This window comes from Dioscorea cayenensis, chromosome 8 (assembly GCF_009730915.1).
Source record: "Dioscorea cayenensis subsp. rotundata cultivar TDr96_F1 chromosome 8, TDr96_F1_v2_PseudoChromosome.rev07_lg8_w22 25.fasta, whole genome shotgun sequence".
Taxonomy (NCBI): Eukaryota; Viridiplantae; Streptophyta; class Magnoliopsida; order Dioscoreales; family Dioscoreaceae; genus Dioscorea; species Dioscorea cayenensis.
Genome location: NC_052478.1, coordinates 17,727,816 through 17,799,904, shown reverse-complemented (window position 1 = coordinate 17,799,904; position 72,089 = coordinate 17,727,816). Strand labels below are relative to the sequence as shown.

The 72,089-nt window shown below is 42.4% G+C and overlaps 1 protein-coding gene and 1 non-coding gene across 2 annotated transcripts; one reads left to right on the top strand and one right to left on the bottom strand.

Moving 5' to 3' along the window:
* Window positions 1-21,729: 21,729 nt before the first annotated feature.
* On the bottom strand, window positions 21,730-59,863 carry LOC120267349 (the record flags this gene model as incomplete). Its single annotated transcript, XM_039275001.1, is given in 5 exon segments — window positions 21,730-22,419; window positions 22,735-23,446; window positions 23,561-24,042; window positions 50,313-50,791; window positions 59,653-59,863. Coding segments are annotated over 5 exon segments (2,574 nt in total), but the record flags the coding sequence as incomplete, so codon positions are not given.
* A 130-nt stretch (window positions 59,864-59,993) lies between these two features.
* Window positions 59,994-60,099, top strand: LOC120268047. Its single transcript, XR_005538718.1, has one exon. It is a non-coding gene; the product is annotated as a small nucleolar RNA R71 (small nucleolar RNA).
* The last annotated feature ends 11,990 nt before the right edge of the window (window positions 60,100-72,089 follow it).

The following is a 72,089-nucleotide window of genomic DNA, read 5'->3' as shown; positions in this document are numbered from 1 at the left end:
CATTGTATAAACCAAGTCTAGTGGAGAACTGTGTGACGCTAATACTATGATGTTGCCCAAAGGCTCTGAACTGAATAGCGCTGACACTATCAAAATGGGCATAAGAGCGGTCGAACTCAAATGAAGCAAGCACCTCTAGAGTGAGTGAACGGATAGCAGGGTCATGAATATTTAATATCTTGTGCCAACTACCAACCGATAATAGTTTCTCGACCTCATCAGCCATGTCATCTGCTAGTTGCACCTTCCTGAGTGACCCAACATCCGGGATACGCATTTGACCAAACTTAAGCTTCGCTAACCGCTCAAACCGAGCTCGATGCTCAGGAAGTGTGAATTCCATGACTTCCGGCTCAGGGGCAGGCCCTCTAGGACGTTTAGCAACTACCTTCTTTGATCTTGTGGCCATACCTGCATGTATTAGAAATGAAATCAATTAATTTATGTAGGAAAATAATAACGCACGGCCGTGCGGAAATTCCTCACGCCCGTGTACTTTCACGGGTTGTGGAAAACGCACGGCCTTTTCGGTCATTCTCCCACCTACAACCCCATCTCACTCCCAGATCTTCTCAAAAACAAATCATAACCATTTTAGCAAGAAACTGATGTCTATTATCCATTTAAATTACATGAAATCAGCTAGACTCAAAGGAAGTCGGTGATGAGAAGAAAATAAGGTCTTACCGATGAGTTAAAGCAAAACACCTCTACAATCCGCACAATGCACAATCAATCGATTCAAAGACAGCAAGAGGAGGTCAAGAGAATGTCGGAAAAGGTTCTTTGAGCGACCTAGGGTCAGCTGAGGAGCAAGGTGTGACTGTTGTATTGGGAGAGCAGACAGTCTTTTAATTCCTGGAGATCCACACGGCCGTGCGGCATAGCCCACGCCCGTGCATCCTCAAACGAAGGTATCACAAGGGTGGACGCACGCCCCTATGGTTTCGCTGGATATCCGAGAAATATTGTCAAATGTTCTACATGCCCGTGTGGAAATTCCGCACGGGTGTGGACATTCACATGCCCAACTCACAGGGGCAGCTACACGCCTCTGTGTTTTCTCGGGATGGAGAGAACTCCTCTGTAGAGTTTCACACGGGCGTATGGAAATTACCCACGCCCGTGCGTGGTTCATAAGGTCACCCACAAGGCGAGTCCACGAACCTGTGTGCTCTCGGGATAATCTGCCCAACTCTGCAGGAATTCACACACCAGTGCAGAAATTACCCACGGGCGTGTGCCAATCGCATGGTCGTTCACAGGGGCAGCCGCACGCCCCTGTGCCTTCTCTGGATGAGCTCGCAGTGCAAATACACGGGTGTGCGGAAATTCCACACGCCCGTGTGATTTCTCTGGATGACTTAAAAAAATCTGCAGGATCTGCAGAAAATTTCTCGCCAATTCCACATTAAAACACACGATGAGTACTCAAAGCCCACAGGAAAATTGCAGCACAAGCATCTAAAAATCAAGACACCAACACCTAACAAATTATTCATGCAGACAATCTAACTGAAAGATAAGAAAACAGTAAACACTTGGGTTGCCTCCCAAGAAGCGCTTGTTTAACGTCACTTAGCTTGACGTACCTTGTCTTACCTCACGGGGGTTCATGGAGGAAAAATACTTCTCTATTGTCACTGCAAATCTCTCCACCATAGTATGGTTTCCATTCACCTTGAATATGCCCTTCCCCGGATGGTTAATCTCAATGGCTCCATTGGGTGAAACTTCGGTTATAGTATACGGACTAGACCACCTTGCTTTTAGTTTCCCCGAAAATAAACATAGACGAGAGTTAAATAGTAACACCTGATCGCCTGCTTTGAAATCCTTCGGCATCTTAATATGCTTGTCATGCCACTTCCGAATTCTTTCCTTGTATATCCTTGCATTCTCATATGCATTCTTCCTCCATTCGTCTAACTCGTTGAGATGTAATATTCGTTGCTCTCCAGATTTGCGCAAGTCGAAATTCATCACTTTAATTGCCCAGTATACTTTGTGCTCTAATTCCACAGGCAAATGACAAGATTTTCCATACACTAAATTATACGGAGTGGTCCCTATTAGGGTTTTGTATGCTGTTCTATGAGCCCAAAGTGTGTCATCCAACCTTTCGGACCAATCTCGTTTCCCTTGTTCCACTGATTTGGTTAATATTCTCTTGAGCTCTCTGTTTGTAACATCCACTTGCCCACTTGTTTGCGGATGGTAAGGAGTAGCAAGACGATGATGAACTCCATAACGCTTTAACACTTTCGCCAATTGTGTATTACAAAAATGGGTTCCCCGATCACTGATGATAATTCTTGGAGTTCCAAAGCGAGTGAATAGCTTCTTCAAAAACTTCACCACAGTTCTTGCATCATTAGTTGGAAGAGCCTGGGCTTCTACCCACTTGGAGACATAATCAACTGCTACCAGAATGTATTGATTTCCATTGGACTACGGAAATGGTCCCATAAAATCAATCCCCCACACATCAAATACCTCACATAATTGCATGGGATTTTGAGGCATCTCATCCTTTCGTAATAAATTTCCAGCCCTTTGACAACTATCACATCATTAAACGAATTGATGAACATCTTGGAATAAGGTTGGCCAATAGAACCCAGCGGCTAAAACCTTCTCTGCAGTTCGACTTGAAGCATAATGCCCCCCCACTGGACCTGAGTGACAATGCGCAATGATGTTCCAACCTTCCTCCCTAGAAACACACATTCGCACCACCTGATCTGCATAAATACGGAACATGTAAGGATCTTCCCAGAAAAAGTTCTTAAGGTCACTGAAAAATTTCTTCTTCTGCTGAAAGCTTAAACCCTGCTTCAATACCCTTCCTGACAGATAATTCGCAAAATCTGCGAACCATGGAACATCTTTCGATTCTGATACCTGTACCGCATACAGATGCTCTTCAGGGAAGAAATCATTAATTTTCTTACTTGACGGTTCTTGCCCTTCGCAATCTTCTAATCTCGACAGATGATCTGCAACCACATTCTCCGTCCCCTTTTTATCTTTTATTTCCATGTCAAATTCTTGCAATAACAATATCCACCGAATTAATCTCAGTTTTGCATCTGCCTTGTTCATGAGATAACGGAGTGCAGAGTGATCTGTGAACACTGTGACATTAGATAGGATGAGATATGGTCTGAATTTATCAAAAGCAAACACTACTGCTAATAATTCCTTTTCAGTAGTGGTGTAATTCTCTTGTGCACTTGTGAGAGTCTTGTTAGCATAATAGATCGGTTGAAATTGCTTGCTACTCCTCTGACCCAAGACCGCTCCCACTGCATAATTACTAGCATCACACATTACTTCGAATGGCTCATCCCACTTTGGTGTTGTCAGGATTGGTGCTTGCACTAACTTTTCTTTCAGCACATTAAATGCATTCAGACAGTCATTTCCAAAATCAAAAGGAATATCCTTCTCCAAGAATTTGGTTAACGGTTGGGAGATCTTCGAAAAGTCCTTAATGAACCTTCTGTAAAAACGTGCATGACCCAAGAAACTGCGGATTCCTTTAACATTCGTAGGCGGAGGAAGCTTTTCAATTATCTCAATCTTCGCCTTATCCACCTCCATACCTGCCTGGGAAATCTTATGCCCAAGGATAATGCCTTCTTGCACCATAAAGTGACACTTCTCCTAGTTGAGGACGAGATTCGTCTCTTCACATCCCACTAAGACTCTTTTCAAATTATTTAAGCAAGCATCGAAAGAGTCCCCAAACATTGAAAAATCATCCATGAAAACTTCCATAATATCTTCGAGAAAGTCATCAAAAATGGCCGTCATGCAGAGCTGGAATGTTGCAGGAGCATTACACAACCTGAAAGGCATTCTTCTATAAGCAAAAGTACCATAAGGGCAAGTAAATGTGGTTTTCTCCTGATCTTCTGGAGCTATTGGGATTTGAAGTATCCCGACATGCCATCAAGGAAACAGTAGAAATGATGCCCGGCTAGTCGTTCGAACATTTGGTCAATAAATGGCAAAGGAAAGTGATCTTTCCGAGTGACATCATTCAGTCTTCTATAGTCAATACAAACTCGCCAACCAGTAACTGTCCTAGTGGGGATTAACTCATTCTTTTCATTCTTCACTACTGTCATTCCTCCTTTTTTCGGGACAACTTGGGTCGGGCTCACCCACTTGCTGTCTGATATAGGATAGATGATTCCTGCATCCAAAAGTTTTATTATGTCCGCCTTAACAACTTCCTTCATATTCGGGTTCAATCTTTGTTGAGGTTGGATCACATATTTGTAGTCATCCTCCATTAGGATCTTATGAGTGCAGAATGATGGGTTTATACCCCTAATGTTGGAGATCTTCCATGCAATAGCTGATTTGTGTTTTTTCAACATGCTAACAAGCTTATCCTTCTGCTCCGCAGATAAGTTTGAAGCTACAATCACAGGGAGTTTAGAGTGCTCCATTAAGAGTGCATATTCCAAATGTGTTGGAAGAGTTTTCAGCTCAAGTTCTGGTGGTTCAACAATTGATGGGCGTAAACTACCCTTCTTCAATTTATTAATCTCCTTGAAATCATTTGCCTCATGTTCACGGTTATTCTCCTCCTCTTCTAACTGGGTATCTATTTCTTTACAATCTACGATGGATATCAGCGTGTCCATTCCACATAGTTCCACTTTTGAAATAGCAACTTCAACTGAAAAGAGTTCCTGTCTTTGATCTTGATAGGAAGAATCAAACTGAGCAAGGATTCTTTCTAAACTTTCCTCCAATTGGGCACTCATTGACACCGACGTGGATTCCTCAAACTGCTTTACCATATTATCTAATTCACAGTTTTGCCCTTGAATCCTGCTGATGTACTCTTCAACCGATTCTTCCACTGGATGTTGAGTTGTACACTACTCACGGTGAGAATAACACGACATGTCGTGTGATGTAATTGTTTGAACTTTCTGCTCCACATGTTCAACCATTCTCATGATAGTGTCAAATGACTCAAACATGTTAATCATTTTCTACAATAAAAAGAATAAGGAAACATCAGAACAATGATAGAATAAGAAGATATGAAATAGAATGTATGGTGAAATAGCTAAGAAAACAAAGTGCAAAATATCTCTAAACGCCTACTCCCCGGCAACGGTGCCAAAAACTTGACAAGGTCCCCTTGCGTATATCCCGCAAGTACCCGGGTTTGTCGAAGTAATAATTCCGGGTGAGCGGGTATCGAATCCACAGGGAGTAAGGAATAAAAATACTTAATTTGATTCTTAGCTATGTGAAAGATCAATGATGATGAGTGTGAAAATGATTCAATTCTCAACAATAAAAGCAACAAATAAGAGAGCAAAAGTAAAAAAGGGGGTAAGGCAATCGATAAAGATGGGGGTACCCGGATAATGCTCCGCCTAGAATAATTGTTTCAAGTGCAAGAACACTCTATTATGCTTCCTAATCAATGCAATGGTGAGTCATGGAAATCCTTAATTACATAGTCCCAAATCTAAGGTCAACTATGCCTAACTCTATACATGTCCCGGAGGAGAAATCGAACAATCTCAACACCTCGCACTCGCATAGAGTTGCAATGAGCTCTAGGGATTCCAAGTGATAAATCTCTTCCTAATTATAGACCTAACCCTTTAGTCCAGGTGGAAGGTCCCTAAATACAATTGAGCCCTAGATACTAAGATCACCTCAACTCTTCACTCCGTTACACGCGTAACTAAGCCCCAGTGGAAGTTCATCCCTTAGACCATTCACTCTATTATGACCGCAAAAAACTCGAGGAACAGAGGTAGAATCTATCACTTCAGAGGGGAAAGGGGACGCTCCTGTACCTCTCGACTCACCCTCTCAACCCTCTCCAACCTAGCTTTGTCTAACGCTCGTGGTGTGTCACTCACTCACGAGGTTACCAACAAGAACTCTCAACCCTAGTGTCACTCTAGGGGAAATGTTCATACAATCAAGCATTCAAGGGTGGAACTCACAATAAACATCAATTTATTGAAAGAATAATAGAGAGATTCAAAGAAACGAATACATCCTAGGGTTCACAAATACCCAAGTACCCACTAGAGGTTTAGCTCTCCATGGAGCTAATTACAATCAAAGAAATAGAATGTAAAAGCAATAAATCCATAAAGAAACCCCCTAGATAGTCGTGTCGATGGTCTTGTGGAAAGTCCTCTACTCGTAGTCCAAGGATTCCCTCGTCCGGTATAGGATACGCCTCGACGGAAGCTCCCCTACAAACCTTCTTCCTTAGGAAAGACGATGTCGGAGCCGTAGAACCTCTCCAAACTCTTAGCCAATACCCCTCAAAACCCTAGCCGAAGCCCTCTCTCAAGTTGGGGAAAAGATGGAGAAAAGAATACCAAAATCGGGACTGATTCGGCTTTTAATAGAGTTGGAATCGGGCGACTACACGGGCGTGGATGCTTCACGCGCCCGTGCGGTATTTCCACACGGGCGTGGATAATTTCCACACGCCCGTGTGGATCCTCTGAACTCCTGTTTTCTCGGCCGGCTGTTAACAGTGTTGCTACAGTACTTTCTACCGTGTTGCTACAGTGCTCTTCTGTAGTATCCGCCCTGAATAGCTTCCCGAATCCATACTTTCATCGGAGTAATGCAAACGGGCACACGTTCACGTCGTGGATCACTTGCTTCTTCAATGATAGGCACGTTGGTGGAGCTCTTGTTCTATGTGCATAGGTCAGAATGCTCGAGTGTGACTGCCTTTATGCACCTCCAAATGGATGTGCCAAACTTGAATACGAGGAGGTTGGCACACACTCTAGCATCTCACATCGACCTATGTCTTCGCGTTTGAACCTTAGCAAGATTTCCTCCAAAATAGGTGCATTGTAATCCACATTGGCTTCTTTCGTTCATACTTGGCCTCACAACCCTACCTTCACGAAAGTAACATAAAAACACACATATTAGTGTAGAAATCTGAGAAAAGTAATGCTCAACATAAGGAATGAACGCTTCGCATTCATATCGCACAAGCACTTATCATAGCTCTTTCAACCCAACAAGCACAAATAAACAATAAACTATTTTGTTCTTTCTTTTCATTTTCCATTTTCTTTTTCTTTTCGTTTTTTCCATTTTTTTTAACACCAAACACAACTATAACTAGTCCCTTTAACATCGAACATGAGTTTCCAAAAGAGTTTAAAGAGTGAGTAGTGCAACAAATGTCAATTAGGTAAAAATTCCTAGAAATTCAAGCAAGAACTAGAGCATGAAAACAATCAATGTTAAAAATTCTCCTAAACTCAAGAATAAAATCATTGCAACTAAGGTGAACCGCCATTGGCTATGTGAGCATGTATAACAATCAAAAACTAATATAAAAGATATGTGCACTATGAAACTCCCCCAACACACACACTTAAGTTGTACATTGTCCCCAATGTACACATGCAAGCTCACTCATAATGTATATCAATGAAGAATATATGTGGGAGAAGCAATCAAAACAATACTCCCCTGACTCCTAGTGTCGCGTTTGACGGAGCTAAGTCCTTGGGAGTAATGTTCCGATGAGTTGTGAAGCTCACACGGGCAAGTGCCGAAGCACCTTGGTCGTGCCCATGACAGAGTCTCAATTCCTATGATACAAGCCATCTGCACGCATACATGAGGAGATTCAGTGAAGCTCAATAAAACAAAAACAACTGGAGTATACAAAAGATAGAGCAATGAATACAACTCGAGACAACAAAATGAAAATAAACTCAAAAGGAGAATCCTTTCTGAGTATACAAATCCAAAATAAAATGCTGAAAATAAAATGCGAAAAATAAGAACAAAGAAGGTCAAGATGCCTCAAGTGTCGGTGTCAATAGCTAGTACATCTGTTTTGGCTGCTGGTGAAGATGACGCTGGTGCTGCAAAATAAATGAAGATTGGCAAAGAAAAGAGAAAGAGAAGCTTACTGACAAAATGAGAATGAAAGACTAGAAAACGGCCGGAAAACTCAATTAACAACCCTCTAAAATGACGGTGAGAGGTCAGGAGAGAGCAAGGATGTGTTCTCAAAACGTTTGAGGGTGAAAAGATGAAGAAACCCGAAAAGATTTTAAAGAAAACCTACGGTTCTAGCATTTCTGTACATCCACACGGGTGTATGGAAATTACCCACGCCCATGTGCCCAACCCACAGGGGCAGACACACACCCCTGTGGACTCTCCATGCAATCGAGAAAATTCTATAAGTAAGACCCACGCTCATGCGAAAATTCCATACGGGCATGGACATTCACAGGCCCAACTCACAGGGGCAAACGCACGCCCCTGTGTTTTCTCGATATGGAGAGAGCACCTCTGCAGAGATTCGCACGGGCGTGCGGAAATTACCCACACCCGTTCGATTTTCACAAGGTCACCCACAGGGGAGAGTTCAAGCCCCTGTGTGCTCTCAGGATAATCTGCCACAATCTGCAGGAATTCACAAGCCCGTGTGGAAATTACCCACGGGCGTGCGAAAATCGCATGGTCGTTCACAGAGCCGCACGCCCCTGTGCCTTCTCTAGATGAGCTCACAATACAAATCCACGGGCGTGCGAAAATTCCACATGCCCGTGCGTTTTCTCTGGATGCCTTAGAAAATTATACAAGCTCTGCAGAAAATTTCTAAACATGTTTACACACTCAGAGTCTGCCATAATATGCAAGTTTTACCAATGAAAACATGAGAAATAGCTCAAAGGACCAAAACTTCACCAAAACACATGAAAACACAAGATAACACCAACGGTGCACAAGAAAAGCATAGCAATGGCATATAAGAATCAAAACACCAACACTCAAGCTCTTATTCATACAAGCACTAAACTAGACACTAGAAAACAATAGATACTTGGGTTGCCTCCCAAGAAGCGCTTGTTTTACGTCACTAAACTTGACGTACCTCTTCTTTACCTTATGGAGGCTTGAAAAGAGTATGTTCCTCCGGACAGGACATTGCATAGCTACTTTCCATAAACCAAAAATTTTCTTGCCATGGTGGAATATTTATTAGAGAGTACACCCATCTTACCTTTGGCCTCCAAGGAAACAATTTGGGTTGGGAATTGTCCAAGCTTAGCACATGTGGGTCATTGGATGGCTTCAATCTCCTGCCCATGTCTTCTTCAAATGTGGGACATTCCTCTTGAGGTGCCTCCCAATGTTGTCCACCATTATTCCATAATAAGTTTGGGTAGCCCACTTCAATTGGATGATATGCGTTGCAACATGGAATGCTTTGTTGTTGTGAAGTCACAATTCTATCAATTTTTTTACTGAGAGCTTCGACCTGAAAATATAGAGCAATGAGTGGATCAATCATCATTTAAGCTTCTTGCAAGAAAAAGTAAGATACGATAAAAGAAAACAAATGAGAATGATGGAAGAATAAGAAAGTGTGAAATAGAATGAATGGTAAATAGCTAAGAAAACAAAGTGAAAAGTATCTCTAAACGCCTACCCCCCGGCAACGGCGCCAAAAACTTGACAAGGTCCCCTTACATATATCCCGCAAGTGCACGGGTTTGTCAAAGTAATAATCCCGGATGAGCGGGTATCGAATCCACAGGGAGTAGGGAATAAAAACACATAATCCGCTTCTTAGCTATGTGAAAGATCAGTAGTGATACGTGTGACAATGATTCAATTCTCAAAAGTAAAAACAACAAGTAAGAAAGCACGAGTAAAGGAGGAGGTAAGGCAATCGATAAAGATGGGGTACTCGGATAATGCTCCGCCTAGGACAATTGTTTCAAGTGCAAGAACCTTCTATTATGCTTCCTAATCAATGCAATGGTGAGTCGTGGAAATCCTTAAATAAATAATCCCAAATCTAAGGTCAACTATGCCTAACTCAATACATGTCCCGGAGGAGAGATTAGATAACCTCTCAACCTCGCACTCGAATAGAGTTGCAATGAGCCCTAGGGATTCCAACTGATAAATCTCTTCCTAATTATAGATCTAACCCTTTGGTCCAGGTGGAAGGTCCCTAACCACGATTAAGCCCTAGATACTAAGATCACCTCAACGCTTCACTCTGTTGCACGCGCAACTAAGCCCCAGCGAAGGGTCATCCCTTATACCATTCACTCTATTATGGCCGCAAGAACTCGAGGAACGGAGGTAGAATCTATCACGTCGGAGGGGGAAGGGGACGCTCCTGTACCTCTCGACTCACCCTCTCAACCCTCTCCAACCTAGTTTTATCTAACGCTCGTGGTGTGTCACTCACTCACAAGGTTACCAACAAGAACTCTCAACCCTAGTGTCACTCTAGGGGAAATGTTCATACAATCAAGCATTCAACGTTGGAACTCATAACAAACATCAATTAATTGAAAGCATAATAAAGAGATTCAATGAAATAAATACATCCTAGGGTTCACAAATACCCAAGTACCCACTAGGGGTTTAGCTCTCCATGGAGCTAAGTACAATTAATGAAATAGAATGTAAAAGCAATGAATCTACAGAGAAACCCCCTCGATAGTCGTGTTAATGGTCTTGTGGAAAGTCCACTACTCATCGTCCAAGGATTCCATTGTCCGCTAAGGGGCTTTCACACTTTCGAGGTGGTAGCCCTTTCTATAGGGGTGGTAGCTTTCACTCATTACATAAGATAGCTCTTTCTCTCATTAGGGCATAACTAGTATCTGACTTATAGCTTCTGACAATTTCCCCTTGTGTATATCCCGCAAGTGCATGGATTTGTCGAAGTAATAATCCCGGATGAGCGGGTATCGAATCCACAGGGAGTAGGGAATAAAAACACTTAATCCGCTTCTTAGCTATGTGAAAGATCAGTAGTGATAAGTGTGACAATGATTCAATTCTCAAAAGTAAAAACAAAAGTAACAAAGCACGAGTAAAGGAGGAGGTAAGGCAATCAATAAAGATGGGGTACTCGGATAATGCTCCGCCTAGGACAATTGTTTCAACTACAAGAACCTTCTATTATGCTTCCGAATCAATGCAATGGTGAGTCGTGGAAATCCTTAAATACATAGTCCCAAATCTAAGGTCAATTTTACCTAACTCTATACATGTCCCGGAGGAGAGATTAGATAACCTCTCAACCTCGCACTCGAATAGAGTTGCAATGAGCTCTAGGGATTCCAAGTTATAAATCTCTTCCTAATTATAGACCTAACCCTTTGGTCCAGGTGGAAGGCCCCTAACCACGATTAAGCCCTAGATACTAAGATCACCTCAACGCTTCACTCCATTGTACACGCAAGTAAGCCCCAGCGGAGGGTCATCCCTTAGACCATTCACTCTATTATGGCCACAAAGAACTCGAGGAACGGAGGTAGAATCTATCACGTCGTAGGGGAAAGGGGATGCTCCTGTACCTCTCGACTCACCCTCTCAACCCTCTCCAACCTAGCTTTGTCTAACGCTCGTGATGTGTCACACACTCACAAGGTTACCAACAAGAACTCTCAACCCTAGTGTCACTCTAGGAGAAATGTTCATACAATCAAGCATTCAAGGTTGGAACTCACAACAAACATCAATTAATTGAAAACATAATAAAGAGATTCAATGAAACAAATACATCCTAGGGTTCACAAATACCCAAGTACCCACTAGGGGTTTAGCTCTCCATGGAGCTAAGTACAATCAAAGAAATAGAATGTAAAAGCAGTGAATCGTATCCATAGAGAAACCCCCTCGATAGTCATGTCGATGGTCTTGTGGAAAATCCTCTACTCGTCTTCTAAGTATTCCCTTGTATGGTATAGGATACGCCTCGACGGAAGCTCCCCTACCAACCTTCTTCCTCAGGAATGACAATGTCGGAGCCATAGAACCTCTCCAAAACCTTAGCCAAAACCCTCTCTCATGTTGGGGATAACATGGAGAAACGAATACTGAAATTGGGGCTGAAATCGGCTTTAAATAGGGCTTGAATCGGGCATCCACACGGTCCTTTGGATTTTTCACACGCCCATGTGGAAGTTCCACACGGGCGTGGGTAATTTGCACACTCCCGTGTGGATTCTCTGGAATTGTGATTTTCGGCAGGCTGTGAACAGTACTACTACAGTACATTTGCTACAGTACTTGCCTAAAATACTTCCTGAGTCCATACTTTCATCGAGGTGACGCAAACGAGCACACGTTCACGTCGTGGATCACTTGCTTCTTCAATGATAGGCACGTTGGTGGAGCTCTTGTTCTATGCGCATAGGTCGGAATGCTCGAGTGTGACTGCCTTTGTGCCCCTCCAAATGGATGTGCCAAACTCGAATACGAGGAGGTTGGCACACACTCTAGCATCTCACATCGACCTATGTTTTCGCGTTTGAACCTTAGCAAGATTTTCTCCAAAATCGGTGCATTATGATCCACATTAGCTTCTTTCCTTCATACTCGGCCTCACAACCTTACTTTCACGAAAGTAACATAAAAACACACATATTAGTGTAAAAACCCGAGAAAAGTAATGCTCAACATAAGGAAAGAATGCTTCGCATCCATATCACACAAGCACTTATCAGCTTCATACTTCATAGGTGGTAGCTATTTCCACCCAAAATGCACAACTAAAAAGTATATCTATTTTTTATATATATTTATATATATATATTTTTTCCTACCCAAAATAACACGAGAAACAAAACTAATTAGTGCCTTAAACATCAAACTTGAGTTTTAAAAAGAGTTTCATGAGCGAGTGGTGCAACAAGTGTCAATCGGGCAGAAATTGCGAGAAATTCAAGAACAAACTAGAGCATGAAAACATTCAATGTTAAAATTCTCCTAAACTCAAGGATACACTCATTTCAACTAAGATGAACCAGCATTGGCCATGTGAGCATGTATGTCAATCAAAATTTCTATAAAGGACATGTGCAATGTGAACTCTCCCACCCAACACTTAAGATGTACATTGCCTTCAATGTACACATGCATAAAAGTGATACAATTTAAAACACATGTGGGAGTGGGCAATTGAAATAATAGTATTATTATTTCAATGGGTTGAGTTCCAATGGGTTGTGAAGCACACACGGCCAAGTGTAACACATTGGCCGTGTCCATGACTAGTTCTCAATTTCCCTACTGACAAGACCATCTGCACGCAGACACAAGGAGGTTCAGTGAAGCTCAATAAACTAAAATGACTCGAGTATATAAAAGATAGAGCAATGAAATACAACTACAGACAAAAATAAAAGATAAACTCAGAAGGAAGATCCTTTCTGAGTATACAAGTCCAAAATAAAATGCGAAAATAAAATATGAAAAATAAGAACAAAGAAGGTAAAGACGCCTCAAGTGTCAGTGTCAATTACTGATGCATTTGTTGCCACTACTGGTTAAGATGTTGCTGGTGCTGCAAAATAAATAAAGATTGGGTGAATAAAAGAGAAAGAGAAACTTACCAACGAAATGAAAATGAAAAATAGAAAACGGCATGAAAATTCAAGTAACAACACTCTAAAACGACCATGAGAGATTGGGACACTGCAAGGATGCGTTCTCAGAATGTTTGGGAGTGAAAATATGAAAAGGCAAAATAAATTTATAAAGAGAAAACGCAGCCTTTCTGAGTTTTGTACATTCACACGGGAGTGTAGAAATTACCCACGCCTGTGTTACTCCACAGGAAAGACCCACAGGGGTAAACACTATGCTTATAAATGCATCCACATGGGCTTGTAGCAATTCTCCATTCCCGTGTTCCCGACTTACAGAGGCAGGCGCACGCCCCTTTGTATTCTCTATCCAACCCGAGAAATTGTTCTAAGTGTTTCACACGCCCTGGAGGAAATTCCCCACAGGCGTTCATATTCATAGGTCCCGCTCATAGGGGTACCCACACTCCCCTGTGTATTCTCAGGATGGAGGAGAGCTTGACAAGGTCCCCTTCGCTTATATCCCGCAAGTGCACGGGTTTGTTGAAGTAATAATCCCGGGTGAGCGGGGTCGAATCCACAGGGAGTAGGGAGTAAAGACACTTAATTCGATTCTTAGCTATGTGGAGTATCAACAATGATAAGTGTGATGATGATTCAGTTCTCAACGATTAAAAGCAACAAGTAAGAGAGCAAAAGTAAGGAGGAGGCAAGGCAATCGATAAAAATAGGATACTCGGACGATGCTTCACCTAGGATAATAGCTTCAAGTGCAAGAACTCTCTATTATGCTTCCTAATCAATGCAATGGTGAGTTGTGGAAATCCTTACATACATACTCCCAAATCTAAGGTTGACTATGCCTAACTCTATACATGTCCCGGAGGAGAAATCGAACAATCTCAACACCTCGCACTCGCATAGAGTTGCAATGAGCTCTTGGGATTCCAAGTGATAAATCTCTTCCTAGATTTAGACCTAACCCTTTGGTCCAGGTAGAAGGTCCGTAGCCACAAATAAGCCCTAGATACTAAGATCACCTCAACGCTTCACTCCATTGCACGGGCAACTAGGCCCCAGCGGAGGTTCATCCCTTAGACCATTCACTCTATTATGGCCGCAAAGAATTCGAGGAACGGAGGTAGAATCTATCACGTCGAAGGGGAAAGGGGACGCTCCTGTATCTCTCGACTCACCCTCTCAACCCTCTCCAATCTAGCTTTGTCTAACCCTCGTGGTGTGTCACTCACTCACAAGGTTACCAACAAGAACTCTCAACCCTAGTGTCACTCTAGGGGACATGTTCATACAATCAAGCATTCAAGGTTGGAACTCACAATAAACATCAATTAATTGAAAGCATAATAAAGAAGTTCAAAGAAGCGAATACATCCTAGGGTTCACAATCACCCAAGTACCCACTAGGTGTTTAGCTCTCCATGGAGCTAAGTACAATCAAAGAAATTGAATGTAAAAGCAATGAATCCATAAAGAAACCCCCTCGATGGTCGTGTCGATGGTCTTATGGAAAGTCCTCTACTCGTCGTCCAAGGATTCCTTCGTCCGGTATAGGATACGCCTCGATCGAAGCTCCCCTACCAACCTTCTTCCTAATGGAGTCACGATGTTGGAGCCGTAGAACCTCTACAAAACCTTGGCCAATACCCCTCAAAACCCTAGCCGAAGTCCTCTCTCAAGTTGGAGAAAAGATGGAGAAAAGAATACTGAAATCGGGGCTAAAATCGGGGGACTGCACGGGCGTGTATGATGTCACACGCCCCTGTGGAATTTCCACACGGGCGTGGATAATTTCCACACGCCTGTGTGGATTCTCTATTTCTCTGATTTCTCGGCTGGGCTATTACAGTACTTGCTATAGTGTTTTGCTACAGTACTTGCTACAATACTCTACCGAAAATACTCCCGAATTCCATACTTTCATTGGGGTAACGCAAACGAGCACACGTTTACGTCGTGAATCACTTGCTTCTTCAATGATGTACACGTTGGTGGATCTCTTGTTCTTATATGCATAAATCAGAATGCTCGAGTGTGACTGCCTTTGTGCCCCTCCAAATGAATGTGCTCACTCGAATACGAGGAGGTTGGCACACACTCTAGCATCTCACACCTGACCTATGTCTTCGCGTTTGAACCTTAGCAAGATCTCCTCCAAAATAGGTGCATTATGATCCACATTGGCCTATTTCCTTCATACTCGGTCTCACAATCCTACCTGCATAAAAGTAACATAAAAACACACATATTAATGTAAAAACCTGAGAAAAGTAATGCTCAACATAAGGAATGAACGCTTCACATTCATATCGCACAAGCACTTATCAAACTCCCCCACACTTAAGCTTTTGCTTGTGCTCAAGCAAACATTAAAACATTCTGTGCATCAATGAAGAAAATGTTGAAAGTGCTTGGCCTTAGGTTCACCAAAGTATACAAAGATAGCATTCTATAAGTAAGGAAAATTTTAAGACTAAATACGAAAAAAATCAATGCTCTAGCTAAAAACTTGAATAAAAAAGGATAACAAACCCGAATTTCGTGTAAGTGTGTGAACTCACTCAAAACACCCCAAGTTATACTCCTCAAAGTTCTAAGTGCAAGGGACTTATTTATCTACAACAAGAAAACAACAAACATTTCAAAAAATGATAGTAGCTTCACACATCCTCTAAGGTAGCCCTTTCCCAAGCGGCCGCTAAGGTGGCTTTCACACTTTCGAGGTGGTAGATCTTTCTACCCGAGTGGTAGCTTTCACTCATCCTATGAGATAGCTCTTTCTCTCATTAGGGCATAACTAGTATCCGACTTGTGAGAGTAGCTTCATACTTTATAGGTGGTAGCTCTTTCCACCCAACAAATACAAATAAACAATAAAACTATTTTGTTCCTTCTTTTCATTTTTTTTTTGAATTAGCACAAGAAAATAAACCTAACTAGTCCCTTTAACATCGAACAAGAGTTTCCAATAGAGTTCAAAGAGTGAGTAGTGCACTAAGTGCAAATCGGGCAAAAATTCCTAGAAATTCAAGCAAGAACTAGAGCATGAAACCATTCAATGTTAGAAATTCTCCTAAACTCAAGAATACAACCATTGCAACAAAGGTGAACCGCCATTGGCTATGTGAGCATATAACAATCAAGAACAATAGAAAAGATGTGTGCACTATGAAACTCCCCCCCACACTTAAGTTGTACATTGTCCTCAATGTACACATGCAAGCTCACTCAAAATATATCATTAAAAAAAAATAGATGTGGGAGAAGCAATCAAAACAATACTCCCCTAAGTCCTAGTGTTGTGTTTGATGAAGCTAATTCATTGGGAGTAGTGTTCCAACGGGTTGTGAAGCTCGCACGGCTAAGTGCCAAAGCACCTTGCCCGTGCCCATGACTAAGTCTCAATTTCCAAGAAGACAAGACCATCTGCACGCATACACGAGAGGGTTCAGTGAAGCTCAAGAAAAACAAAAATAACTCGAGTGTATAAAAGATGAAGCAATGAATACAACTCGATAATGCAAAATAACATAAACTCATAAGGAAAATCCTTTCTGAGTGAACAAGTCTAAAAACAAGAAAATAAGATAAAGTAAAATGCATGAAAGTAAAAGAAAGGTCAAGTGTCGAAGGCGCTCTCGGGTTCCGCTGTTGCTGCTGCTGAAGTGGAAGCATATAGTGGGTCCTCTGGTACTGGGGTCGAGGATGGAGGTGCTGGAGGTACTGATGATGCCTGAAGAGTCCTCGGCTGCAGGACAAATGATGAGGCAGCGTCTCGCTCTAAGATCTGCTGTAATATGTTGAAACGTGCCATGAACTCTGTGTACTGAGTGGCCTGCGTAGCCCTAATCTCGGCGATCTCTGCTCGAGCTTCAGCCACCTCTGTCCGTACCACTCCCACGACACTCTCGAGCCTTTCAAAATGATCATGGGCTCGAAATGGTGGAACTGTACGCACAGGGGGTGGTTCCACTGCCGCGGGAGGTGTCTCGGTCTCCATCGGTGTTGGTTGTAGCTCGGGGGCAGACTGAGATGCCCCAGCTTCATCTCCGAATGGTATGTTCAGCACATAGACACTATTTGAATATTTTCGGGTCAACCCCATGAGACTCATGGTCTCTAACCTAAGTGGTGCTGGTATTATCGCTTTCTCAGTTCCGCTGATTTTGTCTCACAAACCCATCCCCACAATGAGTCTGGTAATATATGGACCCGAGAAAATGACACCCAATCGAGGATATTGTCCTTGATGCTTCAAATACTCTCCTAAAATGTGTCCCAGATGGACCGGTGATAAGTGCTTGTGCGATATGAATGCGAAGCGTTCATTCCTTATGTTGAGCATTACTTTCCTCAGTTTTCTACATTAATATGTGTGTTTTTATGTTACTTTTATGCAGGTAGGGTTGTGAGGCCGAGTATGAAGGAAATGGGCCAATGTGGATCATAATGCACCTATTTTGGAGGAGATCTTGTTAAGGTTCAAACGCGAAGACATAGGTCAGGTGTGAGATGCTAGAGTGTGTGCCAACCTCCTCGCATTCGAGTGAGCACATCTATTTGGAGGGGCACAAAGGCAGTCACGCTCGAGCATTCCGACTTATGCATATAAGTCGGAATGCCCCGCCAACATGTACATCATTGAAGAAGCAAGTGATTCACGACGTGAATATGTGCCCGTTTGTGTTACCCCGATGAAAGAATGGAATTGGGAAGTTAATCAGGTCGAAGACTGTAGCAGAGCACTATAGCAATCACTGTAGCAACACTGTTCACAGCCTGCCGAGAAACCAGAGAAACAGAGAATCCACATGGGCCTGTGGAAATTATCTACGCCCGTGTGGAAATTCCGCACGGGCGCGTGTATCATCCACGCCCGTGGAGTTGCCCGATTCCAGCCCTATTTAAAGCCGATTCAGCCCCGATTTTTGTATTCTTTTCTCCATCTTTTCCCCAACTTGTGAGAGGATTTCGGCTAGGGTTTCAAGGGGTATTGGCCAAGGTTTTGGGGAAGTTCTACGGCTCCGACATCGTGATTCCATTAGGAAGAAGGTGGTAGGGGAGCTTCGATCGAGGCGTATCATATACCGGACGAAGGAATCTTTGGACGACGAGTAGAGGACTCTCCACAAGACCATCGACACAATCATCAAGGGGGTTTCTTTATGGATTCATTGCTTTTACATTCGATTTCTTTGATTGTATTAAGCTCCATGGAGAGCTAAACCCCTAGTGGGTACTTGGATGATTGTGAACCCTAGGATGTATTCGTTTCATTGAACTTCTTTATTATGCTTTCAATAAATTGATGTTTATTGTGAGTTCCAACCTTGAATGCTTGATTGTATGAACATTTCCCCTAGAGTGACACTAGGGTTGAGAGTTCTTGTTGGTAACCTTGTGAGTGAGTGACACACCACTAGCGTTAGACAAAGCTAGGTTGGAGAGGGTTGAGAGGGTGAGTCGAGAGGTACATGAGCGTCCCCTTTCCCCTCCGACGTGATAGATTCTATCTCCGTTCCTCGAGTTCTTTGCAGCCATAATGGAGTGAATGGTCTAAGGGATGAACCTCCACTGGGGCCTAGTTGCGCGTGCAATGGAGTGAAGCGTTGAGAGGATCTTAGTATCTAGGGCTTAATTGTGGCTAGGGACCTTCCATCTGGACCAAAGGGGTAGGTCTATATTTAGGAAGAGATTTATCACTTGGAATCCCTAGAGCTCATTGCAACTCTATGCGAGTGCGAGGTGTTGAGATTGTTCGATTTCTCCTCCAGGACATGTATAGAGTTAGGCATAGTTGACCTTAGATTTGGGACTATGTATGTAAGGATATCAATGACTCACCATTGCATTGATTAGGAAGCATAATAGAGAGTTCTTGCACTTGAAGTGATCATCCTAGGTGAAGCATTATCCGAGTACCCCATTCTTTATCGATTGCCTTACCCTCTTCTTACTTTTGCTCTTTCACTTGTTGTTTTTATTGTTGAGAATTAAATCAATTTCACACTTATCACTATTGATATTCCACATAGATAAGAATCAAATTAAGTATTTTCACTCCCTACTCCCTGTGGATTCGACCCCGCTCACCCGGGATTATTACTTCGACAAGCCCGTGCACTTGCGGGATATAAGCAAGGGGAACTTGTCAACCTGTTCGTTCTGAACCATGGAGTACAAGTACATAAGCTCTTGCTTGTTGATGACTCACGTACTATCACCACACCCATTTACTGACCTGCTTATGATGGCGTGAAGATATCTGTAACTAGGTCGAGATAAACATGAAGCCTTAGACACTCCTGGTTCATAACGCCCCTTTCCACATAATAATGAATACGCCTTAATGGGAGATAAACCCGTCATGTCTATTGGAAGTTTCTCATACTCCTCAGTTTCAGTATATTCGTTATTATATAGACCAAGTCTAGTGGAAAACTGTGTGACACTCATACTATGATGCTGCCCAAAAGCTCTAAACTGAATTGCGTCAACACTATCGACATGAGCATAAGAGCGGTCGAACTCAAATGAAGCAAGCACATCCAAAGTAAGTGTGCGGATAGCAGGGTCACGAATGTTCAGTAACTTGTGCCAATTACCAACCAATAATAATTTCTCGGCCTTGTCAGCCATATCATCTGCTAGTTGTACCTTCCTGAGTAACTCAATATCTGGGATTCGCGTTTGACCAAACTTAAGCTTCTCTAACCGCTCAAATCGAGCTTGATGCGCCGGTAGTGTGAATCCCATAACTTCCGGTTCAGGGGCAGGCTTTCGAGGCCGCTTAGCAACTGTTTTATTTGATTTGGTAGCCATGCCTGCATGTATTAGAAAAGGAAAATCCATCAGGTCCATTCAGACTGCAGAAAAATGAGAACACACAGTCATGCAGAAATTCCGCACGCCCGTGCGCTTCCATGGGGCGTGGAAACCGCACGCCCCTTGTAGCCAATCTCCATGCCACCTCTCTATTCCACTTCCATATCGTCTTAGAAACAAATTATAATCAGTTTTAGCAAGAAAATGATGCGTATTAACCATTTCAATCGCAGACAATCAGTTAGAATCCAACGAAATCGAAGAAGAGAGGAAATCAAGGCTTACCAATGAACTGCACGTAAACACTCCTACAATCCACACAATGTTCTATCAATCGACTAAAAGACGATAGTAGCAGGGGACATGAATGTCAGAAAAAATGCTCTTTGGGTGTTTTAGGGTTATTTGAGGAGAAGGGTGTGACTCTTGTATTAGGAGAGCGGATGGTCCTTTAAATCCTGAGGATCCACACGGGCGTGCGGGAGTCGTCCACGCCCGTGCGCTCTCAAATAACAGGTTCACAGGGGCGGACGCATGCCCCTGTGGCCTTACTAGATATCCGAGAAAAATTATACACGCCCATGCGGAATTTCCACACGGGCGTTGACATTCACATGCCGAACTCAAAGGGGGCAGCCGCACGCCCCTGTGTTTTCTCGGGATGGAGAAAGCAACCTGCAGAGATTCGCACGGGCGTGTGGAAATGACCCACGCCCGTGTGTGGTTCACGAGGTCACCCACATGGGCGAGTCCACGCCCCTGTGTGTTCTCGGGAAAATCTGCCTAACTCTGCAGGAAGGCACACGCCCGTGTGGAAATTACCCATGGGCGTGCGCCAGTCACATGGTCGTCAACAGGGGCAGCCGTACGCCCCTGTGCCCTCTCTGGAAGAGTTCACAGTACACACCCACGGGCGTGTGGAATTTCCACACGCCCGTGTGTTTTCTCTGGATGACTTAGAAAAACTTGCAGGCTCTGCAGAACTAGTCTGAACATGTTTACACACTCAGAGCCTGCCCTATTGTGTAAGATATACCAGATAAAAACACAAAATAGAACTCAAACGACCAGACTTCGCCAATTCTCAACAAAATATACAATGAATTCTTTTAAAAACCCACAATAAAATCGCAGCACAAGCACTCAAAAATTGAAACACCAACACTTAACAATTTATTCATGCAAACAAACTAAACTAAAAGGTACAAAAAAAGTAAACACTTGGGTTGCCTCCCAAGAAGCGCTTGTTTAACGTCACTAAGCTTGACGTATCTTTCTTACCTCACGGGGGTTCATGGAGGAAAAATACTTCTCTATTATCACTACAAATCTCTCCGCCATGGTATGGTTTCAGCCTATGTCCATTCACCTTGAATGTGCCCTTCTCTGAATGATTAATCTCAATGGCTCCATGAGGTGAAACTTCGGTTACGATATACGGACCAGACCATCTTGATTTAAGTTTCCCCAGGAATAAACGTAGACGGGAATTGAATAGTAGCACCTGATCGCCGACTTTGAAGTCTTTTGGGATTTTAATATGCTTGTCATGCCACTTCCGAATTCTTTCCTTATATATCCTTGCATTCTCATATGCCTTCATCCTCAATTCATCAAGCTCATTGAGATGTAATATTCATTGCTCTCCAGATTTGCACAAGTCAAAATTCATCAATTTAATTGCCCAATATGCTTTGTGCTCTAACTCCACCGGTAAATGGCAAGATTTTCCATACACCAAATTATAAGGAGTGGTCCCTATTGGTGTTTTGTATGTTGTTCTATGAGCCCCAAGTGTGTCGTCCAACCTTTCAGACCAATCTCGTTTACCTTGATCCACTATTTTGGTCAAGATTCTCTTGAGCTCTCTATTTGTAACCTCCACTTGCCCACTCGTTTGTGGATGGTAAGGTGTCGCAAGGTGATGATGAACTCCATAACGCTTTAACACTTTCTCTAATTGTGTGTTACAAAAGTGTGTTCCCCGATCGCTAATGATAATTCTTGGAGTTCCGAATCGAGCGAATAACTTCTTAAGAAAATTTACCACAGTTCTTGAATCATTAGTTGGAAGAGCCTGGGCTTCCACCCACTTGGAAACATAGTCAACTTCTACCAAAATGTATTGATTGCCATTGGACTTTGGAAATGGTCCCATGAAATTAATTCCCCATACATCAAATACCTCGTAAAATTGCATAGGATTTTGAGGCACCTCATCCCTTCGTGATAAGTTTCCAGCCCTTTGACAACTATCACATCATAAAGCGAATTGATGAACATCTTTGAATAAAGTTGGCCAGTAGAACCCAGCAGCTAGAACCTTCTCTGCAGTTCGACTTGACGCATAGTGCCCCCCCACTAGGCTTGAGTGACAATGTGCAATGATGTTCCACCCTTCCCCCCTAGAAACACACATTCGCACCACCTAATCTGCGCAAATACTGAACAGGTACGGATCTTCCCAGAAGAAATTCTTTAGATCACTGAAAAATTTCTTCTTCTGTTGAAAGCTTGAGCCCCGCTTCAATACCTTTCCTGACAGATAATTTGCAAAATCCGCAAACCAGGGGGTATCTTCCGATTCTGATTCCTGTACCGCATACAAGTGTTCTTCGGGGAAGAAATCATTAACTTCCTTGCTTGTCGGTTCTTGCCCCTCGCAACCTTCTAATCTCGATAAATGATCGGCAACCACATTCTTTGTCCCCTTTTTATCTTTGATTTCCATATCGAATTCTTGCAATAACAATATCCACCGAATCAATCTCGGCTTCGCATCTGCCTTGTTCATGAGATAACGGAGTGCAGAATGATCTGTGAACACGGTGACATTAGATAGGTTGAGATATGGTCTGAATTTATCACAAGCATACACTACTGCTAATAATTCCTTTTCAGTAGTGGTGTAATTCTCTTGTGCACTTGTGAGGGTCTTGCTAGCATAATAAATCGGTTGAAATTGCTTATTTCTTCTCTGCCCGAAAACAGCTCCCACTGCATAATCACTCGCATCACACATGACTTCAAATGGCTCATCCCACTTCGGTGTTGTCAGGATTGGTGCTTGCACTAACTTCTCTTTCAATACATTGAATGCATTCAAACAGTCATTCCCGAAGTCAAAAGGGGTATCCTTTTCCAGAAGTTTGGTCAACGGTTGTGAGATTTTTGAAAAGTTCTTAATAAACCTTCTGTAAAAACCCGCATGACCCAAGAAACTGCGGATCCCTTTTACATTCGTAGGTGGTGGAAGTTTGTCAATTATCTCAATCTTCGCCTTATCCACCTCCATACATGCCTGAGAAATCTTATTTCCAAGAACAATGCCTTCTTGCACCATAAAGTGATACTTCTCCCAGTTAAGGACGAGATTCATCTCTTCACATTTCACTAATACTCTTTCCAAATTGTTTAAGCAAGCATCAAAAGAGTCCCTGAACACTGAAAAGTCATCCATGAAAACTTCCATAATATCTTCGAGAAAATCATCAAAAATGGCCGTCATGCAACGCTGAAATGTTGCAGGGGCATTACACAACCCGAAAGGCATTCTTCTATAAGCAAAGGTACCATAAGGGCAAGTAAATGTGGTTTTCTCCTGATCTTCTGGGGCTATCGGAATTTGAAAGTATCCAGACATGCCATCAAGGAAACAATAGAAATGATGTCTTGCTAATCTCTCCAACATTTGGTCAATGAAGGGCAAAGGGAAGTGATCTTTCCGAGTGACATGATTTAGTCTTCTATAATCAATGCAGACTCCCCAACCAGTCACTGTCCTCGTGGGGATTAACTCATTCTTCTCATTCCTCACTACTGTTATTCCTCCTTTCTTCGGGACAACTTGGGTCGGACTCACCCACTTGCTGTCGGATATGGGGTAGATGATCCCTGCATCTAAAAGTTTTATTACCTCCGCCTTAACAACCTCCTTCATATTCGGGTTCAATCTTCGCTGAGATTGGATTACAGATTTATAATCATCCTCCATTAGATCTTATGAGTGCAGAATGATTGGTTTATACCCTTAATGTTGGAAATCTTCCATGCGATAGCCGATTTGTGCTTTTTCAACATGCTAACAAGCTTATCCTTTTGCTCCGCAAATAAGTTCGACGCCACGATTACGGGGAGTTTAGAGTCTTCCTTTAGAAATGCATATTCCAAATGTTCTGGAAGAGTTTTAAGTTCAAGTTCTGATGGTTCGACAATTGATGGCCGCAAGCTACCCTCCTTCAATTTATCAATCTCCTCGAAATCATTCGCCTCATGTTCACATTTACTTTCTTCCTTATCCACCTGGATATCTATTTCTTTACAGCCTGCAATGGATGTCAACTTGTCCATTTCACAGAATTCCAAATTTGAGATAGTAACACCAACTGAAAAGAGTTCTTGCCTCTGATCTTGATAAGAAGACTCAAACCTAGCAAGGATTCTTTCTATACTGTCATCAAATTGGTCATTCATTGACACTGACGTGGATTCCTCAAACTGCTTTATCACACTATCTAACTCATAGCTTTGCCCTTGAATCCTGGTGATGTACTCTTCAACTGACTCTTCCAAAGGTTGTTGAGTTGTACATTGTCCATGATAGGAATAACACGATGTATCATTCCATGCTACTGTTTGAACTTTTTGCTCTACATGTTCGACCATTCTCATGATAGTGTCAAATGATTCAAACATGTTAATCATTTTCTGCAACAAAAAGAAATAAGGAAAGATTAGAGCAATGATGGAATAAGAAGATATGAAATAGAACGTGTAGTGAAATAGCTAAGAAAACAATGTGCAAAGTATCTCTAAACGCCTAACTCCCCGGTAACGGTGCCAAAAACTTGACAAGGTCCCCTTTGCTTATATCCCGCAAGTGCACGGGTTTGTCGAAGTAATAATCCCGGGTGAGCGGGATCGAATCCACAGGAAGTAGGGAGTAAAGACACTTAATTCAATTCTTAGCTATGTGGAGTATCAACAATGATAAGTGTGATGATGATTCAATTCTCAACGATTAAAAGCAACAAGTAAGAGAGCAAAAGTAAGGAGGAGGCAAGGCAATCGATAAAGATGGGGTACTCGGATGATGCTTCAGCTAGGATAATCGCTTCAAGTGCAAGAACTCTCTATTATGCTTCCTAATCAATGCAATGGTGAGTCGTGGAAATCCTTACATACATAGTCCCAAATCTAATGTCAACTATGCCTAACTCTATACATGTCCCGGAGGAGAAATCGAACAATCTCAACATCTTGCACTCGCATAGAGTTGCAATGAGCTCTAGGGATTCCAAGTGATAAATCTCTTCCTAGATTTAGACCTAACCCTTTGGTCCAAGAGGAAGGTCCCAAGCCACAATTTAGTCCTCTACTCGTCGTCCAAGGATTACTTCATCCGATATAGGATACGCCTCGATCGAAGCTCCCCTACCAATCTTCTTCCTAATGGAATCACGATGTCGGAGCCGTAGAACCTCTCCAAAACCTTGGCTAATACCCCTCAAAACCCTAGCTGAAGCCCTCTCTCAAGTTGGGGAAAAGATGGAGAAAAGAATACTGAAATCGGGGCTGGAATCAGCTTTAAATAGGGCTGGAATCGGGCGACTGCACGGGCGTGTATGATGTCACACGCCCCTGTGGAATTTCCACACGGCGTGGATAATTTCCACACGCCCGTGTGGATTCTCTGTTTCTCTGATTTCTCCGCCGGGCATCTACAGTAATTGTTACATTATTTTGCTACAGTACTCTGCCGGAAATACTCCCGAATTCCATACTTTCATTGGTGTAACGCAAACGGGCACACGTTTACGTCGTGAATCACTTGCTTCTTCAATGATGTACACGTTCGTGGATCTCTTGTTCTTTTATGCATAAATAAGAATGCTCGAGTGTGACTGCCTTTGTGCCCCTCCAAATGAATGTGCTCACTTGAATACAAGGAGGTTGGCACACACTCTAGCATCTCACACCTGACCTATGTCTTCGCGTTTGAACCTTAGTGAGATCTCCTCCAAAATAAGTGCATTATGATCCACATTGGCCTATTTCCTTCATACTTGGCCTCACAACCCTGCCTGTATAAAAGTAACATAAAAACACACATATTAATGTAAAAACCTGAGAAACGTAATGCTCAACATAAGGAATGAACACTTCGCATTCATATCGCACAAGCACTTATCAGAGCTCTTCTGTAGAGATCCACACGGCTGTGTGAAAATTATCCACGGCCGTGTGGTTATGATTGATTCCCCGCAAGTGTACGGGATCGCCAAGTAATACCTCATGTGAAGACACGAGGATCGTATTCCACGGGGCGAAGGATCTCCTATTACTCCTTCTTGAGCTATTATCTAGCCTAAGATCTCAAGCGATGGATTTTACTCTACTAAATGTAATTAAAGCTAAAACGATATTTTCCAACAAATTAGAGAGAACAAGCAATGAGCAAGCAAGAGAATCAATGAAATGCAAAGGCCTATGGATGTGGATCCCCTTGAGGGGTTATCATGCAACATGGATGATGATCTAAAGATGCAAGGGTAAAATGGACCATGAGATTCCAAGATTAGAACAACCCCAAATTCTCGGCGATTGAACCCTAATCCCATACGAACATTGATAGGAATTTCTCCCAAATCCATATCCCTACGATTGCATTAAGTATGTGGAAATCTTACTTAGGAGTAAACCTACTCTTCTTCGGATTAAACCTACATGGAGGGCTACCAAACACCCGATTTCTCGGAGTGATGATACAAGTATCCCCTTCAAATCCATTCATGATCTAATACATGCGAGCAAGTCACATCTACATGCATCACTCATAAAAGAGCTATGGATTTCTCCTTAGTGTAGCACTTAGCTTGAAAACAATGGATTAAATCTCAAAATTACCCAAACATGGAATTAACAAGTTATCATCCAACATACATAATAAAACCCCCCAAGGTTCACCAAGACCCGGTGGCCTTGGGGGTCTAGTGTGTCATCATCCCACAACAAGCAATACAAACAAGCAAAACATGAAACAAAAGCATAAATGACACTCCCTAGATGAAATGGTGGAGGAGGAGTTGAAGAATATGCCGAATGACGCTTCCCCCGCCAAAGGAGTGCCCAATGATGCTTCCTCTTGCCTCGGATCTCCTTCCTTCAAATCGTGGTAGATCTCCCCTTGAATGAAGTTGCCTTCTTGCCTTGAGAGTCTTGGACCTTGGGCTTGGATGATCTTCTAGCTTCCTTGCCCTTCTTCTCCTCCCTAAGGTTGCCACAAGCCTCTCAAGTGTCTCCCCAAAATATGCCCAGCAAAAAGTCTATCCAAAAGTCTCTTTTCTGCCCTAAAAGTCAGTATATATACCCCCCGGGTTATACGGGTCGTATGGGGGTCGTATAGCTCTCAAAAACCCTAGATTCACGTTCCATACGAGGTGCATATGTCCTCCATATGGCCCCATATACTGGGTAGTATGGAAATTGGGTAGACACTCTGAATCATTCCACTGCTACAGGGCATACGGCCCCCCATACTGGGTAGTATGGGGATAGTATGAAATTCCTGTTTTCTTCTCTTTTCGCACAAATGATATCTTCTTGTTCTCCATGGCTTCCTTATGCCCTACAAAGCAAATAGTAGATGATTAAGTGAAAAACGGGCATCAAACCTCACAAAATACATGCAAAGTGAATAAGATGTATACATGAAAACATCTACATTTAGACACTTATCAAATATCTCCACACTTAAGCATTGCTTGTCCCCAAGCAATCAACTCATGAAAGATAAAGAGACTGAGAAGTGTCTAAATGCATTACCTCTAGCATCAAGTATATATGACTACAAAAGCAATGGACAATGATACATAGATGTTGAGTCATAGTCAATAAGCATAATAAAAATATCATGTCTCACCCCTTATATGTCTGTGTCGTGTAAGTGAATCTTATATCTCATTTGCCCTAATCTGGTCTAGCCTAAGGACTTCAATCAGTACAGCTCTAGATGCTAATCACTCAACATACAAAGAATACTATGTCTTAAACTACTAAGTGCTACTTCAATGGCCAAATAAGATTCTTATAATTCAATACCTTAAAACTAAGTCCACTTTCTACTCAAAACCTTTGGTAGGTACTCAAAAAGATCACTAGGTTTTATTTTCATTTCCTCATTCATTTCTTTTTTTCCCCCGAGTCTGACTAACGTAGACTGCAAGAAAATCATTTTGAAATCTTTATGGAGGGTGCACATGCTGGTTAGGCACAAGAGGTACCCAACTACTCGATTACAGTCCACATAGATGCATTCATGCTTCAATAGCAGAAGAATACTGACATAGACTCTTTTTTTTTTTTTACATTCACCCTAGATCACATCTTCAGAGTACACTACATGCCACAAAACTAGGATTAGCTCAACAAGACTTAGAAGTTCTCAAGAGTCCATTGAAGTTAAGAACTTAGTGTTCTAAGGATAAGTACTCAAAGTAGTGTGTTACGCATACAAGAGACTTAGAGAGTAGTCACATTGGCTATTCCCAGGGCATCGACAAAAAATTCAGTGCACATGACAATACTAGAGGTAAAACAGGATTCAATAAAGCATGGAAACAAGTAACTCACATCAATCATTAGTCCAAGCTAAAAGAATCTTACAAGAATGAACAAAGCCATCATAGGTAACACTAGCATGTAGCAAATGATCCTAATACATGAAATACACCCATCCCCACATTTAGTGTTGTACATTGCCCTCAATGTACACTAATCATGAAAAACATGCAAGATGAAGCAATGAAAATAATAGAGGAGGGTGAAAATGAACTCCTCAGTTTAACTTGTACTCGTCGTGAGGTAGGACTCGAGAAAATGTGTGGTGACCAATACATGTCTCGTCCGACCTCCATTAAAACCAGAAAAGCTCACCAAATTCCCTCAATGCCCTGCGAGGCAAAAAGGGGACATCATCATTCCACAAAGATTTAAAAATACAAGCACAAGGAAGAAACTAAAGAGTAGTCAACAAAACACAAAGATAAAAATAAACTAAAGTTCGACAACACAAGTCGGTAGGGTAGAACCATGCCAACTCAACAAAATACAAAAATACAAAACAAAGCAAGCAAAAGTAAACAATAGGTGTCCAACCTCCAATAAGCTGCTACTCATCACAATCTGGTGCTGGTGATGGTAGCATGGCGGTAGAAGAAGTGGCCACAGTGTGCGAGGATGAACTATAGTAGGAGGTGAGGAAACGGTGAAGATCTGCCTCGAGCCGGCGCTATCCCTCAATGATCTGGTGAAGCTGGCCACGAATCTCATGCTGCTCCTGACGCACAGCCTGAACCTCTCCCTCAATCCCCCTCAGTCTCATGTAGAAGTCAGGTAAAGATGTAGCGCCGGGGGTATGAGTAGGTGCGCCCTCAGGGTCTAACTCTGTGTGCTCTGTCTGTCGCTGACTAGACTCACTAGTGGCCTGGTGACGTGTGGGTCTACCACGTGCGACCACCAAGCCTATCGCCCATATGTGGGCCGGTCCGAGGGGTGTTGTACCTCCTACAGTGGTCATGCCTCGCTTCTGCTCAAATAAACCCATGCCACGGATCAATCTAGTCACATAGGGCCCAATAAATATAGCTCCCAATCGCGTATACGAGCCTTGGTGAAGAAATGCATCGGCAACAAGGTGGCCAATGTGAGCAGGGCATCGCTCGAAGATGCCATACATTGTGTAAATATCGGCTTGAGTGATGATAAACGTCTAAATGTACATATTTTGTACGTACTGATGCGTATGTTTATTGTATTTTATTGAGAACTTGATGCCTTTTTTATGGTTTAATCTTTTTATTTCATGTTTCAGGCATAAAAGAAGCCTAAGTGAGCTCAACGACGGAATGTAAGAAGAAATCGACATCAAAAATGTCATTTTTGGACCCCGGCACTGTACATGCACTGTAACAGCACGGAACATGAAAATTTCAGAAAAACTCTAAGTCTGGATTTCCTTACAGGTAGTATTATCACCATCCTTGCGGGCAGTATTGTGAGTGTGAGGCCACCCACAAGGAAGCCCGAGTTCATCCCTTTATAAGCATTGTTAGGGTTTCTTTTGAGAGAGGAGGCCTTCTTCTTGGAGCTCACCACCACCACACCAAATCTGAGCTAGAAGTAAGGTTTTGAGGGCATTTCCACTGAGGATTCGATGAGGAGAGCGCGATTTTGGGCAGGATCTACTCCTACGGCTTGTGTAGAGGAGGTTGAAGAAAAGGGAAGCCATCTCTTGTGTGGTGTCTTTGGAAGCTTCTCCGGCCTTCATTCTTTGAGGGAGTGTTTCTTATGTTTTGTTTGGTTGTTTGCATGGATTTCTTGTTGTATTTGTTGACTATGAACAACTAAACCCCAAGGTCACCGGATTTAGGTGAACCTTGGGGGTGAACTTGTGTTTGTATGGATGCTTGGTTCTTTCTATTGTATTTTGGCTTGTTTGTGATCCTTGCTTGGTATATTTGAATGCTTTGGTATGCATGAGAACTCGGTGTATCAATTCTTAGGTAATGCTAGGTTGCATGACCATTGCCCTAGTGTTAGACTCACCAAGCTTGGAAGGGAAACGCGTATAAATACGCCATGACCATCGGGTATTTATACCCCTCCAATTCTAGGGTTAAGTATTAGCTTTTATTCTAACCCTAACTTGAGAAAACCACCTTTCCCATTGCAATCGTAGGAGGATTTGGGCGGAAGAGATTCCGTATCCAATACTCATACCGGATTAGGGGTCAATTGCCGTGACCATCGGGTTGACCTAATCTAGGGTTTTCTCGGTCCAACTAGCCATTTGCATGTTATTTCTGGCATCCTGCACACTTTAGTAGCCCCTGAGAGGATCCTCATCTGCGACCGCTTTCTTCCCTTTATTATCCCCCGTATCTTCCCTTCATTGTTAGCATTTTATTTGCATTTTACTTGTTTAATTGTTTTATCACTATCACATTCAAACTTGGAGGTTAAACAACATAGCAAAGAGGAAGTAAGAGTAGCTTCTTGGGCCCTTGGGAATACGACACCCTCGTGCTCGCACGAGGGGTATTACTTTGCGATCTCATACACTTGCGAGAAGCGATCAAGTGACAACCCCCATGCTATCGGCCCGGTCCCAAATAGATCGAGTAATCAAAGCATGAATGAATCTATGTGTCGGGTCAATCATGCGTGAGGCCTTTCGAGTTTGATCATCACCCGCCAAATTCACCCAATAGTTGCTTCTACCCACTTCACTTGGGAAATCAAGCTGAAGATGTTTACCAGGCATGGAGTTGATAAACTCATCATCATAGATCCCCAAGTACTTGGCAAAATCCAAGTGATGCATAGTACGCTTCCTTCCAAAAGCTTGAAAATGGATGGTGATAATTTTCCTATTCCACACGGAATCTCCATCTTGTTGTGCCTCAAATGTACTCGAAACCTCCAAGGTTAATTGACGAAAGGTTGGCTCGTTTATGCCAAAAAGCTTGTCCCAACAATTTTTTGATAGCCATTCCCTTACTTGACTTGCAATCGCAAGGTTCTCCACAAGTCCCCACTCAAGGTAGCACAATGTTCCAAATGGTTTTGTTTTCAGTCGATCATATCTCTCCCGATGATGGGATAACTTGAAGACGTTCTCATCGGGTGTAGAGGAGGGCCTGGTGGTTCTTGGGCACTTGGAGGTAAGCCATTTTGTGTTAGGCATCCCTACAATGAAGATAAACTTTGTTCAAGCTCATAGGGATACAAGATAAATGATAAGTGCTTGTGCGATATGAATGCGAAGCATTCATTCCTTATGTTGAGCATTACATTTCTCGGGTTTTTACACTAATATGTGTGTTTTTATGTTACTTTCGTGCAGGTAGGGTTGTGAGGCCGAGTATGAAGGAAAGAAGCCAATGTGGATCGTAATGCACCGATTTTAGAGGAAATCTTACTAAGGTTCAAACGCGAAGACATAGGTCGGGTGTGAGATGCTAGAGTGTGTGCCAACCTCCTCGTATTCTAGTTGGCACATCCATTTGGAGGGGCATAAGGGTAGTCACACTCGAGCATTCCTACTTATGCACATAGAACAAGAGCTCCACCAACTTGTCTATCATTGAAGAAGTAAGTGATCCATGACGTGAACGTGTGCCCGTTTGCGTTACCCCGATGAAAGTATGGATTCGGGAAGCTATTCAGGCTGGATACTATAGCAGAGCAATATAGGAAGGTACTGTAGCAGCACTGTTTACATTCGGCCGAGAAAACAGGAATTCAGAGAATCCACATGGGCGTGTGGAAATTATCCACGCTCGAGTGGAAATTCCACATGGGCGTGTGAAAAAGCCATAGGCCCGTGTAGTCGCCCGACTACAGCCCTATTTTAAGCCGATTCAGCCCTGATTTTAGCATTCTTTTCTCCATCTTTTACCCAACTTGAGAGAGGGCTTCAGCTAGGGTTTTGAGGGATATTGGCTAGGGTTCTGGAGAGGTTCTACAGCTCCGATATCGCCCATCATTTGGAAGAAGGTTATTGGGAGAGCTTTCGTCGGCACCGATCCGGCGCGGTGTATCCTAAGCCGGACAAAGGATCCCTTGCGACGAGTAGAGGACTCTCCACAAGACCATCGACACAACCATGTAGGGGGTTTTTCTATGGATTCATTGCTTTTACATTCTATTTCTTTGATTGTATTTAGCTCCATGGAGAGCTAAACCCTTAGTGGGTACTTGGGTATTTGTGAACCCTAGGATGTATTCATTTCATTGAATCTCTTTATTATGCTTTCAATTAATTGATGTTTATTGTGAGTACCAACCTTGAATGCTTGATTGTATGAACATTTCCCCTAGAGTGACACTAGGTTTGAGAGTTCTTGTTGGTAACCTTGTGAGTGAGTGACACACCACGAGTGTTAGACATAGCTAGGTTGGAGAGGGTTGAGAAGGTGACTCGAGAGGTATAGGAGCGTCCCCTTTCCCCTCCGACGTGATAGATTCTACCTCTGTTCCTCGAGTTCTTTGTGGCCATAATAGAGTAAATGGTCTAAGGGATGACCCTCCGCTGGGGCTTAGTTGCGAGTGCAACGGAGTGAAGCGTTGAGGTGATCTTAGTATCTAGGGCTTAATCGTGGTTAGGGACATTCCACATGGACCAAAGGGTTAGGTCTATAATTAGGAATAGATTTATCACTTGTAATCCCTAGTGCTCATTGCAACACTATGCGAGTGCGAGGTGTTGAGATTATTCGTTTTCTCCTCCGGGACATGTATAGAGTTAGGCATAGTTGACCTTAGATTTGGGACTATGTAATGAAGGATTTCCACAACTCACTATTGCATTGATAAGGAAGCATAATAGAGGGTTCTTGCACTTGAAGCGATCGTCCTAGGCAGAGCATTATCCGAGTATCCCATCTTTATCGATTGTCTTACCTTCTCCTTTACTCTTGCTCTCTTACTTGTTGATTTTACTTTTGAGAATTGAATCATTGTCACATTTATCACTATTGATTTTTCACATAGCTAAGAAGCGGATTAAGTGTTTTTATTCCCTACTCCCTGTGAATTCGATACTCGCTCATCCGGGATTATTACTTCGACAAACCCGTGCACTTGCGGGATATACGCAAGGGGACCTTGTCAAGTTTTTGGCGCCGTTGCCGGGGAGTAGGAGTTTAGAGATACTTTGCACTTTGTTTTCTTAGCTATTTCACCATACATTCTGTTTCATATCTTCTTATTCTATCATTGTTCTGACTTTTCTTTATTTCTTTTTGATTTCAGAAAATGATTAACATGTTCAAGTCATTTGACACTATTACGAGAATGGTTGAAAACGTGGAGCAGAAAGTTCAAACAAATGCATTGCATGACATATCGTGTTATTCTCTTCATGAGTAGTATACCACTCAACAGCTAGTAGAAGAATTAGTTGAAGAGTATGTCGCCAGGGTTGAAGGGCAGAACTGTGAACTAGATAATGTGATAAAGCAGTTTGAGAGATCCACGTCGGTGTCAATGAGTGATCAGTTGGAGGAAAGTGTAGAAAGAATCCTTGCTCAGTTTGATTCTTCCTATCAAGACCAAAGGCAAGAACTCTTTTCAGTGGGAGTTGCTATTTCAAAAGCGGAACTTTGTGGAATGGACACATTGATATCCGTTGTAGATTTTGAAGAAATAGGTACCCAGGTGGAAGAAGAGGAGAATAACTGTGAACATGAGGCAAATGATTTCGAGGAGATTGATAGATTGAAGGAGGGCAGCTTGCGGCCATCAATTGTTGAACCACCAGAACTTGAGCTTAAAACTCTTCCAACACATTTGGAATATGCGTTCTTAATGGAGGACTCTAAACTCCTTGTGATTGTAGCTTCAAACTTGTCTGCAAAGCAGAAGGATAAGCTTGTTAGCATGTTGAAAAAGCACAAATCAGCTATTGCATGGAAGATCTCCGACATTAAGGGTATAAACCCATCATTCTGCACTCATAAGATCCTAATGGAGGATGACTACAAATCTGTGATCCAACCTCAACGATGATTGAACCCGAACATGAAGGAGGTTGTCAAGGCGGAGGTAATAAAACTTTTGGATGCAAGAATCATCTATCCCAATCCGACATCAAGTGGGTGAGCCCGACCCAAGTTGTCCCGAAAAAAGGAGGAATGACAGTAGTAAAGAATGAAAATAATGAGTTAATCCCAACTAGGACAGTTACTGGTTGGCGAGTTTGCATTGACTATAGAAGACTGAATGACGTCACTCAGAAAGATCACTTTCCTTTGCCATTTATTGACCAAATGTTGGAACGACTAGCGGGGCATCAGTTCTACTGCTTCCTTGATGGCATGTCGGGATATTTTCAAATCCCAATAGCCCGAGAAGATCAGGAGAAAACCACATTTACTTGCCCTTATGGTACTTTTGCTTATAGAAGAATGCCTTTCGGGTTGTGTAACGCCCCTACAACATTCCAGCGCTGCATGAATACCATTTTTGATGACTTTCTCAAAGATATTATGGAAGTTTTCATGGATGATTTTTCAGTGTTTGGGGACTCTTTCGATGCTTGCTTAAATAATCTGGAAAGAGTATTAGTGAGATGTGAAGAGACAAAACTCATCCTCAACTGGGAGAAGTGTCACTTTTTGGTGCAAGAAGGCATTGTCCATGGACATAAGATTTCCCAGGCAGGTATGGAGGTGGATAAGGTGAAGATTGAGATAATTGAAAAGCTTCCTCCACCTACGAATGCGAAAGGGATCCGCAGTTTCTTGGGGCATGCAGGTTTTTACAGAAGGTTCATTAAGGACTTTTCGAAGATCTCCCAACCGTTGACCAAACTCTTGGAGAAGGATACCCCTTTTGATTTCAGAAATGACTGTCTGAATGCATTTAATGTGCTGAAAGAAAAGTTAGTGCAAGCACCAATCCTGACAACACCAAAGTGGGATGAGCCGTTCGAAGTAATGTGTGATGCTAGTGATTATGCAGTAGGAGCGGTCTTGGGTCAAAGGAGAAGTAAGCAATTTCAACCGATCTATTATGCTAGCAAGACTCTCACAAGTGCACAAGAGAATTACACCACTACTGAAAAGGAGTTATTAGCAGTAGTGTTTGCTTTTGATAAATTCAGACCATATCTCATCCTATCTAATGTCACAGTATTCACAGATCACTCTGCACTCCGTTGTCTCATGAACAAGGCAGATGCGAAGCCGAGATTGATTCGGGGGATATTGTTGTTGCAAGAATTTGACATGGAAATTAAAGATAAAAAGGGGACAGAGAATGTGGTTGCAGATAATCTGTCGAGATTAGAAGATTGTGAGGGGCAAGAACCGGCAAGAAAGGAAATTAATGATTTCTTCCCTGAAGAGCATCTGTATGCGGTTCAGGAATCAGAATTAAAAGATATTCCATGGTTCGCAGATTTTGCGAATTATCTGTCAGGAAGGGTATTGAAGCAGGGTTTAAGCTTTCAACAGAAGAAGAAATTTTTTAGTGACCTTATGAATTTTTTCTGGGAAGATCCTTACATGTTCCGTATTTGTGCAGATCAGGTGGTGCGAAGGTGCGTTTCTAGGGAGGAAGGTTGGAACATCATTGCGCATTGTCATTCAGGCCCAGGGGGGGCATTATGCTTCAAGTCGAACTGCAGAGAAGGTTTTAGCCACTGGGTTCTATTGTCCAACCTTATTCCAAGATGTTTATCAATTGGTTTTACGATGTGCTAGTTGTCAAAGAGCTGGAAATTTATCACGAAGGGACGAGATGCCTCAAAATCCCATGCAATTTTGTGAGGTATTTGATGTATTTCATGGGACCGTTTCCAAAGTCCTATGGCAATCAATACATTCTGGTAGTAGTTGATTATGTTTCCAAGTGGGTGGAAGCCCAGGCTCTTTCAACTAATGATGCAAGAACTGTGGTGAAGTTTTTGAAGAAGTTATTTACTAGATTTGGAAGTCCAAGAATTATCATTAGCGATCGGGGAACCATTTTGTAATACACAATTGGCAAAAGTGTTAGAGCGTTATGGAGTTCATCATCATCTTGCTACTCCTTACCATCCGCAAACGAGTGGGCAAGTGGAGGTTACAAATAGAGAGCTCAAGATAATATGAACCAAATCAGTGGAACAAGGGAAACAAGATTGGTCCGAAAAGGTTAGATGACACACTTTGGGCTCATAAAACAGCATACAAAACCCCAATAGGGACCACTCCCTATAATTTAGTGTATGGAAAATCTTGCCATTTACTGGTGGAATTTGAGCACAAAGCATATTGGGCAATTAAAGTGATGAATTTCGACTTGCGCAAATCCGGAAAGCAACGAATATTACATCTCAATGAGTTAGACGAATGGAGGATGAAGGCATATGAGAATGCAATGATATATAAGGAAAGAATTCGAAAGTGGCATGACAAGCATATTAAGATTCCGAATGACTTCAAAGTAGGCGATCAGGTGTTACTATTGAACTCTCATCTACATTTATTTCTGGGGAAACTCAAATCAAGGTGGTCTGGTCCATATACTGTAACCGAAGTTTCACCTCATGGAGCCATTGAGATTAACCATCCGGAGAAGCGCACATTCAAGGTGAATGGACATAGGCTGAAACCATACTATGGCGGAGAGATTTGGAGTGACAATAGAGAAGTATTTTTCCTCCACGAACCCCCGTGAGGTAAGGCAAGGTACATCAAGCTTAGTGACGTTAAACAAGCGCTTCTTGCGAGGCAACCCAAGTGTTTACTATTTCTTATTTTCTAGTTTAGTTGTTTGCAATAAATAAGGGTTGGTGTCTTGATTTTTAGATGCTTTTGCTGAGTTTTTCTTGTGGGCTTGGTGTATTCATCGTGTGTTTTCATGCAGAATTGGTGAAGTTGTGTCTTTTGGGGTTTAGGCCATGTTTTTCACTGGTAAAATTTACATACTACGGCAGGCTCTGAGTGTGTAAACATGTTTAGAAATTTTCTGCAGAGCTTGCAGGTTTTTCTAAGGCATCCAGTGAAAACGCACCGGCGTGTGGAATTTCCGCATGCCCGTGGATTTGTATTGCAAGCTCATCCAGAGAAAGAACAGGGGCGTGGGGCTGCCCCTGTGAGTTGAGCTTGTGAATCTCCACGTCCGTGCGTAATTTCCACACGAGCGTGTGATTTCCTGCAGAGTTTGTCAGATTTTCCCGAGAGCACACAGGGGCGTGAACTCGCCCCTGTGGGCGACCCTGTGAAAATCGCATGGGTGTGGGTAATTTCCGCATGCCCGTGCAAATCTCTGCAGATAAGTCCTCTCAATCCCGAGAAGACACAGGGGCGTGCGCTTGCCCCTGTGAGTTGAGCTTGTGAATGTCCATGCCCGTGCGTAATTTCCGCATGGGTGTGTGGAGCGCTTAGGATAGTTTCTCGGATATCCAGCAAAGCCACAGGGGCGTGCGTCTGCCACTGTGAGACCTTTGTTTGAGGGCACACGGGCGTGGGTGATTCCCGCACGCCCGTGTGGATCTCCAGGAATTAAAAGACGGTCTGCTCTCCCAATACATTGGTCACACCTTGTTCCTCAGCTAACCCTAAGCCGCTCAAAGAACATTTTTTGACATTCTCTTATCCTCCTATTGTTGTTTTTGAATCGATTGATTATGCATTGTGCGGATTGTAGAGGTTTTAGCTTCAACTCATCGGTAAGCCTTTGTTTCCTATCGTCACCAACTTCCATTGAGTCTAGCTGATTACCTGCGATTTAAATAGATAATGCACATCAGTTTCTTACTAAAATGGTTATGATTTGTTTTTGAGAAGATATGGGAGTGAGATGGGGGTGTAGCTGGAAGAATGTCTACAAGGGCCGTGTGTTTTCCACGCCCCGTGAAAGTGCATGGGCGTGTGGGATTTCCACACGGCCGTGTGTTGTTATTTTCCTGCAGTTTGAATGAAATTGATTGATTTTCTTTTTCTAATACATGCAGGTATGGCCACGAGATCGAAGATGGCAGTTGCTAAACATCCTAGAGGGCCTGCCCCTGAGCCGGAAGTCATGGAATTCACACTTCCTGAGCATCGACCTCGGTTTGAGCGGTTACCGAAGCTTAAGTTTGGTCAAACGCGAATCCCAGATGTTTGGTCACTCAGGAAGGTGCAACTAGCAGATGACATGGCTGATGAGGTCGAGAAACTATTATTGGTCGATAGTTGGCACAAGTTATTGAATATTCATAACCCTGCTATCCGCTCTCTCACTTTAGAGGTGCTTGCTTCATTTGAGTTCGACCGCTCTTATGCTCATTTTGATAGTGTCGGCACTATTCAGTTCAGAGCTTTTGGGCAACATCATAGTATGAGCATCACACAATTCTCCACTAGACTTGGTCTATATGATGAGGAGTATACTGAGACTGAGGAGTATGAGAGTCTTCCAATTGACATGTCGGGCTTATCGCCCACGGAGGCGTATAAAATACTATGTGGTAAGGGGCGATATGAACCAGGAGTGTCTAAGGCCTCATGTTTATCTTGACGTAGTTACAGATATCTTCACGCCATCATAAGAAGGTCAGTGAATGGTTGCGGTGATAGCACGGGAGTCATAAACAAGCAAGAACTTCTGTACTTATAATCCATGGTTCGGAACGAGCTGGTCCATCTGGGGCACATTTTAGTGGAGTATTTGAAGCATCATGGACAGTATCCTAGACTTGGTGTTATTTTCTTGGGTCCATACATTACTAGACTCATTTTGGTGATGGGTCTACACGACACAATCAGCGGAGCCGAGAAGACGATAATACCAGCACCACTTGGGTTAGAGACAATGAGGCTCATGGGTTTGGTCAGTAAATATCCAAATAGTGTTTATGTGCTGAATATACCATTCGAGGATAAAGGTGATGAAGCCGGGGCATCTCAGCCCGCTCCTGAGCCTCAGTCAGCACCGATGGAGACCGAGGCATCCTCAGTGGCAGAGGAAGCACCCCCCATGCGTATGTTTTCACCATCTCGAGCTCATAATCGCTTCGAGAGGCTCGAGAATGCTTTAGGAGTGGTGCGGACAGAGGTCTCCGAGATCAGGGCCACGCAAGCCACTTAGTACACAGAGTTCATGACACCTTTCGACGTATTACAACAGATCTTAGAGCAAGACATTCCTTCATCATTTGTCTTGCGGCCGAGGACTCCTCAGGCCCCCTCGGCATCTACTTGATAAGTTCTTGTGCGATATGAATGCGAAGTGTTCATTCCTTATGTTGAGCATTACTTTTCTCAGGTTTTTACACTAATATGTGTGTTTTTATGTTACTTTTATGCAGGTAGGGCTGTGAGGCCGAGTATGAAGGAAATAGGCCAATGTGGATCATAATGCACCTATTTTGGAGGAAATCTTGCTAAGGTTCAAACGCGAAGACATAGGTCAGGTGTGAGATTCTAGAGTGTGTGCCAACCTCCTCGCATTCGAGTGAGCACATCCATTTGGAGGGGCACAAAGGCAGTCACACTCGAGCATTCCGATTTATGCACATAAGAACGAGAGCTCCACCAACATGTATATCATTTAAGAAGCAAGTGATTCACGACGTAAACGTGTGCCAATTTGCGTTACCTCGATGAAAATATGGAATTGGGAAGTTATTCAGGTCGAAGACTGTAGCAGAGCACTATAGCAACAATGTAGCTTGTACTGTAGCAGCATTGTTCACAGCCGGCCGAGAAATCAGAGAAACAGAGAATCCACACGGGCATGTGGAAATTATCCATGGCCGTGTGGAAATTCCGCACGGGCGCATGTACCGTCCACGCCCGTGGAGTCGCCTGATTCCAACCCTATTTAAAGTCGATTCAGCCCCGATTTTGGTATTCTTTTCTCCATCATTTCCCCATCTTTTCCCCAACTTGAAAGAGGGCTTTAGCTAGGGTTTTGAGGGGTATTGGCTAGGGTTTTGGAGAGGTTCTACGGCTCCGACATCGCGCGTCGTTTGGAAGAAGGTTATTGGGAGAGCTTTCGTCGGCATCGATCCAGCGAGGTGTATCCTAGGCCGGACAAAGGATCCCTTGCTACGAGTAGAGGACTCTCCACAAGACCATCGAGGGGATTTCTTTATGGATTTACTGCTTTTACATTCGATTTCTTTGATTGTACTTGGCTCCATGGAGAGCTAAACCCCTAGTGGGTACTTGGGTGATTGTGAACCCTAGGATGTATTCGTTTCGTTGAACTTCTTTATTATGCTTTTAATAAATTGATGTTTATTGTGAGTTCCAACCTTAAATGCTTGATTATATGAACATTTCCCCTAGAGTGACACTAGTGTTGTGAGTTCTTGTTGGTAACCTTATGAGTGAGTGACACACCATGAGCGTTAGACCAAGCTAGGTTGGAGAGGGTTGAGAGGGTGAGTCGAGAGGTACAGGAGCGTCCCCTTTCCCCTCCGACGTGATCGATTCTACCTCCGTTCCTCGAGTTCTTTGCTGCCATAATAGAGTGAATTATCTAAGGGACGAATCTCCGCTGGGGCTTAGTTGCGCGTGCAACGGAGTGAAGTGTTGAGGGGATCTTAGTATCTAGGGCTTAATTGTGGTTAGGGACCTTCCGCCAGGACCAAAGGGTTAGGTCTATAATTAGGAAGAGATTTATCACCTGGAATCCCTAGAGCTAATTACAACTTTATTTGAGTGCGAGGTTGAGAGTTTATTTAATCTCTCCTCCGGGACATGAATAGAGTTAGGCATAGTTGACCTTAGATTTGGGACTATGTATGTAAGGATTTCCATGACTCACCATTGCATTGATTAGGAAGCATAATAGAGAGTTCTTGCACTTGAAGCGATTATCCTAGGTGAAGCATCATCCGAGTACCCCATCTTTATCGATTGCCTTACCTCCTCCTTACTTTTGCTCTCTTACTTGTTGCTTTTAATTGTTGTGGATTCGAATTAAGTGTCTTTAGTCCCCACTTCTTGTGGATTCGATACCCGCTCACCCGGGATTATTACTTCGACAAACCCGTGCACTTGCGGGATATACGCAAGGGGATCTTGTCAAGTTTTTGGCGCCGTTGCCGGGGAGTAGGCGTTGAGAGATACTTTGCACTTTGTTTTCTTAGCTATTTACCCTTCATTCTATTTCACACTGTAGCAAGTACTGTAGCAGCCTGGCTGAGAAATCAGAGAAACAGAGAATCCACACGGGCGTGTGGAAATTATCTACGCCCGTGTGGAAATTCCACAGGGGCATGTTACATCATACACGCCCGTGCAGGGCAGAGAAATCAGAGAAACAGAGAATCCACACGGGCGTGTGGAAATTATACACACCCGTGTGGAAATTCCACAGGGGCATGTCACATCATACACGCCCGTGCAGTCGCCCGATTCCAGCCCTATTTAAAGCCAATTTCAGCCCTGATTTCAGCATTCTTTTCTCCATCTTTTCCCCAACTTGAGAGAGGGCTTCGGCTAGGGTTTTGAGGGGTATTGGCCAAGGTTTTGGAGAGGTTCTACGGCTCTGACATCGTCATTCCTTAGGAAGAAGATTAGTAGAGGAGCTTCCGTTGAGGCGTATCCTATACCAGATGAGGGAATCCTTGGACGACGAGTAGAGGACTCTCTACAAGACCATCGACACGACCATTGAGGGGGTTTCTTTATGGATTCATTGCTTTTACATTCTATTTCTTTGATTGTATTTAGCTCCATGGAGAGCTAAACCCCTAGTGGGTACTTGGGTGATTGTGAACCCTAGATGTATTCGTTTCATTGAACTTCTTTATTATGGTTTTCAATAAATTGATGTTTATTGTGAGTTCCAACCTTGAATGCTTGATTGTATGAACATTTCCCCTAGAGTAACACTAGGGTTGAGTGTTCTTGTTGGTAACTTTGTGAGTGAGTGGCACACCACGAGCGTTAGACAAAGCTAGGTTGGAGAGGGTTAAGAGGGTGAGTCGAGAGGTACAGGAGCGTCCCCTTTCCCCTCCGAAGTGATAGATTATACCTCCGTTCCTTGAGTTCTTTGCGGCCATAATATAGTGAATGGTCTAAGGGATGAACCTCCGCTGGTTCCTAGTTGCGCGTGCAATGGAGTGAAGCGTTGAGGGGATCTTAGTATCTAGGGCTTAATTGTGGCTAGGGACCTTCCGCCTGGACCAAAGGGTTAGGTCTATAATTAGGAAGCAATTTATCACTTGGAATCCATAGAGCCCATTGCAACTTTATTCGAGTGCGAGGTTGAGAGGTTACTTAATCTCTTCTCCGGGACATGAATAGAGTTAGGCATAGTTGACCATAGATTTGGGACTATGTATGTAAGGATTTCCACGACTCACCATTGCATCGATTAGGAAACATAATAGAGAGTTCTTGCACTTGAAACCATTTTCCTACGTGAAGCATCATCCGAGTACCCCATATTTATCGATTGCCTTACCCTTTTCTTTATTCTTGCTCTCTCACTTGTTTCTTTTATTATTGAGAATTGAATCAATTTCACACCAATCATTATTGATCTTCCACATAGCTAAGAATCGAATTAAGTGTCTTTACTCCCTACTCCCTGTGGATTCGACCCCGCTCACCCGGGATTATTACTTCAACAAACCAGTGCACTTGCGGGATATACGCAAGGGGACCTTGTCACAACGCATATCATCCAATTGAAGTGGGCTTCCCAAACGTATTATGGGATAATGGTAAACAACATTGGGAGGCACCTCAAGAGGAATGTCAAACGGGTGAGATACTCGGAGAGGATGCATTTCAGTTACAAAGAGTATTCGCTAACTTTATTGAAGCGTCCGATGTCTGCGTCCAAAATATGGAGACCACACGAAGATGTCATGAAGCCTCCTATAAAAACCTTGAGCATCAACTAGGTGGGATACTTGACACACTCTCCAGGTAACAACAAGTATTTGAGGAAGCAAGTCAAGTTCCTTATAGAGAAGATGTGGTAGTGAATGACAATGAAGAAGTGGGGCGGAACGAGTATGATGTTGTCAAGACTGAGAGGATACAAGAAGAACCATTCATTCAATGTGATAATTGTTTGAGTGGACAGTATGTTTGTGACCAGGAAATGGTGCAAGGAGAGTTGGTGAAGACATATTACTTTCAAGTTGGAATGGAAGAAGACGCAAATCCTAAGGTAATGAAGCAAGCATCTCTCTTTGGGATTAATCAACTCATAAATTGCAAGAAAGAGATTTTGGGTTTGGAAGAAGGCGTGGGTAGGAGATTGAAGCCATCCAATGACCCACCTGTGCTATGCTTGGACAATTCCCAACCTAAATTGTTTCCGTGGAGGCCAAAGGTAAGATGGTTGGACTCTCCAACAAATATTCTACCCCGGCAAGTAGATTTTTTGTTTAAAGGAAGTAGCTATGCAATATCTAGTAGGGAGGAACACACTCTTTTCAAGCCCCCATAAGGTAAGGAAGAGGTACGTCAAGCTAAGTGACGTTAAACAAGCGCTTCTTGGGAGGCAACCCAAGTGTTTACTGTTTTCCTATCTTCTTAGTTTAGTTTGTTTGCATGAATAAATTGTTAAGTGTTGGTGTCTCGATTTTTAAGTGCTTGTGCTGCGATTTTATTGTGGGTTTTTATTATTCATCGTATGTTTGGTGATGAATTGGTGAAGTTTGGTCGTCTGAGTTCTATTTCGTGTTTTTATCTGGTAAATTTTGCATAATAGGGCAGGCTTTGAGTGTGTAAACATGTTCAGAATATTTCTGCAGAGCCTGCAGGTTTTTCTAAGTCACCCAGAGAAAACACACAGGCGTGTGGAATTTTCGCACGCCCGTGGGTGTATACTGCGAGCTCATGCAGAGAAGGCACAGGGGCATGCGGCTGCCCCTGTGGATGACCATGCGACTGTTGCACGCCCGTGGGTGATTTCCACACGGGCGTGTGAATTCCTGCAGAGTTCGGTAAATTTTCCCGAGAGCACACAGGGGTGTGGAATCGCCCCTGTGGGCGACCTTGTGAAACACACACGGGAGTGGGTAATTTCCGCACGCCTGTGCGAAACTCTGCAGGGTGTCCCCTCCATCCCGAGAAAACACAGTGGCGTGCGGCTGCCCCTGTGAGTTGGGCATGTGTAAGTCTACGCCCGTGCGGAATTTCCGCACGGTCGTGTATACATTTTTCTCGGATATCCAGCAAGGCCACAGGGGCGTGCGTCCACCCATGTGAACCCTTCGTTTGAGGGCACACGGGCGTGGACGACTCCCGCATGCTGTGTGGATCTCTAGGATTTAAAGGACCATCCGCTCTCCCAATACAAGAGTCACACCCTTCCCCTCAAATAAACCTAAGCAGCCCAAAGAGCATTTTTCGGACATTCTTGTCCCCTGCTACTGTTGTCTTCGAGTTGATTGATTGAGCATTGTGTGGATTGTAAGGGTGTTTAAGTGCAGCTCATCGGTAAGCCTTGATTTCCTATCTTCTTTGATTTCGTTTGAATCTAACTGATTACCTGCGATTGATATGGTCAATACACATCATTTTCTTGCTAAACTGGTTATGATTTGTTTTTAAGACGATATGGAAGTGAGATAGAGAGGTGGCATGGAGATTGGCTACAAGGGCCGTGCGGTTTTCCACGCCCCGTGGAAGCGCACGGCCGTGCGAAATTTCCGCACGGCCGTGTGTTCTTATTTTTCTGCAGCTTGAATGGAACTGATTAATTTTCCTTTTCTGATACATGCAGGTATGGCTACCAAATTGAAGAAAGCAGTTGCTAAGCGGCCTCGAAAGCCTGCCCCTGAGCCGGAAGTTATGGAATTCACAATCCCTGCGCATCAAGCTCGGTTTGAGCTGTTAGAGAAGCTTAAGTTTGGTCAAACGCGAATTCCAGATGTTGGGTTACTTAGGAAGGTGCAACTAGCAGATTATATGGCTAACGAGGTCGAGAAATTATTATTGGTCGGTAATTGGCACAATTTACTGAACATTCACGACCCTGCTATCCGCACACTCACTTTAGAGGTACTTGCTTCGTTTGAGTTCGACCGCTCTTATGCTCATTTTGATAGTGTCGACGTGATTCAGTTCAGAGCTTTTGTGCAGCATCATAGTATGAGTGTCACACAGTTTTCCACTAGACTTGGTCTATATGATGAAGAGTATACTGAAACTGAGGAGTATGAGAATCTCCCAATTGACATGACGGGTTTATCTCCCATTGAGGCGTATTCATTATTATGTGGAAAGGGGCGTTATGAACCAGGAGTGTCTAAGGCCTCATGTTTATCTCGTCCCAGTTACAGATATCTTCACGCCATCATAAGCAGGTCAGTGAATGGTCGCGGTGATAGCACGCGAGTCATCAACAAGCAAGAGCTTCTGTACTTGTACTCCATGGTTCGGAACGAACCGGTCCATCTCGGACACATATTTGTGGAGTATTTAAAGCATCAAGGACAATATCCTCGATTGGGTGTCATCTTCTCGGGTCCATATATTACCAGAATCATTGTGGGGATGGGGTTGCGAGACGAAATTAGCGGAACCGAGAAAGCAATAATACTAGCACCACTTGGGTAAGAGACAATGAGGCTCATGGGGTTGATCCGAAAATATTCAAATGGTGTTTATGTGCTGAACATACCATTTGAAGATGAAGCTGGGGCATCTCAGTCCGCTCTCGAGCCCCAACCAGCACCGATGGAGACCGAGACACCTCCAGCGGCAGAGGAACCATCCCCCGTGCATATATTTCCACCATCTTGAGCTCATCATCATTTTGAGAGGCTCGAGAATGCTATAGTAGTGGTCCGAGCTGAGGTTGCCGAGATTCGGGCTACGCAGGCCACTTAGTATACAGAATTCATGGCACGTTTCGACATATTACAGCAGATCCTAGAGCGAGACGTTGCCTCATCATTTGTCCTGCAGCCGAGGACCCTTCAAGCCCTGTCAGTTCCTCCAGCACCTCCATCCTCGACTCCAGCACCGGTGGACCCACCATGTGCTTCCATTTCAGAAACAGCAGTAGCACAGGAGCCCGAGAGTGACTCCGACACTTGACTTCTCTTTTACTTTCGTGCATTTTACTTTATTCTATTTTCTTGTTTTTAGACTTATTCACTCAGAAAGGATTTTTCCTTCTGAGTTTATGTTATGTTGCATTTACCGAGTTGTCTTCATTGCTTCATCTTTTATACACTCTAGTTATTTTTGTTTTTCTTGAGCTTCACTGAACCCCCTCGTGTATGCGTGCAGATGGTCTTGTCATCTTGGGAATTGAGACTTAGTCATGGGCACGGCCAAGGTGCTTCGACACTTGGCCGTGTGAGCTTCATAACCCGTTAGAACACTACTCCCAATGAATTAGCTTCATCTAACGTAACACTAGGAGTCAGGGGAGTATTGCTTTGATTACTTCTCCCACATCTATTTTTGAATGATATATTTTGAGTGAGCTTGCATGTGTACATTGAGGACAATGTACAACATAAGTGTTGGGGGGAGTTTCATAATGCACACATCTTTTCTATTGTTCTTGATTGATATATGCTCACATAGCCAATGGCGGTTCACCTTAGTTGCAATGATTGTATTCTTAAGTCTAGGAGAATTGTTAACATTGAATGTTTTCATGCTCTAGTTCTTGCTTGAATTTTTAGGAATTTTTGCCCGATTTACACTTAGTGCACTACTCACTCTCCGAACTCTATTGGAAACTCATGTTCGATGTTAAAGGGACTAGTTAGGTTTACTTCTTTTTGCTAAATTCAAATGGAAATGAAAAGAAGGAACAAAAATAGTTTTTATTGTTTATTTGTATTTGTTGGGTGGAAAGAGCTACCACCTATGAAGTATGAAGCTACTCTCACAAGTCGGATACTAGTTATGCCCTAATGAGAGAAAGAGCTATCTCATAGGATGAGTGAAAGCTACCACTCGGTTAGAAAGAGCTACCACCTCGATAGTGTGAAAGCCACCTTAGCGGCCTCTTTGGAAAGGGCTACCTTAGAGGATGTGTGAAGCTACTACCATCTTTTAAAATTATTGTCACTTTTGTAGATAAATAAGTCCCTTGTACTTAGAACTTTGAGGAGTATACTTTGGGTTGTTTTGAGTGAGTGCACACACATACACGAAATTCGGGTTTGTTGTCCTTTTTTATTCAAGTTTTTAGCTAGAGCATTGATTTTTCGTATTTAGTGTTGAAATTTTCCTTACTTGTAGAATACTTTCTTTGTATGCCTCAGTGAACCTAAGGCCAAGCACTTTCAATATTTTTCTTCATTGATGCACAGAACGTTTTAATGTTTGCTTGAGGACAAGCAAAAGCTTAAGTGTGGGGGAGTTTGATAAGTGCTTGTACGATATGAATGCGAAGTGTTCATTCCTTATGTTGAGCATTACTTTTCTCAGGTTTTTACACTAATATGTGTGTTTTTATGTTACTTTTATGCAGGTAGGGCTGTGAGGCCGAGTATGAAGGAAATAGGCCAATGTGGATCATAATGCACCTATTTTGGAGGAAATCTTGCTAAGGTTCAAACGCGAAGACATAGGTCAGGTGTGAGATTCTAGAGTGTGTGCCAACCTCCTCGCATTCGAGTGAGCACATCCATTTGGAGGGGCACAAAAGGCGATCACACTCGAGCATTCCGATTTATGCACATAAGAACGAGAGCTCCACCAACATGTATATCATTTAAGAAGCAAGTGATTCACGACGTAAGCGTGTGCCAATTTACGTTACCTCGATGAAAAATATGGAATTGGGAAGTTATTCGAGTCGAAGAGCGTAGCGAGCTAATCGTAGCAACAATGTAGCATGTCATCGTAGCGACATTGTTCACAGCGGCCGAAATCGAGAAAGCAGAGAATCCACACGGGCGTGTGGAAATTATCCACGGCCGTGTGGAAATTCCGCACGGGCGCGTATACCGTCCACGGCCGTTGAGTCGCTCGATTCCAGGCCTATTTAAAGCCGATTCTGCCCCGATTTTGGTATTCTTTTCTCCATCTTTTCCCCAACTTGAGAGAGGGCTTCAGCTAGGGTTTTGAGGGTATTGGCTAGGGTTTTGGAGAGGTTCTACGGCTCCGACATCGCGTGTCATTTTGAAGAAGGTTATTGGGAGAGCTTTCGTCGGCATCGATCCGGCGAGGTGTATCCTAGGCCAGACAAAGGATCCCTTGCGACGAGAGAGCTTTTACATTCGATTTCTTTGATTGTACTTAGCTCCATGGAGAGCTAAACCCCTAGTGGGTACTTGGGTGATTGTGAACCCTAGGATGTATTAGTTTCATTGAACTTCTTTATTATGCTTTCAATAAATTGATGTTTATTGTGAGTTCCAACCTCGAATGCTTGATTGTATGAACATTTCCCCTAGAGTGACACTAGGGTTGAGAGTTCTTGTTGGTAACCTTGTGAGTGAGTGACACACCACGAGCGTTAGACAAAGCTAGGTTAGAGAAGGTTGAGAGTGTGAGTCGAGAGGTACAGGAGCGTCCCCTTTCCCCTCCGACGTGATAGATTCTACCTCCGTTCCTTGAGTTCTTTGCGGCCATAATAGAGTGAATGGTCTAAGGGATGAATTTCCGCTGGGGCCTAGTTGCGCGTGCAATGGAGTGAAGCGTTGAGGGGATCTTAGTATCTAGGGCTTATTTGTGGCTAGGGGCCTTCCGCCTGGACCAAAGGGTTAGGTCTATAATTAGGAAGCGATTTATCACTTGGAATCCATAGAGCTCATTGCAACTTTATTCGAGTGCGAGGTTGAGAGGTTATTTAATCTCTCCTCCGGGACATGAATAGAGTTAGGCATAGTTGACCTTAGATTTGGGACTATGTATGTAAGGATTTCCACGACTCACCATTGCATTGATTAGGAAGCATAATAGAGAGTTCTTGCACTTGAAGTGATTATCCTAGGTGAAGCATCATCTGAGTACCCCATCTTTATCGATTGCCTTACCTCCTCCTTACTTTTGCTCTTTTACTTGTTGCTTTTAATTGTTGAGAATTGAATCATTGTCACACTTATCATTGTTGATATTCCACATAGCTAAGGATCAAATTAAGTGTCTTTACTCCCTACTCCCTGTGGATTCGATACCCGCTCACCCGAGATTATTACTTCTACAAACCCGTGCACTTGCGGGATATACGTAAGGGAATCTTGTCAGCATCATTCAATTTTCTATAGTCAATGCATACTCTCCACCCGGTAGTTGTACGAGTTGGGATTAACTCATTTTTCTCATTGGTGATCACGGTCATTCCCCCTTTCTTTGAGACCACTTGCACGGGGCTTACCGACTCGCTGTCTGATATCGGGTTGATGATGCCCACATCGAGAAGCTTGATGATTTCTATTCGGACCTTCTCTTTCATATTTGGATTGAGTCTTCTTTGTGGTAAGGCTTTGGGTTTGTGATCATCTATCATTAGAATTTTGTGAGTGCAAACAGATGGATTTATCCCTCTTATGTCAATAATCTTCCAAGCAATCGCTCTCTTGTGCCTCTTTAGTACATCCACCAACCCATTCTTCTGCTCAACTGTTAGGTTTGAAGAGATGATGACTGGAAGCTGTGTATCTTCCCCCAAAAAGGCATACTCAAGGTGTTCAGGTAGTGTTTTTAACTCCAAATCTGGTGCTTCCTCAGTTGACGGCATCAAACACTTGTTCCAAAGCCCATCACCCTGTTCGGACCCTGCTTCTTCTGCAGACCCTGCACTCACATCAGAACTGTTTCCTGCACAATGAACACGAAGCTCAAAACATTCAACATCATTTCCTAGACCTTCATGCTGCCCACACTGTTCCTCCCCGTTGGCCTCATGTATGCTTGCTAATACTTGGCCCATATCAGCACGGTTCTCCAAGGTGGGATTCATGTAATCCTCGGTAGTTAAAACAAACTGTTCAATTGGTGATATGCTTCCTTCACTCACTGATGGTGTTCCACTTTTCATAAAGGTCTCAAACACTGTGTGCCAGCTGTCACCATCATAAGATATGCTCGAATCCCCAGATAGTAGCCGAGTACCAAAATGGTTATCTGGGAGGTGTGAAAAATGTTGTTGAGTCTATAGATTAATCCAGCCATCAAATCTGTGTACGTAGTCTTCCAACTTGATGTTCGAAGTTGCCATGTTGCATTAACGAGATGGACTATACAGAAAGAAATGGAAAGTGAATTAAACTATTAAGAAAGAAATAACGATAAAGAATGAATAAAGAAAAAAATGGTGCGAGTAATAATCTATAAGTTTCCTAGAATTCCTTAAAGTTCCGCGGCAACGGTGCCATAAACTTGATTGATTCCCCGCAAGTGTATGGGATCGCCAAGTAATACCTCGTGTGAAGACACGAGGATCGTATTCCACGGGGCTAAGGATCTCCTATTACTCTTTCTTGAGCTATTATCTAGCCTAAGATCTCAAGCGATGGATTTTACTCTACTAAATGTAATTAAAGCTAAAACAATATTTGCCAACAAATTAGAGAGAACAAGCAATAAGCAAGCAAGAGAATCAATGAAATGCAAAGGCCTATGCATGTGGATCCCCTTGAGGGGTTATCATGCAACATGGATGATGATCTAAAGATGCAAGGGTAAAATGGACCAAGAGATTCTAAGATAAGAGCAACCCCAATTTCTCGGCGATTGAACCCTAATCCCATACGAACATAGATAGGAATTTCTCCCAAATCCATATCCCTACGATTGCATTAAGTACAAGGAAATCTCACTTAGGAGTAAACCTACTCTTCTTCGGATTAAACCTACATGGAGGGCTACCAAACACCCGATTTCTTGGCATGATGATACAAGTATCCCCTTCTAATCCATTCATGATCTAATACATGCGAGCAAGTCACATCCACATGCATCACTCATAAAAGAGCTACGGATTTCTCCTTAGTGTAGCACTTAGCATGAAAACAATGGATTAAATCTCAAAATTACCCAAACATGGAATTAACAAGTTATCATCCAACATACATGATAAAACCCCCCAAGGTTCACCAACACCCGGTGGCCTTGGGGGTCTAGTGTGTCATCATCCCACAACAAGCATTACAAACAAGCAAAACATGAAACAAAAGCATAAATGACACTCCCTAGATGAAATGGTGGAGGAGGAGTTGAAGAATATGGCGAATGACGCTTTCCCCGCCAAAGGAGTGCCCAATGATGCTTCCTCTAGCCGTGGGTCTCCTTCCTTCAAATCGTGGTAGATCTCCCCTTGAATGAAGTTGCCTTCTTGCCTTGAGAGTCTTGGACCTTGGGCTTGGATGATCTTCTAGCTTCCTTGCCCTTCTTCTAATCCCCAAGTTCGCCACAAGCCTCTCAAGTGTCTCCCCAAAATATGACCAGCAAAAAGTCTATCCAAAAGTCCCTTTTCTGCCCTAAAAGTCAGTATATACACCCCCCGGGTCATATGGGTCATATAGGGGTCGTATGGGGGTCATATAGCACTCAAAAGCCCTAGATTCGTATTCCATACGGGGTGCATACGACCTCCATACGGCCCCGTATACTGGGTAGTATGGAAATCTGGACAGACACTCTGAATCATTCCACTGCTATAGTGCATACGGCCCCCATACTGGGTAGTATGGGGGTAGTATGAAATTCCTGTTTTCTTCTTTTTTCGCCCAAATGATATCTTCTTGTTCTCCATGGCTTCTTTATGCCCTACAAAGCAAATAGTAGACAATTAAGCTCAAAATGGGCATCAAACCTCACAAAATACATGCAAAGTGAATACGATGTATACATGAAAACATCTACATTTAGACACTTATCAGGTTATCACAGGGTCATCCACAGGAACGAGCCCACACTCCTGTGTCATCTCGGTAAAAATCTCAGTCTTTGCCAGAAAACTCACGCCTGTGCAGAAATTACCCATGAGCGTGTGACCGTCACAAGGTCATTCACAAGGGCAAGTCCAAGCCCTGTGTCCTCTTGGGAAGAGCTCATAGTAGAGAGCCACGGTAGTGTTGAAATTCCACACGTCCGTGTGTTTTCTCTGGATGACTTAGTGATTGTTTCCCCACAAGTGTACAGGATCGCCAAGTAATACCCTATAAGTGACACAAGGGTCATATTTCACGGGGCCAAGTAAGTATTATTACTCACTCCTCATCTATTATCTAGCCTACAATTATTAGTAAGAACAACAAATGAAATAAAATAAACTAAGCTAAGCAAATCCTATGGCCGGGTAACTAGCACACCAATGTAAACAAACAAGGGAGTATCAAGCATGAGAAGGGAATGTTTGTACAAGGAATCACCTAGGGTTGTTGTTAAGGCCCAAAACTAGGATGGTTTAAAGATGCATTGATGATAGTTGAGACCTAGAGACCTCGTGAGAAGATTAGCCCCAATTTCTCAGCGACTAATCCCTGATCCCATATGAATGTCAATCAGAATCTCTTCCGGATCAACACACCTTTGATCGCATTAAGTTCTAGGAGTTCTCTAATAGGAGTGAACCTACTCTTCTTCGGCTTAATCCTAGCAATGGAGGGCTATCAACACCCGATCTCTCGGCGTGTAGGCACAAGTATCCCCTTTCAATCTTTCCTAGATCTAGTATGCGTGAGTAGGTCACATCTATGCATACAACTCATAATAGAATCACGGATTTCTCCATACATGTAATTCTAAACAACAAGGCAAGAAAGATTGAATCTCAAACAACCATTAAATTAAATGAAGAATAACATCCCAAGTTCTTACACAAGATGAACCCTAGGATTCATCCAAATCCGAACACAACAATAAGTTAACCCCTCATGATAAGGGGCACTCATACAACGTACAAGGAAGATAAAAACATAAAAGAAGTAATTAAAACCACCTCTAGGTCGTGATCCCTTTGAATGGATGAAGCTTCACAAGTTTGTCGATGATGGCTTAGATCTTCACTCCAACTCCTTCTCCTTTGCTCCTATCCCTCTTGGTGTGATGTGTGCTCATTTCCCCTAAGAATCTCCACCGAAAGATGGCCGAAAGGCCCCAAAGATGTGTGGTGGAGGTGGCCCAAATGGCCATGGAAAAATTCCTTTGTTCTGTCCCAAAAGTCAGCTTTTATGCCCCTCATAACATACGGGTCGTATAGGGGTCGTATGGGGGTCATATAGCACTCAAATAATCTAGATTCAGACTCCATACGGGGTGCATACGGGGTCCATATGGCCTCCATACGGCCTCCATACGGCCCCCATACTGGGTGGTATGGGGGTGGTATGAAATTCGGGGCAGACAACTTTAATTTCATCCCGCTGCTACAGTGCATATGGCCCCCATACTGGGTGGTATAGGGGTGGTATGAAATTGTTGTTTTCTTCTCTTTTCGTCTAAATCATATCTTCTCATTCTCCATGGTTTTCTTATAACCTATAAAGTAAATAGTAGACAATTAAGCGCAAAACGGGCATCAAACCTCACAAAACACATGCAAAGTGAATAAGATATATATATGAAAACACCTACATTTAGACACTTATCACTTAGAAAAACTATAGGCTCTGCAGAAAATTCTTAAACATCTCAATACCCTCAAAGCCTGCCCTATCATGCAAAATATACCAGGGAAAACACAACAAACTCGCTCAAACGACCAACAACTTCACCATATACATTTAAGCACATGATAACACCAAATGATCCGCAAGAAAATCACAGCAAAAGCATCTAAAAGATCTAGAAACTAACACTCAAAGCCTTATTCATGCAAATACTAACTAAAAACTAGAAAAATATTAAAAACATGGGTTACCTCCCAAGAAGCGCTTGTTTTACGCCACTTAGCTTGGCGTATCTCTTCCTTACATTATGGGGGCTTGAAAAGAGTGTGTTCCTCCCCACTAGACATTGCATAGCTGCTTCCTTTATACCAAAAATGTACTTACTGGGGGGGGGGGGAACATTTGTTGGAGAGTTCAACCATCTTACCTTTGGCCTCCAAGGAAACAATTTGGGGTAGGAATTGTCCAATCTTAGTGATAAGTGCTTGTGCGATAAGAATACAAAGTGTTCTTTCTTAGTGTTAAGCATTACTTTTCTCGGGTTTTAATGTTAATATGTGTGTATTTATGTCACTTTCATGCAGGTAGGGTTGTGAGACCGATTATGAGAGAAAGAAGCCAATGTGGGGCATAATGCACCAATTTGGAGGAAATTTTGCTAAGGTTCAAACGTGAAGACATAGGTCGGGTTTGAGATGCCGGAATGTGTGCCAACCTCATCGTATTTGAGTTAGCACAACCATTTGGAGAGGAACAAGGGCAGTCAAATTCAAGCATTCCGACTTGTGCATATAGAACAAGATCTCCACTAACATATCCATTATTGAAGAAGCAAAGCGATCAACGATGTAAACGTGTGCCCGTTTGCATCTCCTCGATGAAAGCATGGATTCGGGAGTATTTTAGGCTTGTACAATGGTAGGCACTGTAGCAAAACTATAGCAGCACTGTTCACAGCCGGCCGAGAAAACAGAAAAATAGAGAATCCACACGGGTGTGTGGAAATTCCACACGCCCGTATGGAAAATCAATAGGGGCGCTCACACGGGCGTGTGGATTCCCGATTCCAGCCCTTTAAAAGCCAATTTTAGCATTCTTTTCTCCATCTTTTCCCCAACTTGAGAGAGGGTTGCGGCTAGGGTTTTGAGAGATATTAGCTAGGTCTTTGGAGAGGTTCTACGGCTCTGACATCGCGCACCATTTAGAAGAAGGTTAGTGGGAGAGCTTTCGTCGGCACCGATCTGCCGAGGTGTATCCTAGGCCGGACAAAGAGACCCTTGCGACGAGTAGAGGACTCTCCACAAGTCCATCACCATGATTAACGAGGGGGTTTTTCTATGGATGCTTTGTTTTTACATTCGATTTCATTGATTGTATCTAGCTCCATGGAGAGCTAAACCCCTAGTGTGGTCTTGGATATTTGTGAACCCTAGGATGTATTCGTTTCATTGAATCTCTTTATTATGCTTTCAATTAATTGATGTTTATTGTGAGTTCCAATCTTGTATGCTTGTTTGTATGAATACTCCCCTAGAGTGACACTAGGGTGGAGAGTTCTTCTTAGTAACTCTTGTGAGTGAGTTACACACCATGAGAGTTAGACAAAGCTAGATTGGAGAGGGTTGAGGAGGTGAGTCAAGAGGTAGTGGAGCGTCCTCTTTCCCCTCTATGTGGATAAGATACCCACTCATCTGGGATTATTACTTTGACACCCGTGCACTTGCGGTTTACGCGCATATACGAACGTGTCACTGAGTACAGGTGGGTCATGTGATGGCTTCAATCTCCTACCCACAGCTTCTTCCAACCCCAAAATCTCTTTCTTGCAATTTATAATTTGATCAATCACAAAGAGGGGTGTTCGTTCCATTACCTTAGGATTTACTTTTTCTTCCATTTTAATTTGAAAGTAATCTATCTTTGCCGACCCTCCTTGCATCATTTCTTGCTTACAAACATACTGTCCATTTAAACAATCCTCATATTGAATGAAAGGTTCTTCTTGCATCCCCTCAATCTTGACAACATCAAACTCATTCCGCCCAACTTCTTCATTGCCGATCACTACAACATAATCTCTATAAGGAACTTGAATTGTTTGCTCAAATGCTTGTTGTTCCTTGGAGAGTGTGTCAAGTATCCCTCCTAATTGATGCTCAAGGTTTTTATAAGAAGCTTCATGACATCTTAGTGTGGTCTCCATATTTCAGATGCAGCCATCAGATGCTTCAATAAAGTTAGCAATACTCTTTGCAACTGAAGTGCATCCACTCCGAGTATCTCACCCTTTTGACATTCCTCTTGAGTTGTTTCCCAATATTGTCCATCACTATTCTACAAGAAGTTTGGGTAGCCCTTTTCAATTGGATAATATATGTTGCAACAAGGAATGCTCTATTATTGTGAAGCAATAATTCTATCAACGTTTTCACTGAGAGCTTCTACTCGAGAATACAGAGAAATTAGTGGATCAATCATCATTTAAACTCCTTGCAGGAAAAAGTAAGACATGACAAAAGAAAAAAAAAATGAGAATGATGGAAGAATAAGAAAGTGTGAAATAGAATGAATGATAAATAGCTAAAATAGCAAAGTGCAAAGTGCTTCTAAAATGCCTATTCCCCGGCAATGGCGCCAAAAACTTGAAATGCCGCTTGCGTGTGACCTGCAAGTGCACAGGTTTGTCAATGTAATAAATCCCACGTGAGTGGGCATTGTATCCACAGGGAATAGTGAATAGAAACACAACAATTACTATTTAACTAGGATGAGAATGAATCAATGATGGTGTGAATAAGATTGATATGAAAAGACTAAAAGAAATAAGAAGGAGATGCACGATAAAATGAGAGCAAAGGCAATCGATAGAAGTGGGGTACTCGGACAATGCTCCCCCTAGGACTAATGTTTGAAGTGCAAGACCAACTATTATGTCTCCTAATTGACGCTTAATGAGTCATGAAAATTCTTAACCACACGGTCCCAAACCTAAGGTCAACCGTAACTAACTCTACACTATATCCTGGCGGAGAAATTGATCAATCTCAACACCTCACGTCGTGTAGAGTTGCAAGACACTCTAGGGATTCCAAGTGATAAACCCTACTCCAATGTATAGATCTAACACTTTGGTCCAAGCAAAAGATCGCAAATCACATCTAAGCCCTAGGTGCTAAAGTCACGTCAACGCTTCACTCCATTGCCTATGCAACTAAGCCCCAGCGGAGGTAATCCCTTAGCCCATTCACTCAACTATGACCACAAAGAACTTTTCGAACATTGAGGTAGAATAAATCACATCGGAGGGGAAAGGGGACGGTCCGCTACCTCTCAACTCACGCTCTCAACCCTTTCCCACCTTGCTTTGTCTAATCCTCATATTGTGTCACTCATCCACAAAGGTTACCAAGATGGTCTCTCAACCCTAGGGTCACTCTAAGGGAGAAATCATTCAACAAGCATTCAAGATTGGAACTCAATTAAAACATCAATTAAGGAAAGTATAATAAAAGGTCAATGATACAATAACATCCCAGGGTTTAAAAAGTTAAAGTACCCACTAGGGGGTTTAGCTCTCCATAGAGCACAATACAATCAATAATGAAATTGAAAGTAAAAACATGTGTTCCATAAGAAAACCCCATCGGTAGTCATGTTGATGGTCTTGTAGAGTGGCCTCATCCTCTACAAAGGTCCTCTTGTCAAGCCTAGGGCACACCTCGCCGGATCGGTGCCGACGAAGGCTCCCCCAATAACTATCTTCCAAGAGAAATGTGGTGTCGAAGCAGTAGAACCACTCCAAAAGCCTTGCCAAAGCCTCTCTAAACCCTAGTGGTTGGCCTCTCCAAAGTTGAAGAAAGGACAGGAAAAAGGATGCTGAAATAGGGCAGAAAAATGGGTTTAAATAGGCTGGAATCTGGCATCGACACGGGCCTGTGGATGTTCCACATGCCCCTGTGGAATTTCCACATGGGCGTGTGGAATTTCCACACACCCATGTGGATTCTCTAGAATTCTGATTTTCGGCCGTCTGTGAATAGTAACTTCTATAATAAATTGCTGTAGTGATTTGCTAAAGTAATCTGCTACGGTACACCCCACCAAAAACACTCCCGAATCCACTTTTTATCGAGGTAACATAAACATGCACACGTTTATATCCTAGATCGCGTCGTCTCTTCAATAAACTGGTTCATTGGTCAAGATCTTGCTATCATTTCACAAGTTGGGATATGCAAATATGACTGCCTTTGTGCCCCTCCAACTCATTGTAATTGCTTGAATACATGGAGGTTGGAACACATTCATATATCTTAGAGCCTCACTTGTGTCTTTGCGTTTGTTGCTTCCAATATTCGACCAAAGAATGTGTTCACGATCTACTTTTGGCTTCTTTTCTTAATACTTAGCTTCACAACCCTACATGCGTAAAAGAACACAAATACACATGTATTAGAGCTTAAACCTGATAAAAGTCATGATCATCGTAAGAAAGATTATTTCGCATTCTTAACACACAAACACTTATAAGTTACCAATGTTGTATGGAATAACAAAGTTTTTGGGGTCTTTCTTCTTGTTCAGCATATTCTTTTGTAACACCGACGAACAAGAGGCATCTAAGATCACCGATGCACTTTCCTCCAACTTCCTCTTGTTGGTCAAAATATCCTTCAAAAACTTTGCATACCGAGGCATTTAGGACAACGCCTCCACAAACGGAATGTTGATGTGCAATTGCTTAAATAGACGCAAGAACTTCGTGTATAGCTCATCGTTTTGGTCGTTTTTCAACCTTAAAGGATAAGGGATTCTTCTCTGGCTTGTAAGGTGGGGGTGCCACCTCCTTCTCTTTGTTTACTCTCTCCTCAACCTCCATGACCTCGGGTGCTTCAACATTGGTCTTCTCACTTGGAAGCCTACCTTCAACCTCACGACCACTTCTCAAAGTGATCGCCTTCACATGTTCTCATGGATTGGTTTCGGTGTTACTAGGCAAGCTTCCTTGTGGCCTCTCCGACAATGACTTCGCATTTTACCCCACTTGATTTTCTAGATTGTGAAATAACGCGGTGTGGTTATGAAGTGTAGCTTCGACAGAATGGAACCTTGTATCTGATGATTGGATGAATCATATCAAAGCTCTCTATATGTTGGTCATTCGGGTCTCCAAGACTGAAACTCGGTTCTCCATGTTTGGGGCTTGTTGTTGTTGTTGGAAACCCGGTGGTGTCATGGCCTTTTGTTGCCCTCGGTTATTCCAAGAAAAGTTTGGATGGATCCTCCAAACCGGATTGTAGATATTGCTATATGGATTTCCTTAACCCCTCATCACATTACCTACAAAATCAACTTGTTCTATGGAGGATGTACCACCAATAACTATCGGGCAGTCGGATGGAACATGGCGTCCTCCACATTCATTACAATTCATCGCGGCTGCCAATATAAGAGAAGTTAGAGTGTCTAACTTCTTGCTCAATGACTCCATTTGGGCAGCTAATGATGTAACTATATCAATCTCATGGAGACCAGCCACTTTCTTCTTCTCTCTTGCATTCCAATGGTAGTTATTCAAATCCATTTCTTCAATCAATTGTTGTCATTCAACGGGTGTCTTGCTACCTAACGTGCCTCATACTGCTATATCAAGTAATTGCCTTGTGCTAGGATTCAACCCATTGTAAAAAGTATGAATAATCATCTAATCGAGAAACCTATGTTGAGGACACTTCTGTAGGAGCTCCTTGAACCTCCCCATGTCTCAAATAGAGATTCAAGTTCCATTCGCATAAAGGAGGATATTTCATTCCTAAGCTTTGCAGATTTTCCGAGAGGGAAATATTGGGCAAAAAAAGCTTCTACCATCTCCTGCCATATGTTGATCGATGCTCTACGTAATGAATGTAGCCATTGCTTCGCTCTCCCCTTCAAGGAAAATTGGAAGGCTCTCAACTTGATGGCATCATCCGTAACATCATAGATCTTGAGCATGTCGCATACTTCTTAGAAATTCTCTATGTGACTGTTTGGATCCTCATCAGCCAAACCATTAACTGTGCGGACTACTATAACATTTGGATGAATGTTAGCTTTAGCTCAAAATTCTAAGATATAATTGGTGGATGTACAATACTAGACATCGTGCCCAAAACTGAGGGTCTGGTTTAATCTGAGAGTGTTCTCTACTACTCATTCTGTTATGCCATATTATCTGACCTTTCAATTTCTACCTCAGCTGGATCTGATGGTTCTTACACAGGTTCTTTAACCCTTCTACAAAGTATTCTATCAAGTTCAAGATCTCCTTCAACCAATATCGAAGGGTTTCCTCGGGTCATAACCTGGAGCTGCAACCAAAGAAAGAAAAACAAATCAGAACGATGATAGAGTAAGAAAGTGTGAAATAGAATAAACAATAAATAGCTAAATATCAAAGTGCAAAGTGTTTCCAAAACGCCTATTCCCAGGCAATGGTGCCAAAAAAATGAGAACGCCCCTTGCGTGTAACCCGCAAGTGCAAGGGTTTGTCGAAGTAATAAATCCCAAGTTAGTGGGTTATTGTATCCATAGGGAATAGTGAATAGAAACATAATGATTGCTACTTAACTAAGTGAAAATGAAACAATAATAGTGTGGATAAAATCAATGCGAACAAGACTAAAGAAAATAAGATAGAGAGTCACGATAAAATGAGAGGAAAGGCAATCGATAGAAAGTCGGGCACTCGGACATTGCTCTCCCAAGGACTATTTCTTCAAGTGCAAAACCAACTATTATGTCTCCTGAATGATGCTTAATGAGTCATGGAGATCCTAAAATACAAGGTCCAAAACCTAAGGTCAACCGTGACTAACTCTACACTAGGCCCCGGCGGAGAAATTGCTCAATCTCAACACCTCACACTTTGTATAGTTGCAAGAAGCTCTAGGAATTCCAAGTGATACACCCTATTCCTATATATAGATCTAACCCTTTGGTCCAGGTGAATGACCCCTAGTCACAATTATGGCAAAGATACTAAGGATTACTTCAACGCTTCACTCTATTGCTCACGTAAGTAAGCCCGAGCGGAGTTCCTCTCTTAGCACTTCACTCTATTGTGACAGCAAAGAACTCTAGGAACATTAAGGTAGAATAAATCACAATAGAGGGGAAAGGGGACGCTCCGCTACCTCTCGACTCACCCTCTCAATCCTCTCCAATCTAGCATTGTCTAACCCTCATGGTGTATCACTCATCCATAAAGGCTACTAAGATAAACTCTTAACCCTAGTGTCACTCTAAGGGAGAAATCATTCAACAAGCATTCAAGATTGGAACTCCATTAAAGACATCAATTAAAGAAGGCATAATAAAAGGTCAATGAAATAGTAACATCCTAGGGTTTACAAGTCCAAGTAAGCACTAGGGGGTTTAGCTCTCCAAGGAGCAAGATACAATAATAATGAAATTGAAAGTTAAAACATTTAATCCATAAGGAAACCCCCTTGGTATTCATGTCTGACACACCACTTGCATGTGACTCGCAAGTGCAAGGGTTTGTCGAAGTAATAAATCCCAGGTGAGTGGATATCGTATCTATAAGGAATAGGGAATAGAAACACCAAGATTACTACTTAACCAAGAGAAGATGAAACAATGATTGTGTTGATAAGATGTAATGTAGACAAAATAAAGAAAATAAGAAAGAAAGGAACAAATAAGTGAGAGGAAAGGCAATAGATAAGAAGTGGGGTACTCGGATATTGTTCCGCCTAGGATTATCACTTCAAGTGGAAAACCAACAATAATGCTTCCTAACTAATGCTCTATGAGTCGTGGACATCTTAAGATACATGGTCCCGAACCTAAGGTAAACCATGACTAACTCTACATTATGCTACGGCGGAGAAATTAATTAGTCTCAACACCTTTGGTCCTGGAGAAAGGCCCCTAGTTACAATTAAGTCCCAGATACTAATGATTACTTTAACGCTTCGCCCTGTTGCTCATGTAACTAAGCCCCAATGGAGTTCCTCTCTTAGCATTTCACTCTATTATAACTGCAAAGAACTCTAAGAAATGGAGGTAGGATAAATCACGCCGGTGGGGAAATGGGATGGTTTCCTGCCTCTCGACTCACCCGCTCAACCCTCTCCAATCTAGCTTTGTCTAACCCTCGTCATGTGTCACTCATCCACAAATGCTACCAAGATGGACTCTCAACCCTAGTGTCACTCTAAGGGAGAAATCATTTAACAAGTATTCAAGATTGGAACTCAATTGAAACATCAATTAAATAAAACAAAATAAAAGGTTAATGAAACAAATACATCCTAGGGTCCACAAATCCAAGTACCCACTAGGGGTTTAGCTTTCCATGGAGCAAGATACAATCAAAAGTAAAATCGAAAGTAAAAACAAGTAATCCATTGGGAAACCCCCTCGGTAGTCATGTCGATGGTCTTGTGGAGTAGTATCGTCCTCTCCAAAGGTCCCCTCGCCAAGCCTAGGACATACCTCACCGGATCGATGCTGACGAAACCTCGCCCAATAACTATCTTCTAAGAGGAACGCAATGTCGAAGCCATAAAACCACTCCAAAAGCTTTGCCAATACCTCTCTAAACCCTAGCCGCAAGCCTCTCAAAACATGGAGAAAAGATGGACAGAAGGATCGTCAAATCGGGCTGAATCATGGCTTTAAATATGCTAGAATCGGGCATCCACAAGGCCGTGTGGATGTTCCATATGCCCCTGTGGAATTTCCACACGCCCCTGTGGAAATTCCATACAGGTGTGTGGATTCTCTGGAATTTTGATTTTCTGCGGGCTGTGAACAGCAACTGCTATAATAATTAGTACAATGATTTGCTTCACATTTATGAAATAGATCATGTCGCTTCTTCAATCAAAAGCCTCATTGGTGAAGATCTTGATATCATTGCACAAGTTGGGACACGCAAATGTGACTACTTTCATGCCCCACCAATTCATTCTAATTGCTTGAATACATGGAGGTTATCACATATTCTCCGATCTTTGAGCCCAACTTGTGTCTTTGCATTTGTTCCTTCCAAGATTTCATCAAATGTTACATTCATGATCTACATTGGCTTCTTTTTTACATACTTGGCTCCACAACCCTACATGCACCGATGTAACACAAATACACATGTATTAGTGCTAAAACCTGATAAAAGTAATGCTCAACGCAAGGAAAAAAATACTTCGTATTACTAATACACAAGCACTTATCAGTGTCGATGGTCTTGTGGAGTAGCCTTGTCCTCTCCAAAGGTCCTCTTGTCAAAACTAGGGCACACCTTGACGAATCGGTGCCGACGAAAGCTCCCACAATAACTATCTTCCAAGAGAAACACGGTGTCGAAGCCGTAGAACCACTCTAAAAGCCTTGGCAAAGCCCCTGTAAACCTTAGCCGCAGGCCTCCCAAAAGTTGGAAAAAAGATGGATCCCCAAATCAGTACAAGTCACGGCTTTATAAAAGGCTGGAATCGGACATCCACACGGGCGTGTGGAATTTCCACATGCCCGTGTGGATTTTTGGACATCTAATTTTTTGCAGGCTATGAATAGTAACTGCTATAATAAATTACTACATTTATTTGCTACAGTAATCTGCTACAGTACTCTACCAAAATGCTCCCGAATCCACACTTTTCATCGAGGTAACATAAACGGGCATACGTCTATGCCGTAGATCGGATTGCTTTTTCAATAAAATGCCATATTGGTGAAGATCTTGCTAACATTGCACAAGTCTAAATACACAAATGTGACTGCCTTTGTGCCCCTCCAAACCATGTAATTGCTTGAGCACATGGAGGTTGGCACACATTCACATATCTTTGATCACAACTTGTGTCTTCACATTTATTCACTCCAAGATTTCATCAACAAAGTACAATTGCAATCTACTTTGGCTTCTTTCATTCATATTTGGCTTGACAACACTTAATGCACGAAAGCTCACAAATACACATGTATTAGTGCTAAAATCTGATAAAAGTAATGCTCATCATAAGAAAAGAATACTTTGTATTACTAATACACAACCGCTTATAGCGGAGCATCCCTTTTTCCACTACAACATGATTTATCCTACGTCCATGTTCCTAGAGTTCTTTGCGGTCACAATAGAGTGAAGTGCTAAGAGAGGAAATCCACTAGGGCTTAGTTGCGCTATCAACAAAGTGAAGCGTTGAAGTAATCCTTAGTATCGGGGGCTTAATTGTGACTAGGGATCTTTCGCTTGGACAAAAGGGTTAGATCTATATATATTAATAAGGTCTATCACTTGGAATCCCTAGAGCTTCTTCCAACTGTACACAGTGTGAGATGTTGAGACTGAGCGATTTCTCCGTCGAGGCATAGTGTAGAGTTAGTCATGGTTGACCTTAGGTTTGGGACCACGTATTTTACGATCTCCATGACTCGTTAAGCATTAGTTAGGAAACATAATAGTTGGTCTTGTACTTGAAGCAATAGTCCTAGGGGGAGCAATGTCCGAGTGCCCCACTTTCTATCGATTGCTTTTCCTCTCATTTTATCGTGCCTCTCTTTCTTATTTTCTTTAGTCTTGTTCACATTCATTTTATTCACAATATTATTGTTTCATATTCACTTAGTTAAGTAGCAATCGTTGTGTTTCTATTCACTATTCCCTATGGATACGGTAACCCACTCACCTGGGATTTATTACTTTGATAAACCCATACAGTTGTGGGTCACACGCAAGGGGCTTTGCCACGGAGATATGATAGATGATGCCCGCATCCAAATTTTTAACCACCTCTGCCTTGACAACTTCCTTCATGTTTGGGTTCAATCTTCTTTGGGGCTGAATCACAGATTTATAGTTATCCTCCATTAATATTTTATGAGTGCAAAATGACGGATTTATGCCTTTTATATTAGAGATCTTCCAAGCAATGGCAGATTTATGCCTTTTCAGCATGTTAGCCAACTTGTCCTTTGATCTGTAGAAAGGTTGATTGCTTCCCCGTAAGTGTACGGGATTGTCAAGTAATATCCTGTGAGTGACACATGGGTCGTATTACACGGGGCTAAGGAGTTCCTATTACTCCTCCATCACTTATTATCCAACCTCACAACTTAAACAGGGTGAACTACTCTAATACATGCAAGAAGCTAAACAAATACAAGTACAAGAATCACAGAGCAAGACAAGTGATTACAAGAGTAATAATGAGATATAGAGGCCTATGAATGAGGATCCTCTTGGGGAGTCATCATGATATAAGGATGCAAGATAATAGAATAGCAAGGGTGATTTAGACTGAGGGGTCTCAAAATTAGACTAACCCCAATTTCTCGGCAATTGGACCCTAATCCCATATGAATGTTGATAGGAGGAATCTCTTTCTAACCAACATCCCTATGATTGCATTGAGTACATGGAGATCCCGAAATAAGGATACACTAACCCTAAGTCTATCCTTACGTTTCGGAGGGCTACCGACATCTAATTTCTCTGCATGCCAATACAAGCAAACCCCTTTTTGTTCATTAAGGATCTAATACATGTGAGTAGGTCACATCTACATGTACAACTCAATAAAAAACTACGGATCTCTCCATTTAATAGCGCTAGGCATGAAGAACAATGATATAAACTATAAATCAACCCAATGCATTTCAATTAAAAACAAAACATCCGAAATACATGATGAACCCCACCCCCCGCCCCTCCCCCCAAGGTTCACCTACATCTGAAGGCCTTGGGGGTCGAGTGAGGCATCATACAAACAAGCTAATTTTTCTCTCCACCCCTTAATGTTAATTTTCCTCCTATAAGTTCGATAAGGGCACCAGAGGTATTGAGATATGGCCGACCAAGAATCAACAGTATCTCCACATCTTCATCTATTTCTGATAAGTGCTTGTGTGTTAAGAACTTGAAGTATTCTTTCCTTATGATGAGCATTACTTTTATCAGATTTTAGCACTAATACATGTATTTTGTGTTCTTTTGTGCATGTATAGTTGTGAAGCTAAGTATGAAGGACGAAAGCCAAAGTAGATCGTAAATGCACTATTTGGAGAAACCTTTAAAGTAACAAATGAGAAGACACAAATTGGGTTCAAAGATACGTGACTATGTGCTAACCTCCATGTAGTCAAGCAATTACAATGATTTAGAGGGCCACGAAGACAGTTATCTTTGCGTATTCCAACTTGTGCAATTGTAGAAAGATCTTCACCAATGAGCCGGTTATTGAAGAAGCGACACGATCTATGGCATAAATGTGTGCCCATTTATGTTGCCTCGATGAAAAGTGGATTTGGGAGTGTGGTTGGATGGTACTGTAGCAAGATAATGTAGCAAATCACTATAGCAGTTACTGTTAATAGTCGGCCAAAAATCAGAATTCCAGAGAATTCACACGGGCGTGTGGAAATTCCATAGGCACGTGTGGAAATTCCACAGGGCCGTGTGGAACATCCATAGGCCCGTGTGGATGCCCGATTCCAACCATATTTAAGTCGCAATTCATCCTAATTTTGAGAGCATCTTTCATCCTTTCTCCTATATTTTCTCCAACTTTTGAGAAACCTGAGGCTAGGGTTTAGAGAGGCTTTAGCAAGGCTTTTGGAGTGGTTCTACGGCTTCGACACAGCGTTTCTCTTGGAAGATTGTTATTAGGGGAGCTTTCGTCGACACCAATCTAGCGAGGTGTGCCCTAGGCTTGACAAGGGGACCTTTGAAGTGGATGAGGCTACTCCATATGACCATCGACACGAATACCGAGGAGGTTTTCCTATGGATTACATGTTTTTACTTTCGATATCATTGTTGATTGTATCTTCCTCCATGGAGAGCTAAACCCTCTAGTGGGTACGTGGACTTGTAAACCCTTGGATATTATTGTTTCATTGACCATTTATTATGCATTCCTTAATTTATGTCTTTAATTGAGTTCCAATCTTGAATGCTTATTGGATGATTTCTCCCTTAGAGTGACACTAGGGTTGAGAGTCCATCTTGGTAGCTTTTGTGGATGAGTAACAAACCATGAGGGCTAGACAATGCCAGATTGGAGAGGGTCGAGAGGGTGAGTCGATAGGTAGCGGAGCGTCCCCTTTCCCCTCTGATGTGATTTATCCTACCTCCATTCCTAGTGTTCTTTGTGGTCACAATAGAGTGAAGTGTTATAGGACAAACTCCGCTGGGGCTTAGTTGTATGAGCACTAGAGTGAATTGTTGAAGTGATCTTTAGTATCTCGGGCTTCATTATGATTTGGGGCCTTTCGCCTCGACCAAAGGGTTATATCTACACATAGGAATAGGGTTTATTACTTCGAATCTCTAAAACTCTATGCAACTTTGCACAGTGTGAGGTGTTGAGACTGAGTGATTTCTCCACCGGGACATAGTGTAGAGTTAGCCAAGGTTGATCTTAGGTTTGGGATAGTGTATTTTAGGATTTCCACAGCTCATTAAGCATCAGTTAGGAGACATAATAGTTGGTCTTGCACTTGAAGCAATAGTTTTAGGGGAAACAATGTCCGAGTACCCCACTTTATATTGATTGCCTTTCTTATTTCTTTTATTTTGTCTACATTACATCTTATAAACACAATCATTGATTCATCTTCGCTTGGTTTAGTAGCAATCTTAATCTTTCTATTCCCTATTCCCTATGGATACGATACTCACTCACCTGGGATTTATTACTTCGACAAACCCGTGCACTTGCGGGACACACGCAAGGGGTGTGTCAAGTTTTTGGCACCGTTACCGGGGAAGTAGGCGTTTAGAGATACTTTGCACTTTGCTATCTTAGCTATTCATATATTCATTTTATGTCACAACTCCTTACTGTATCGCTGTTCTAATTTGTTCTTTTTCTTTGATTATAAGAAAAATGAAGATATAAAACAGAAAATTCAATTGTTTGCAGCACAAGACACACCGTATTATCCCCTGCAAGAGCAATACACTATTAACCATCTCGTGGAAGAATCCGTTGTTGATTACATTGCCAGAATTCAAGATCGGAACTGTGAATTAGACAGTGTGCTGGATCAGTTTGAGAAATCTACATTGGCATCTATGAGTAATCACTTAGAAGAAAGTTTAGAGAGAGCCCTTGCTCTGTTTGACTCGTCTTATCATGAACAAAGACAGGAACTTTTCTCTTTGGGTTTGTCAATGTCAAGGAAGAAAACTTGTGAGATGGAGGTATCGATAGTCATTGAAGACCATTCAGAAGCACATGCACAAGTGGAAGGGGTGGAGAATGATTTTGAACAGGAGACGAACAATTTTGAGGAAATTGACAGATTGAAGGAAAGTAGATTGCGCCCATCAATTAAGGAACCACACGAACTAGAGCTCAAAACCCTGCCGACACATTTGGAGTATGCCTTTTTAATGGAAGAATCAAAGCTCCTGGTGATTATGGCTTCAAATTTGTCTATAGATTAGAAGGATAAGCTTGTTAGTGTATTGAAAAGACATAAGTCGGCTATTGCATGGAAGATTTCAGACATTAAGGGCATAAATCCATCATTTTGCACTCATAAAATCTTAATGGAGGACAACTACAAATCTATGATCCAACCCAAATGAAGATTAAATCCAAATATGAATGAAGTCATCAAGGCAGAGGTGGTAAAACTTCTAAATGCAGCTATCATATATCCCATCTCTGGCAGTACATGGGTGAGCCCAACTTAAGTAGTTTCTAAGAAAGGGGGAATGACAGTTATGAGAAATGAAAAGAATGAACTAATTCCAACTAGGGTGGTTACAGGATGGCGTGTTTGCATTGACTATAGAAGATTGAATGACGCCACTCGAAAATACCATTTCCCATTACCATTTATCGATCAGATGTTGGAATGATTGGCAGGGCATTAATTTTATTGCTTCCTTGATGGTATGTCAGGATACTTTCAATTTCCCATCAACCCAGAGGATCAAGAGAAGACCACATTTACTTGCCCCTACTGTACCTTTGCTTATAGAAGAATGTCTTTCGGGTTGTGTAATGTACCGGCAACATTCCAGTGATGCATGACTGCCATTTTTGATGACCTCCTGGAGATTATTATAGAGGTATTCATGGATGATTTTTCGGTATTTGGAGACTCTTTCAACATCTATCTAAAGAATTTAGAAAGAGTGCTAGTGAGGTGTGAAGAGATAAATCTCGTTCTTAATTGGGAGAAATGTCACTTTATGGTCCAAGAAGGCATTGTCCCCGGACATAAGATTTCCCAAGTGGGTATGGAGGTGGATAAGGCAAAGATTGAACTCATCGAAAAGCTTCCTCCACCCACAAATGTAAAAGGGATTCAAGTTTCTTGGGGCATGTAGGTTTTTCCAGAAGGTTCATCAAGGACTTTTCGAAAATCATGCAACCATTCACCAAACTCCTTAAAAAAGATGCTCCTTTTGATTTTTGGAATGGCTGTCTTATCGCTTTCAATTTTTTTATGGAGAGACTAGTGCAAGCGCCAATTTTAACCATACCGGATTAGAACGAACATTTTGAGCTCATATGCGACGCAAGTAATTATGCTGTTGGAGCAGTTTTGGGTCGGAGGAAAGATAAGCAGTTCCAATCGATTTATTATACTAGTAAGACTCTCACAAGTGGTTAAGTGAATTATACAACCACCAAAAAAGAGCTATTAGCAGTGGTGTTACCCTTTGATGAATTCAGGCCATACCTCATCTTATCTAGGATCACAGTATTTACCGATCACTCGGCACTCCGTTATCTCATGAAAAAAGCTGACATAAAACCGAGGTTGATTCGTTGGATCTTACTATTACAAGAGTTTGATATGGAAATAAAAGATAAAAGAGGAACTGAAAATGTAGTTGCGGATCATCTATCGAGGTTAGAGGATTGTGAGGGACAAGAACTGGCAAGCAAGGAAATTAATGATTTCTTCCCAGAAGAGCATTTATATGCAGTGCAGGCTTCAGAGTTAGAGGATACTTTGTGGTTCTTGGATTTTGCAAAATTACTTATCGTGGAAAATACTGAAGCAGGGCCTCACCTTCACCAGAAGAAAAAGTTTTTTAGTGATTTGGAGAACTAATTTTGGGATAATCCATACTTGTTTTGTATTTGTGATGACCATGTGGTTCGAAGATGTGTGTTTAGGGAAGAAGGATGGAGTATTCTTGCAAATTGTCACTCTAGGCTAGTTGGAGGACACTATGCTTTAAGTAGAACTGTTGAGAAAATTTTGGCTGCTGGTTTTTATGAGCCAACCCTATTCCAGGATGCCCATCAGTTTGTTCTTCGATGCGACAGTAGTCAGAGGGATGGGAATCTATCGCGAAGGGATGAAATGTCTCAGAACCCGATGCAATTTTGTGAGGTGTTTGATTTGTGGGGCATCGACTTCATGGGACCATTTCTGAAGTCCAATGGTAACCAATATATCCTAGTGGCAGTTGACTATGTCTCTAAATGGGTGGAAGCTTAAGATCTTCCAACTAATGATGCCAGAACTGTGGTGAAATTCCTGAAGAAGTTATTTACTCGATTTGGGACCCCATGAATTATCATTAGTGAGCGAGGGACCCATTTTTGCAACACACAACTTGGGAATGTGTTGAAGCACTATGAAGTGCATCATCACCTTACTACGCCTTACCACCCACAAATGAGTGGCCAAGTAGAAGTCACGAATAAAGAACTTAAGAGAATCTTGACAAAGTTTGTGGAACAAGGCAAGCAGGATTGGTCAGAACGATTAGAAGACACGCTCTTGGCTCATAGAATGGAGTACCAGACTCCAATGGAGACTACCCCTATAACTTGGTTTATGGGAAATCATGTCATTTGCCTGTGGAGCTAGAGCATAAAGCTTATTCGGCTATTAAGGCTATAAATTTTGAGTTGAGCAAGGCAGAGGAACAAAGAATGCTTCATCTCAATGAGTTAGATAAGTGGAGGATGAAAGCCTATGAGAATGCACGGATATATAAGGAAACAATTCAGAAATGTCATCACAACCATATCAAGAATCTGAAAGAGTTCAAAGTCGGTGACTAAGTGTTACTATTCAATTCTCGCCTACGGCTATTTCTGGGGAAGCTCAAGTATAGATGGTTTGGGCCTTACACGGTAACTGAAGTTTTATCTTATGGTGCAATTGAAATCACCAATCTGGAGAAGGGTACATTTAAGGTGAACGGACACAGACTAAAACAATACTTTGGAGAAGAGGTTAGTAATGATGATAAAGAAGTGTTCTTTCTCTGTAAGCCCCCATGAGGTAAGACAAGGTATGTCAAGCTAAGTGACATTAAACAAGCGCTTCTTGGGAGGCAACCCAAGTTTTTAATGTTTTTCTAGTTTTTAGTCAGTATTTGCATGAATAAGGCTTTGAGTGTTAGTGTCTAGTTCTTTTAGATAATTTTACTGTGCTTTTCTTGTGGATCATTTGGTGTTATCATGTGCTTAAATGTATATGGTGACAAGATCCCCTTGCTTATATCCCGCAAGTGCACGGGCTTGTCGAAGTAATAATCCCGGGTGAGCGGGATCGAATCCACAGGGAGTAGGGATTGAAAATACTTAATTTGATTCTTAGCTATGTGGAATATCAATAGTGATAAGTGTGAAATTGATTCAATTCTCAACAATAAAAGAACAAGTGAAAGAGCAAAAGTAAGAAGAGGATAAGGCAATCGATAAAGAATGGGGTACTCGGATAATGCTTCACCTAGGATGATCACTTCAAGTGCAAGAACTCTCTATTATGCTTCCTAATCAATGCAATGGTGAGTCGTGGAAATCCTTACATACATAGTC